The sequence below is a fragment of the Cornus florida genome, unplaced genomic scaffold, assembly GCF_030987335.1.
Source record: "Cornus florida cultivar Cherokee Brave unplaced genomic scaffold, ASM3098733v1 CherokeeBrave_3.0.0_Hap2_Chr06, whole genome shotgun sequence".
In the NCBI taxonomy this organism is placed as follows: Eukaryota; Viridiplantae; Streptophyta; class Magnoliopsida; order Cornales; family Cornaceae; genus Cornus; species Cornus florida.
In genome coordinates, this window is record NW_026775576.1 from 99,523,177 (window position 1) to 99,595,265 (window position 72,089).

Consider the following 72,089-nt stretch of genomic DNA (forward strand, 5'->3'; position numbering starts at 1 on the left):
GCTCGTTCCATCAAAAAGTTAAAATGGTCATTCCTCTTCTTGAGTTGTGGAATGCCTATTCCATTCCCACTTAGAATTAATAAAGTAATTTAACAACAAAAAAGACCACTTACCTTCAATTCACACAGACTTTTGCGTCTCCTCTCTCACCATCTCTCTCTTCACACATACACACACTATATAATATGTAATATCTATAATACGTATTTATATGCAATTTGTTCCCTCTCTTCGATTTACACACACAAGGATGAAACGAAGACAGTGTAATTGAACTTCTATGAGCTTATGTGCTCTGTTTTGCAACTTTCTTAGTCATTGTTTAGCAATAATTATTTATTTATTTATTAGTCTCTAATGTTATGATAATTATGGTCTTCATCTGTTGGAGAAAAATGAAAATGTCATGTATGTTGTCTTCGGAATCCAATTCCATCACTGGGGACCCGTCCTTTTGGAACGAGCTTATGGCATTGGGTCATTACTTTTTTGGGTGTGCAGGACAAAGACAATTTAATAGGAAAATTTCCATATTTTATCACAATAAAGGATCTTTTTTTTTTTTTTTTTGGATTTTATCTTTCTTCAATATTTTCTTTTGAAAAATCACAAACATATTTGAATTTGTAAAAGTATACTATTAGGAAGTCCATCAAAATATTAGTTCATTTTTTAGAAATATTTGTGGATCCGAGATTTTGGTACATTTGTCTTGCATGTATAAGATAATTATATATTTTTTTCATTTTATGAAAATACATTAGTTGGTTTGGAGAAACTAATTTAAAACTAATTATATAAAAATGCATTAGTTATATTTTATTCTATTTTACTAATAACAATATCTCATTCAATATAAAGTAAGGGTATTTTGAAGAAATTAATTTAAATATTATTCTAGTTCAGCTTTTTATTTAGACTAACCAAACAGAGGAGAATGGAAATGGTGATTCCATTACGTGTTAGCAGCCAAACAGTGGAATAAGAATGGTCATTACATTCCTACATCATTTATACTTGCATTCCATTCCTGTCCCATTTCATTCATGCACACCAAACTAGCCTAGGATTTGTTTGAGAATCGTCTCTGTTTTGCATTTTCTTTGCCAATATTTTTAAAATGATAATTTATTCGATTTAATGGTAAAAATTTGGATTTACGTACATGAACGAAATGCAATTTTAAAAAATAAGGAGATGCAGTAGGAGAAGCGCAAACCAACGAGTGCATGAAATGGGCGAGCATAAGAAAATTAAAAAATGCAATAGCAAACTCGAATTAATAAGCTTGAGAAGAGGCAACGTTAAAAAGCTCAAACTATTGAGCCCATGTGAGTTCGTTGGATTGCTTATTCTTGTAAATTCAAAATTGTATAGAAAGCTCGATTTGATTTCAATTGTTTTTCTTGATTAGTACGTAGACAATATTTTATTAATAATTGTTTTTGTTCTCTTTCTTAATCTTAATCTTAATCTTAATCAAAGTTCCCTGTTGGTGTTAAAACAAATAAAAAATACAAATATCACACAACACTACACCATAATATTAGGACAATTGTATGATAAAAAATATTTAATTTAAAATTATTATATTAACAATTTAAAGTATTAATTATATCATTAATTTAAACACATAATACGAGATAAGATAAAATTAAAGAACATGATAGAATCCTCATCCAAAAAATGTGACCTTCCTCAAATCTCATTTTCTTTTTCAATAGGCATTTGAGAATGTCATATCAACAGATATTTGGTTTGTGTATTGGGCTAACAACGTCATGATTAGGTGTGAACAGTAGTAGTTAGCTTTATAATCAATTGTTTTTTTGTCAATCTCACGATTAAGTGCGAACCGTTAGGCTAATATCCCCAATATTTTTTCAATGTCGGTGTTCTGAAATTGAGTCATCGACCAATAGCAAGACTGCCTACGACTCCTTTTAATAAGGGTAAATGTTGTTGTTTGTTTGTTTATTTATTTATTATTATTATTTTTTAAAAGGATAAATGTTGTGTCCCTTTTAAGTGTCTCTTTCTATGTTCCAAAAGCAGAAGACAAATTTACTTTTGTGCCCATCAGTTCAGGGGACAAAAACGGTAATTTAGTGGGGCCTTTTCGTCTATTGCTTCACCGATGGCCCACACAATTATTACACCTGGAAGGCTGGAAGTGCTATTGGGACATGCTTTACTTGGAAGCCGAATTTACTTTTGTGCCCATCAGTAAGGGGACAAAAAGGTAAAGTAAGGGGATTTTCCGTCGATTCTTCCACTGATGGCAACTTATAGATTTTCGGACACTTGATTTACTACTGTACCAAACAATCATTCCTTTTAAAACAAAACTCACATCATGATACCTTCCCAAAAAAACAAAAAAAACAAAACTCGCATCATGATCTTTGTAAAGAACTCGTAGTCTTGAAATTAGACAATATTTACCCAATGTGAAATAACACGTCTTGTTCAACTTTTTCCTTTATATTAGAACAGTTACAGAGAACCAGCACTAAATGATAGCTTTTAAGTTGGTGGATCCTACCATCTAAATGTGCCCGAACCACGGAATAGAAATATCTTGGTATAGCTGGATGCATGGTTCGTCCATTATGATTGCATTTGCACATGGGTCCCAAGAATTGAATTTTATGCCTCATACAAAAGTGAACATGAATCACGTTACTCACGTGACCGAGAAATATTAAGTGCGGTTGTGACAATGTAATATCAGTTTTTAAATTTATAAATTTTACTGTGTGAACCACAAGATTCAGGTGTCAACTTCCATACCACAACTATTACATTCTTTTAATTATAAGTCCAATTTTTTACTTAATTAATTTTAATTGAATTTTTTTTTTTTTAACAATATTTCAAAATCAAAAGCAGTGATACTCTGGTGAGTGGTCAGCGTCTCATCTAACTTTGGTTGGTAATATCGATGAACTGACCATGGTCTACTTGGTGCTAAATAACTGGCTGACTCAAGTTGAATAATAACCGTTGATCATATAGGACGCATAAAAATCCGAAGGATGATATCTCTCTACGCAATGTTGACTATTGACGCTCCACTTTACGATATGTCAGCGTCCAACGAATTCCATCGACTCTCTAAAAAAATCAAGCACCAACATGGAGTATATATGCTTCTCAAACTATGCTGATTGATGGTGGAATTAGCCATGTCGAAACAAACTTACAGAGTGTGTTTATGTTTCACGAGGAGGTATAAGCTATCGGTAGCTGAAGCTCCATCAGAGATCAAAGAACTGTTTGAGCGTTACTCGGAGAATGGGATCATGACCGTTGATCAACTTCACAAGTTCATGATCGAAGTTCAGGGAGAAGATAAAGCTACCAAGGAGGACGCAGAGGCCATCATGGAGAAACACAAACACCTCAGTGTTTTCCACCGGAAGGGTCTCAATCTCGAAGCCTTCTTTCGCTACCTCTTTGGTGATGTTAATCCTCCCCTATCTTCTCATAAGGTATATATATATATATATATATATATATATATACGAATCTATATCAACATATATATTTATACATTATGCACTTATATATATATGGCCTTGATAATACCAAATTAATGGATATATGTGTATATATAAATCATATGAATCTGTTCGATACCGAGGGCCTTGTGGTGGGTGTACGAGTTGTTTTGCCAATGGAAAAAAAAAATAAAAAAAAATCTGAATGTGCCAATGAATCTGAATCTATGTGTTTTGTTAGGTTGTGGAATACACCGCACAAGTGTTGTACGTTTGTACCGCATCGAATGACTTACTAGCATCACACGTATAATAGTGTGTGTGGGGTTTGTTTGTTGTTGAATGCGGTACAACACATGACTATAGACAAAGTCTAGGTATTACTATATACATGTATTTACATGCTTGAGTTAATTGATAACAGTGATAGACCTATTTTTAGACGAATTTTAGTTTAGATATATGTATGTTATGTATATGATTGTCATCGATTATTATCTATGTTTTAATCTCGGATATATGGATTTGCACATACATACATGTATCTATATGCTTGTATATATATATATTCATAGTCATTATATATGTGTGCAATACTGTACACACGAATACACACACGCACACATATATATATATATATTATATGAATATATGGGGTGTGTATGTGTGTTATGTTGTCAGTCCATGGTCTCTGAAACAGAGCAGGCTAAGTCGCATTGGGTTTGGCTGTTTCTTCTGCATCCCTCGTGTCATATCACATAACGTGTCAATTTTTACTGCACCGTCGGGGCCCCGCCCCATCCCGCCCCATTAATAACGGATATGGGAACACTTTTTATACCGTTTGGGGCGGACATGGATACAAATTTTGTATCCCTCGAGGATCACGGGGCGGGTAAGGGTTCAGTATACATATCCTAGGGGCTCCGCTCCGCCCCACATATATATATATATATATATATATATATATATATTAACAAGTTATTTTAGCGGCTTACCTAATTACTCATCTCTTACAATCCTAATTTGGGATGTAAACTTGGTATTAAATTTACTTTTGTTTTGGTTATGGTGGAAGTTGGAGCTTAGAACTTCTTGTGATTTGGTTGTATTAAATTTTTATTTTTGTTTATTATGTTTTCTGAATTATGGTATGTGCATGTTATTTTTTTATTTTTGTTGGGATACATAATTTTATTTATGTTGTGTCTAGGCTTTGCACATTTAAATAGCATGAGTTTAAGTTCAAAAAATTGGGAGAAAAAAATTTGTTAGCAGAGCGGGCACGGGGGCACAGTATTTTCTAACGGGGCGGGGCTGAATATGAAAATCCAACCCGTTGCGGGTCTCGGGGCGGGTATGAACTTGACAAAAATTAAAAGGGGTAGGGCGGGATTTAGGGAAACCCGCTCCAAAACCGTCCCGTTACCATCCCTAATCACATATCCTACTTTAGATAGGTCCTTTTTATCGCGGATATATTGTGAAATTTTTTATTATTACATTTTATATTTCTAAATTTTTATATATATATATATATATATATATATATTTGTATTTATACTCATAAAATTTTAAAATTATCTCCATTAAAATTATAAAATAATTCCTCAATATAAATTTACCACCGAATTTCTAGATCTGTCCTGCCTCATAGATTATTTTATTACTACTGGCATGGTGAAACATTATCCATTTAGTTGGCTGATTTTTGTGCGTATATGTATCTATCTATTTATCAATAATCTGTCTGTGTGTATATACACACGTGTCTCCCTCTCTATACACACACATACTAACAAAGTCTTTACGCAGTTGCATCCATAGCCTCAGAGACTGTGGATGTAGACATTCTCATAATTTTATCGAATACATTAAAAACTGGGATTTTCTTGAACAGTAAAGCCTCCACCTACCTCAATAAAGGCATAATTTTTGGACATGTCACATGTGCACCAATCCATTACGAGTGATTAGGACCCATCTCAATGTTTCGTTCAGGACTTCCTACCCTAATTGATATTTCCATTGTTGTCCTGAAAAGCTTTTGCAGTACTTAGCAAATTTGCAGCTATATAATTTTCGTGATTTATTAATATACAGCTTTGGATTATGGATTGAGACTAAAATCAGCAAATTATTAAGTATCATCTAAAATATTTTTATGGGTAATAGTGATATGAGCATTTTTCACAGCAGTTCTTGCACCTCTGACTCCATCTATAACCTGTAGTTACAAATCCCTTTTTACCCTGTTCGTAGTTTCATTTTGCAATTTTCATACATATATCTCGCTTCGATAAATTTTCCCTTTTTAGATTTCCAACTCAAATCTGTAATAAATCTGCATTCTAAACAAGTTAATAGCTGCAAAAGAAAAATTGATAGTGGTTAAAAATTTATTTGATAGCAAATGTAATTTGCATATTGGACTTCATATTACCGTATTATGCGTCCTTGATTTTGTTGTTGAAGAACCTTTCTTGTACAAATTGATATGTTATATCACAATTCAGTCAGGCATTGGCGATGGTAAAAGAGTATATTCATTTTACCATATTTACATCTTCCTTGCCCTCACTGTCAATTGGCATATAAGTTCATTTCTTATAAGATAAGCTTAAGGGTGGGTAGGAGATAGTTTTTCTACAATTTTTTCCTCATTGAGAGGTCTTTTTGTTGAACAAATGTATCCCTATTCACTTTTCTGACAGATTAAATTGGTAAAACAAGCTGGTAATTATTGTGAATGTAAACCTTTGGTTATGCTTAAACTTGTTTGAGTAATACATTTTTCGGCTTGTTTTTTAATATTCCAGGTGCATCATGATATGACTGCTCCATTGTCCCATTATTTCATATTTACGGGTCATAATTCGTATCTAACTGGGAATCAACTAAGCAGTGACTGTAGCGATGTTCCCATCATCAAAGCTCTGCATAGAGGTGTAAGAGTGATTGAACTGGATATGTGGCCTAATTCCACCAAGGATGATGTGGATATACTTCATGGAGGGTATTGTCCGACACCAAATCATATTTTGTTAAACAAAGTATTCCTTTCATTGTATTCTTCATTCCTTTGACTAATAAGGTGAAATGTCGTGATGTGGTAAGAAGGATGGTAAGAAAAAGGAACAGAGTGATTTAAGAAGGAAAAAAAAAAATAAATAAATAAAAAATCTCTACCTTGCTTAGAAACGAACGCACTCTCTTTGTTGTACTATTTCAAATGGAAAATTTTAACCATCCTTGCCATTATAACAGAGAGTCCGTTTTATGGCTAAAGACATGCTTTTTCATGTTTAACCGATTGATTTCTTGAATGCTCAGGGTTTTTTGAAAACTTGCACCAGGATTGAATCAGTTGAAATCCTGAATATATGAAATTATTCACAATTTTCTTGTCAAAATATAGATCCTTTGTTTAGTTAATGTTAGCCTTTTCTCTAATGCTATTGATTCCAATATCATCATGCTTTCAACTGTAATCACCACGAAGCTAATATAATTACTATTAGGAAGACAAGAGAGGACCATTTAACCATCTCAATAAGTGAGACCAATCAAGTTGAACCTAATATAATTCTTCTCTAAAATTCATAGAACCAAATCATAGGTCAACAGAACTAAATTCAGATCAGCCCAGCTCATGTACTAGTCTTAATCGCTACATATATTTTACTTGATAAACTAGTCTAATTTGTAAAAAGAATATAATGATCTGATAGTGAAAAGAGAATGTAACTATTTAATACAAATCTGATCAAGACATCACAAAAATGGTGTGACAGAAATTGAACATCAATCCATTTGCTTTATTAATTTATTTCCCGGCTTCCCCCCTTAAGGCTTCATTATTTTACTTGCTAACTATATATATGTTTTATGGTTTTTCAATGATATTGCATTTTTATTGCTTAATTTTATTTCTACAGTTATAAATTTTATTGACATATGTAGGACACTAACTACCCCAGTGGAACTCATCAAGTGCTTGAGTTCTATTAAGGAACATGCCTTCGTTGCATCAGAATATCCTGTTGTATTGACTCTAGAAGACCATCTTACTCCCGATCTTCAGGCTAAAGTTGCTGAGGTGAGTTTATGCTTTCATTTTGAATGCAAGTCTATTCATGGTCTAAAAAGTTATAGTATGACAATTGCAAATTATCGTATTTCATAGATGGTCACGCAAACTTTTGGAGAACTACTGTTTTCCCCTGGGTCAGAATGCTTAGCGGAATTTCCTTCACCAGACTCATTGAAGAGAAAGATCATTGTCTCAACAAAACCACCAAAAGAATATCTTGAAAGTAAGAGTATTAAGGAGAAGGATGGTGATTTACAGAAGATAAAAGATTCGACTGAGGAAGAAGCCTGGGGAAAAGAAGTCCCGTATTTTAATGATGATTTTGAAGCCTTTGACAAGGTACTTTGTTGAATAAATAGTGTAGAACACATAATGAGATAAGAAAATATGTTTATCATGTCATTTCTGAATTACGCGTGGAAACAGAATAACCTAGAGCAAGGAGAGCATCGAGATGAGGAAGATCAAGATTGTGGAGATCCCAAGTTGCCGCAGAATGCTGCACCTGAATATAAGCATTTGATTGGTATTCATGCTAGGAAACGGAAAAGTGAAATCAAGGAGTGCTTACTTGTGGATCCTAATAAGGCTACACGCGTTAGCTTAAGTGAAGAAAAACTGGAAAAGGCAGTTAAAAATCATGGAACAGATGTTATCAGGTAGTTAATTTGATGTTTTTGTGTTCAAGAAATTGTATGTTTTCTTGCTTTGCGTTCTACATACCCCATTACACATGTTTCATAGTTTAGTGGTCTAATTGGAGAGATAATTGGCTTTGTTTACTTATGATATCTTGTTCTACCATAGAATGATTATTAACCATCAAGATGCACTTTGGTACTGTGTTATATGCTCGTATACTTTTGCTTCAAATCCCCCTTCAATTTCTTACATACTTCTTAATCTGGTGATTGGATTCTTATAGGTTTACCCACAACAATTTACTGAGGGTCTACCCAAAAACTACACGGTTTGACTCGTCAAATTACAATCCGCTAATTGGGTGGATGCATGGAGCTCAGATGGTTGCATTTAACATGCAGGTTTGATTATTTTCTAAGCCTTTAGCTTTTCATTTTATATTGTTAAATATGTTGTTCTGTACAGGGTCCCAAACTTTTGTCTCTGTTGGACGTGCATCACATCCCTAGATCTAGTAATAGTACAACTTCAAAAAATACATACACAAGCAAGAGACATACTGTTTAATGTAATTTGAAAATCCTGCCTAAGATATTAATTCCCGAATTAGGAAAACCTATATAGAATAGGTATACAGCAACTAGTGCCTTTTCCGAACTACATGGTTGCATTTTATTGAATTCTGAAAGTTGGGGGTGGTAGGATTGGTGATTGTTTGCATTATCTTGCTTACTGTCTTATGCAGCCTCTCTAGCTTTTATGTTTATTAGTGGATCCAAACAAGGTTAATATTGGGTCTATGAACCTGCAAGCTAGTTGGGATTGCATTTTAGTCCAACAAGAGAAAGCTTGATTTTAGAAGAAGTTATAGCATCCTCGGTGGCTGACATGAACTTCAAGGAAGCCTTATGTATCCGCATGTAACTTAATACATGCAATCATCAAATAGTTGATAATCAGTTGCTAAGAGATTTGGATTTGCTGGAAGCATCAATTAGCAACCTTCAATAGTTCTTAAATTTAATAAGGCTTCTATTTAAGCAATTAATTCTTGGATGTCTTAATGTATGATGTAACAAATTATCCTCCTGAACGAACAGAGCACTTTAAATAAGTGGAGCCATCACAATGGAGGATGGTAAAAATAAAATATCTAAACTGGTGGAATTTGAGCCTACTATACATGGAAAATTTTGTGAGTACTGTGAAGGCAAGATCATATTCATTTAAATCTAATGAAAAAAAAAGGGGAATGATTTTATTTTGACAGGATGTTTAAGGTCCATTTGTTTCTGTCTTATCTTCTATGGTTTCAGACATGGAGAAATGATATGCAGTAAATCTGAATGTACTAACGACGTGTGCTCCCATTACAGGGTCATGGCAGGTCACTTTGGTTGATGGATGGAATGTTCAGAGCTAATGGTGGGTGTGGTTATGTGAAAAAACCAGATATCTTACTGAAGGTTGGGCCTCAAAACGAGGTCTTTGATCCTAAAAAGACTTTACCAGTGAAGAAAACTCTGAAGGTGGGGAAAGCTAGTCTGGGTCCCTTCTCTTCCTTCAATATATATATGTCACTGATGCGCCACTCACTTGAGCTTTGATGTTACTAAAACAGGTGAAAATATATATGGGAGAAGGCTGGTATTTGGACTTTGGCCGCACGCACTTTGACTTATATTCACCACCAGACTTCTATGCAAAGGTATGATTAGAGAAAGGACTTTTCAAATATATATATATATATTTGGCTTCTTCTTTAGTGATTGGTTATCATTTTGGGAGCTCTGGAGAAAATAAAAAACTGCCTTTGTGTGTGGACGTGTGTGAGAATGATCAACTTATGTGCAGGTTGGAATTGGTGGAGTTCCTGCTGATTCAGTGATGAAGAAAACAAGGATAATAGAAGACAACTGGATACCAACATGGGATGAGGAGTTTGAGTTCCCCTTGACTGTCCCCGAGCTAGCATTGCTTCGGATTGAAGTTCACGAGTATGACATGTCTGAGAAGGATGATTTTGGAGGCCAAACATGTCTTCCTGTTTCGGAGTTAAGAACAGGAATTCGTTCTGTACCCCTCCACAGCCAGAAGGGAGAGCAATACAAATCCGTGAAGCTACTCATGCGCTTTGAATTTGTTTGAGGTTGATGCTTCTACCTAATTAAATCCGGAAAATGAAAAAGATATTTGCGTTCTCTGTAGATGTCTATAATTTAGCTGTTTTTAGTTTTCTGGCCAACACTCCAGTGCTACTTTGTGGGAAAAAAAAAAAGGAGGCACAGTCATGGTCCTGCTGTTCCCAATAAACTGTGAAAGCCCGTTCCAACCCATAGCTTGATGTGATGGACTGTGATCAATAGCTTGAGGTGCCAAACTGACTGGTGTGGAATATATGCAGTCACACACACACAATATACAGGCACCCCGAGTTTACCTATACTACCTTCATCTTTGTATAGGTCAAATAAACCTCGTGTGTTAAATATTTATGCTACAATGTAGAACCTCCAGTTATTGGTGCTGTCTATAAATTTTATCCTACAACCATCTTTTTATTAGGCCTTCTTGTGTTGCTTTTATGTTACAAGCTTAAACATTCAGTATTTTCCTGCATCCCTTCTGATCGATTCAACTTTTTTCTCACTTCAGCAAGCGACCTCTGGAAAAGGAAGCCTTTCTTCACTGGGAAGTTGTGGAAGTGTTATCGACAATTTGACAGAATTGGAGCACTTCAAACACAATAATACAGGGTGCTTAATTATGTTTTGATCATTTTTGGGGATTTCACACTCACTGAAACCAAATAAACCTGACAATTTGATTACACGTAGTTCAGCATTCAAGGAGAAATAGAATCCCGGATTTCATGTGATCTTATACCCAAAATGGCTTGTATGCCACCAAAATCATCAGCTTCAACTTCGTCCAGTTGCATTATCTTATCACATTCACACGAGTCAAAAGTCAAGACAGCATTGTTTGTTGCAATGGCAAAAGGTCGGTTGACTAGTGAGGACGGAGTTCAAGTTGAGTTCCCTTTTGGCTTCAATCTTCCCTCTCCTAGGCTTGTACCCCATGTAAACAGAATCAGTGTTGGATATTAGCCTAATTTTGATATGCATCCCATAATTTGGTCATGCATAGATGGAAAATCAGCTTATTTTGTTCTCACACAAAGCATTCTATCACTTGCAGCCAGGGGCGGAGCCAGTGGGTGCATGCCCCTGGCCTGGGCCCACCCTATGTATGTACGTATGGTTTATATTTTATTTTTTACATATATATATATATATATATATATATATATATATATATAAATTTGTATATTATGCTCCCCTAAAATTATTAGTTTCCATTTTTTTTTTTTTTTTGGGTACTCTCTCTATTTTTTACTCTTTAATTACTTTTTAAAAAAGGTCCTTATTTAATCATGCTTTAATTTGCTTCCTTCAAAATTCATTTTTCTTTCCCTTTTTCTTCTTCTTCTTCTTCTTAATTTTTTTTTTTATAAAAATTCCCACTATGCCTCCTGAGTTCAAATCCTGGCTCCGCCATACTTGCAGCTCCTCAAATGGATCAAAAGAAACTGAGATCCTAAAACACTCGCACTATTGGATACTCTCAACTCCTTTTCTCTACTTTCGTGTCCTTTCAGGCTTGCAAAACACTGCCCTTGTAAAGTTTCTGTTTTCGATCACTTCTTGTTTGGTGGAGTCTTTCTTAGTTTCGATTTAATTTAGTTGGAATTTTGAACTAGAGTAAACATAACTTTGATATTGTTTTGTACATATTGAAAATTCTCTGCCTCCTCGTGTTTATCAACATAAGAATTCACACATTGCAACACAATAGTACATTTTTTAGAAAATACCTTAGCTTATTATTAATTTTGTAAACTCAAATATTTAAGGAAAAGTATAAAAAGAAAAAGAAAAAAAGAAGAAGATATCCATGTAAATTAACCAACCTCTTTATAAACACGAAGGCATGAACGAATTCTTAAGTCAATCATGTGAAGTGAATGCTAGTCAAGTTGTATGCCTTTACTAAATTTCTAAAATTCTTTTTCCCTGTTCAATTGAGATTATTTCATTTATCATTTTGACTCCTTTGAAAGAAAATTTAAGGTCGTTGGCATTTATTGATTTATGTTATCACACATATACTAAATTCAAATAGGCGTTCAAGACTAATTACGTTCTAATGTCAAGTTAGATAAAATATTTACAATCATACAAAAAAAAAAAAAAAGGTCTTGTTTATCAACTTTTTATTTGAAAGATTGAAGAGAGTTCAAAAATTTTGGTGGGAAGTTAGAATTGATATTTTAGCAATATAATTATAAATCGAGGACCATAAATGTATATTTGTATGGATAAAGTACAATATTCTGATTTTTATAGGTCAGCTTATATTGTTTTTGTAATCGACCACTTCTCATTAATTTTGTTCTAGTCCGTTACACCGATATCGTGACCATGACCGCAACAGATACTGTGAACTTGATATATATATATATATTCATAAAACACTTATTATAAGAATATTATGGAGTTTTAATTAAAAAATTTGGTCAAAATTAACTGTTAGTTATATATACATATTAAACTACAATGCGTCTTTTTTGTAAAATTTGTATGTGAGTGTTTTTTAGTTGCTTTACCCTTTTTTTTTTTTTAATTATTATTATTATTTCTTGTAGCAAGTAAATATTCATTAACAACACACCACCGTGGTCTAACTTGGGCAAAGAAATCTCAGAACATTGTGGTCGTGAGCGGTGACAATAAACCAAAATAAAAATAAATCACAAACCCTACGAATTAACACCACCACTCTGCCGTGTCCCTGCATATTCCCTCACCGTGCCAGTATGCTACAATTTCTTGAGTGAGAGTGTCCTAACCCTCCGGCGAATTTGTATGCTTCAAACGCCTCAGTCTTTCACTCAGTCATATATATATACACACACATATACACGCACGCATATATAATTTATATATTACTTGAATCGACAAATTTTCGATCTCAATTGTCTCTTAGAACTACTATCTTCGATCTCTCTCTTCCCCACTTTTGGAAAAAATATATTGATTTCCAATGGTGGGAAGCATGGATGCGATTTCCAGGGAAAGAGTTGCCAGTCTCATCAACTCGGTCAAGTTTTCCATGGACATACCGTCGAAGCTTCAACCCTTGCGCCAATTGAAGGACGAGTTGTTGGAATCGGACTACGCCTTTCTCTCCGAGTTTCTCTCTCCCCTTCTTCATCTTCACACCGATCGCTTCAGTCCAGTTCGCAAGTTCGTCACAGAGTACGCATCAACAACTCCTGTTTTACACACAAGCAGTATATCTATATATGTATATATATATTGTCAATAGCATTCTTTTTATTTTTTAATATTATTACTATTAATACTTGTATTAGTATAAATGTTACTAGAATTTTTTGTTTTTTTATAATGTTGTGGATTTTCATCAACAACAGTTAAAATTAATTTGAATACAAAAAAGTGTGTATTTGTACGTAGTATTTATTATTCAAGGACTTGAGTGTGGGTAGAGAGGGGGTTAGGGTTTCTTACCTTCAACTTGCTGATTCACAATTTTTTCTCAACCTTGGGTCAATTTTAGATTTTTAATGAAACTCTAGTCTGTATCCAACTTCAAGGTTTACTTGGAAAAAGATTTCATAGTTGTAATTAGGTGCTATTTGATAGAACTGAAAGCTAAGCTTCCAAACTAAATTATAAGTACTGTAGTTTTAAGTGGTAAGCATAAATTGAGAACTTAATTTAATATAAATTTTGTTGTCAAATGCACTTAATTAGATAATCACTTACTCCGTAATTTATTTAGAATTAAGTATTGAATTGAGTCACTGAACAACACCTTGATGTTTCAGATTTATGCCTCAAAAGGCTAGTTTATTCTTTAGGTTATGGCATTAGTGGATGCCCCATTAAGTATTTGGGCCTTCCTTTATGTTTTTAATCCTTGGCCTCAGAACCTTTGGGATCCCGTGATAAGAAAAAATGAAAAAAAGGTTTCTGAGTGCCTTGATAAATGAGGAAACTTACTTCACCATGGGAGTAGGATCAATTTAGTTCAATCTTGCTTAGCTAACACTCCCATTTGATGCCTATATCTGTCATCGATATATAAAGAGGATTCGTAGAGAGTTTTTGTGGTCTGGGTCCAGGTACTTATATAGAGAGAATTTGGTTAAGCGGAAACTGTTTGTGGGCCTGAAAAGTACAACAGGTTAGGGGAATTTTACTACAAAAAATTGACCCCTGTGACATTAAGGTTGGTTAATCTATTTTTGAGGAATAAAGTCCTTTTAGGGAATAGTTATGTAGATTTTCTAAAGAGCAAGGGCATTTAGTGGTCAAATTTAAGTACAATTATGTGGGATAACGAGTTGAAACTAGGATGGAGAAAGACCCACTTCAATTATTTGAAAGCTATTTATTCTATGGTCTTTTGGATTATCTAGGCTTCGTGGGGCCTCTATTTTTTGACTGTGGTTCATCGTCGTCCTACCCATTCTTGAAACTATCACCTTTTTTTTTTTTTTTTTCTTCCCGGAATTTGAATGGTCGAGAAAGATTGAGCTTTCTTTTTCTTCTTCGCATCTTGAGGAGTTATATTGTTTATCTTTTAATTTGGGCAATGTTGCAAATTGCAAGTGTTGTATGGTTATATTATTGTCATAATGATTTCATCATGCTGCTAATATTTTATTACTTTTACATTTTTTTTTGGTTTCGGTTTAATGTTATATCTCTGTGTGTGTGTGTATGGAGGGATTCCAGTCCAAGAAAAATATGGCTTTTATGATTTTCTGTTTTTTGAATGCAGGATAATTGGCGATATTGGGTTGAAGCATGTGGAATTTTTACCTGAAATTCTACCTGTTTTGGTAATTGTTTTAAAAGATGGTACTCCGGCTGTTGCTCGACAAGCCATCACTTGCGGAATTGATATATTTCGTTGTACCCTTGTAAAAGTTGCAATCCAGGTTTAGTTTCATATCTGAGTCTGTTTCTTGGGATTGGGTGCTTTGTGATTTGACACCTCTGCTGCATTGACTCTTTAAAATGTGTGAAGTGTGTGCTGTAAAAAAACTTTGTTATGATGATCTTTTTTTTTGCATTATTGCTTGGAAACGAGTGAGAACAATATTTTACTCTCTATAAGAAGTGAAAAATGTTATATAATATGAATATGTACCAGTGTCTCTGTGTCCTTGAGTTTGAAGATTTGGTAAATCCAACACTTGAGACATATACCCACACCCGACTCCACATACGCGGTTTATGTAGCATAGGTTCATTCCTATTTGAAATAACATATTTATTAGATAATCTTTTGCAAGTGCTAGCTGCATGCATACTGAACCATATCTATATTTAACATCCTTTTGGAGTACTAAAATTCTGTTATTGATTATCAAAATCTTCTAGAAGTGCTAGCTGTCTGTAGGGCTGCAAACATATCGATCCGAGCCAAGTTTTGAGGTGTTCGGGCTTGACATGCCAAACTTAAAGCCCTGTTCAAGCTTGGTTCGTGTTCAAATGAGCTTGGCATAGCCATTCTCAGGCTAGGCTCGACATTGTTCAACCAGGGTCGGGTCGGGTCGGGTTTGTCTCGTATATGTACATATTTAACTACAGCCGTACATAAGAACTTGCCAGGTGCCGATCTCTTAACCATCGCCGCCACCTGCATTGTGGCCATGGGTGCGCTGGCATTGTGGCCATGGGTGCGCTGGCATCTCTTAACAAGCACGTTTATTCCGCTCCTTGATCATGACATATACGGTTTCCTAATTCTCTCTCTTTCAAACGGATGACCTTTGATGGGCTTTTCCCATTTCTTCCATGGTGATTGCAAAAATAGCGGGAGTGAATAATTAAGATATAGATGAGAGAGAAGTTTGATTTGGAATGAGAGATGAGAGAGCATCTGGAATGAGAGTTGAGAGAGAGAGAGGTAGACGTCTAGAGTTTTATTATCTCTTTTAAGGGTAGAGTTTATTTGTAGCCGTCAGATATATTTCAGTCCAGTGGCCTACTATTAATAGACTTATGGGCCTTAAAGATATGGGTCTTATTTGTATAAGGCAGGCTGATATAGTGGGCCTTATTGATCTTCTGGGCTATGGGCCTTGTATGAAATGGACTTAAGTGGAAAATCCAAATCACTTATGGACCTGAGATTGTTCCTGAGCCAAGGGAGCCTAGCTCGAAAGCTCGAGCTCGGCTCGTTTAGCAAACTAGCTTGGGAGCTTGAGCTTGCTGCCTTTATTAACTAAATGAGCTTTAATGAACTCATTGGCGAGTCGAGTCCGAGCTACTCATGAACAGCGCGGTTCTGGTTCATTTGCAGTTCTGTGTTGTACTACCTTGGATGTTCCTAGCCTCATATTGTTGTCATTTTCCTCCCACTCTTGTAGAATCGTAGGAAGTTTGGAACACATGACAAATGGAAATTAGTTGAAAAAGAACTTCTATAATATTCTTTAAATCTAGTCTAGTATGTAATCTATTCTCACATAATTAATTATTATGATCATAACAGACCTCTTCGCACCATTACATTAGTGCATCTTCTGAAATATATGCATTAACATAGTAACATACATGTTTCTGTAATTTTTTCAGGGTTTGTACTCTAGTGACTTGGATGATTCACTTGAATCATCATGGGAATGGGTGCTAAAGTTTAGGGATGAAATATACTCAATAGCATTTCAGGTAAGCAGTGATTTTAATCACGGCACCCTTACTTAGGTTATCTGCATGTCCTGATTCATTGTAACTAAATGTTTACAAGCCAACAAGCGATGGGAGAAGGTTGCTAGCGCTGAAGTTCATTGAAGCAATTATTCTTCTTTATACACCTGATCCTTGTGGCTCTTCAGAGCCACCTTCTCACCAGGCTTCTGAAGGTATTTCTACTTCCTTTGATATTATAGATCTAAATGTTGGAATATGTTATGTTAGTAATTTAGCTCTTGATTGCATTGTTTATGTTTATATTCTACTCACCTCTTTTGTAGGACTCTCTATGGAATTTAACATCTCATGGCTTCGTGGAGGTCATCCTGTACTGAATGTTGGAGATTTGTCAATTGAAGCGAGTCAGAATTTGGGGCTATTGCTAGATCAGCTCAGGTTCCCAGTGGTGAAATCTCTCAGTAGTTCCATGATCATTGTACTTATCAATAGGTATCTAATATTTTCTTGCCCCCCTACAACCTATATGAAGTTGCTCTTTCTTTTTAGCATTGCAACATGGAGAGCAGAATTCCGAAGCTGTCATGTCGTAGCACTTAACCACATAAAAGTTGGCATGACATTCAAAAGAGATGGGGTCATGGAGATCAATTATGGACGTGTGTCAGACTTGCATGATGCCTTACCTGATTCTTTGAGGGTATATATGGGGTCCTATATATATATATATATTTTTGATGAGTGATATATATATATTTTTTACCAGAAACCAGAAATATATTAGGAGAATGATACAAGTGAAAGAAGGATGAGGATTTCTTCAACTAAGGAAATACATACAATGAATAAAAAAAAGAGACCAGGGCTACAATTATTGAAAATAAATTTCCTCACTCAAGAACTCCTCCAAACTCGGGGAGGATGTATTTGAACACTGAAAGAGTAGTGCTTCTCTTTTTGTCAACATCCTCATTAACTGATCCTAGTATCCTGTTAAGTTCTGCTCGAGTGTAGGAGGATGAATCCATTATATCTCTTATTATATGTTTATAATGACATGAGAGAAGAAACAGATAGCCACCCCATACAACTAGAATCTCCTTCGATCAAGAATGTGATGTAACCCTAAAGAACATGCTTCTCTAGGGTCTTCTAAGAGAGTTACATTTCTGCTTTAATGGCATAATTCATCAATCATACCAGCTTGTTTGGGGAAAGCTAGAATCTAAGAAGCATTTACATTCTTATAAAGGTGCCTTGTCCATGTTACACAAACATCGACAGTTCATGGACACTCAGCTGACACTTCTAGGCACTCCTAACAAATGACTTATGTAGCAAGAGCACGTCTTAGAAGTACCCATTTCCTACAATCTTGGAAACAATATGAACACAATGATTCAAACTTTCTTTTTCCTTCCTTTGCACTCCTAAAAAGTGACTTTTGTAGCAAGAACACATCTTAGAAGTACCCATTTTCTACAATCTTGGAAACAATATGAACACAATGTGTTCAAACTTTCTTTTTCCTTCCCTTTTCTTTTCTTCTTCTTCTTCTTTTTTATTTTTATTTTATTTTGTTTTGTTTTCTTCCATAAGAAAATTTGACATTGTAATAATTTTACACATGGCCATCACAAGTGAAGCCTGTAATAAGCATTTTTTTAACATAGAACAAGATCATAATTATAATGGAAATTTTTTGTTTGGGAGTAGCAGTAGTATATTTAATTGTCTTATATAGTGGATATAGAAAATATTTATATAGTTCTGTATGTGTTGTGCCCATTTTAATATATTTTTATGATTTTTAATGTCAGCGTATGTGTGTTGTATCATTTCCGTCTCCCATATCTTCTTTTGTGCTACTTAGGCAAGAACTACATTCTTGTAGAGGCTCTAAATACATCCCTAATTACAAGCTGATCTAGAAAAGGCCTCCAATTATTGGAATAGCCTTATTAAGGGTTTTTAGTGGAGGAACCACATGTCAGTACCCAAAAAAAAAGAGGAGGAAATTTCAAGGCGTTTTCTAAGTTCTTTTATGTGTGTAGCTTTTGGGACGCATTCTCCTTTTAAATGATTTCTAATACATTTTACTTATCAAATTAAAGCCCGAAAAAAACTAGCTATATTTACTTTGCTAAAACCTCTAAAGGAGGTTTCAATTCTCAAAAAAGGAATAACCGTTTTAAGGCGGCAACTCGATGACTCATTGGTTTTGTCTTTGTTACGCCATAAAGCTGAGTGTGGCGCAGTGAAGAGAGAAATGGTTGGAGTTATCCTTACTCTTAGAAAGAAAACACATTTAAATGGAGGCCTTCTTAGGCCATTTAGCTTGAACAACCTTATTGGTACAATTCACTTAATAGGAGGGAAGGATGAGGGAGGGAGGGAAGATAGGAGGGATGGAACAAGGCTCCATCGTTTGGTAGGAGGGATAGCTTGAGGGAAGGGAAGGATGGAGGGATGAACCATCCCTCCTGGACCACCGTTTTGCTTCCATCCAATGTGGGAGGAAGAGGAAAGAGAAAAATAAACGTTTGTTAGATAAATTTGAAAAGACATCTGTACCCCTCGTTTTAATTTATTTTTTTAAGGGTATATAAGTAAAATAATAATAGCATCTATTTACTTCCCTTCCATCCGACCAAACAAAAGGAGGGATGAACACCATCCCTTCCCTAGGGATGCCTCATCCATCCCTCCCCTCTCCGTTCCATCCAATTTTTCATCCCTCCTACCAAATGGAACATAAGAGCCACTGACCATGCTGAGGCTTTACCTTTGGGGTTAAGCCTTAAGTCTCCTGAATCAATTTTGCCAAAGGGAAGGAAGATGGATTATCTCTCTTAGGAAGTAAACAGAAATACAATTTTGGGGTGAATGATCTACCACTGCACAATGCACAAAATTCCGACTTTTCTCAATTGGAATATAAAAGGAAGCAAAAGGGGATATGTAGATACGTGTTTATACCCACATGTACACATACGAATTCAGCTATTCTATTTTTTGATGTTTACAAACTGCAAAATGAGAATTGAGAGATGTCATCTCCATGCGTCGTTTGCCTGTATTTCCTTATCAGGGTGTACCTTTGGCACATTCTCTTTCTTCCTTAAAAGGAATTTAGATCCTTACCTTCAAAAATGGAGCCACTACCGTATCCCCAGCTGATGGGGTGATTGAGGAATTATTTTGGATAAAAAAGATGGTCCATCAAGCCTCAAAGAAATGAAGTTTTATACTGCCTGATATATTTTATTTTACAAGGCGTCTTCTATATTTTGTTAAAGATGGGATTCATTTAGTTTCTCGGTTACTTTAGATTTGAGATAGAGACAAAGAGGCTAACCAAAACTCACATGAAATTTGAAATGATTGCAAAAAATTAAATATAATATGAGACATGGTTTGGAATAGAAAAAAATGGAAAAGGAGATTTCATTTGGCCTATCCCATCCATGTGGGGTAAAGGCAGGAATGATGATGATGACAGAATGCATTTGGTAAGTTTTTTGTTATTAGGGGATCCTTTTGTAAAATTAGTTTTGCCAGTTAGTCTTGCTGGAAAATTGCAGAAAGCTTCCCTATGATCAGATTTTGCAATTTTTGGCTTTGATATCTCTGTTAATCAGGTCCCCCGTTCTATCTGATGCGCTACACTGGTCACATCGCCCACTTATCTACCGAGTTCCATGATGTGTGAAACCCATTTTCTCTTGTAGCGCTTCCTATTCGTCACGGTTCCATAGAGAGAAACCTTCCTTAAGAGAGAAATCCTTGAACACATACAATCCTTCCCCCAACCCGTACAGTCCCTACACTGTAAAACAATAATAATAATAATAACAACAATACATCTTCCGTGCCTTTATTTAATCGATAGCTTTCCCTTGTATTCTAACTCCACCAAGGGAAGAAAGTAATAAATAATTTTACTGATTCCTCGAGAGTGGTGTTAGGAATTGGCTTAGACTTTCAGTTTAGCATATCCTAATTAGGGGAAGATATTATCTGGGCTTTGTTCTTAAATGTCTCATGGTCCTCATCGGCTACTTCTTTTTTCCTTTGCTGGTCAATTTGTCATAAGCTATTAGTGCTTTGTTATAGCCTTATAGTATTTTTACTGTTATAAAGTTTGTTTATGCTCTTTTTTGTTTCTGATCAGTCTTTCAGCAATTGCAACGAAAAGACCTGCTTTTTATGGGCGTATATTACCGGTTTTACTTGGTTTGGACTACTCAAGCTATGTGAGCAAAGGGGTGCACGTTTCTGGGCCGTATCATGCTTTAAAGAATGCATTCCTCTCCTGCTTGAAATGTACACACCTGGGTGCTGTGCCGGTATATATTCTCTTTTGCTTGTTGAACGTGCTTTTTCTGTAACATACGAATTGGAAAAGAGTTCAGTCCTCTTCTGCTATTGGTTTTTGATCCATGGACTTGTGGTTGGGCATAATTTCTGCATTAATTTATATATGGTTCTTTCAGTTCATGCAGGATGTTGGTTACAGTTTTATTTGAAAATGGTTGCTTAATTGGAAATTTTGTAATAATTACTTGGGGTCACCAAAAAAATAAAAATAAACTGTGAGATTTTTTACAATTTTTTTGATTTGACTGAAGATAAGCTGTGTGCGTCTGCAAACGAGCACTCGCTCTGGTATATTGAGTTTAAAGTCTTGGTAATTTTGATTGGCCATATTATCCATTTCTGTCACGTGGCTCTAGGCTAATTCCTGCTAGAATTGACCATTTTGGAAAGCTGCAGCAAGCAAAACCTGCATCTCTTACATATTATTATTATTACTACTACTATTTTTTCGTAAAAGAGTCTTCTGCTGAAAGTGCCAAAATGGGGCCAAAACTGATATACAAGTGAGGTATACAATTATATGAGAAGTCAACCAAAAAATCTTAATCTACAAAATCTCTGCAAGTGAGCCTCTCCCATTCTGATTTTCATGTACCCTCATCACTAAGCTCCATGCTGTCTTTAGACCACACGCCTGTTGTGTTTGCCTTGAGCTTCCACTTGTTCCCCACTTGTTCCATGTCTCCCACTACCCTGTTCTACCATAATTACCTTAAAATTTAGTGCTATCTCAGCAAAAACAGGCACTCTAGATCTCCTCTATCCCACTCTAATTCAGATCATCTCCCGGAAAGGTCAATTTGTTGCTCGAATTATAACCCAAGCTGATCTTAGAAAACGTCTCCCTGCTGCTTTATTGTATGAATAAGACGCCCACCTCTATTCCCTAATGCCTTGCACTTAGGACACAGAAAAAAGCAATGGCAACCCCCAAAAATCTGGGCCTGTTTATGTTTTATAAAAGCAGTCTTCCCAAGCTACGAATCCAAAACATGCGTTCCCCCTCAAATTCTCTCTCCCCATTTCCTGCACTCTCTTTACGCTGGAATTTGGAAGAGGAGCGGGGACTGACTTATAAAAAAAAATAAAAGAGGAGGAACGGGGACCATTCAGGTTAAATGCACTCACCAAAGCTGAGATACCCATCGACACAAAACTGAAACCTACTTCAGTAAGGAAGCGGAGAGTGTATAGCTTCTATAGTTTCCACCAGACATCTCACGATGAAAGTTAGCCTTCCCTTGGATGATTCATATGTCACAACCAAATGCCTGTCTTCTTTCAACATGTTATCTACAATCTTGACAAGCTCTGCAGGGCACTCCCAGATCTCTGTTCTTGCTGTTAACTTCTTTTGTGCTGGTTCTATTGCAGTGGCTGCCCATTCCCAAATCTTCTAAACAACCTAGTGTTTCCTGTGTCCTCCATTTTTACCATCCTCTGTTATGAAGATTTAAATAAGGGCTTCATTGTCATAGATGGCAGACCTCCACGTATATGGATTTCCCATCCAAATTCCATTTTTTAGCAATCTTTAATCCAAGCACCATGACTGAAGTATTGCTAGAGCTGTCACTCCTATTCGAACTCCATACCCTTACCACAATCTGAAAGTGGGAGCAGTCCTTTTGCCTATATCAGTCAGCTCGGTGCTCTTACTCTGCACTTCAATAATAGTCATCTAAAACAGCAAATGAAAAATATCCAGAGAAAATGTTTACCCTTTTGGGCTGGTTTATCCTCTACCATTTATATCTTTTACAAATTATTCTTTTCTCACTGCCTCAATCATGTTATTTCTGGCTTTTCTTTATCCTGTGCTACCGCCAACTTGGGCTATACACTCCTCTAATAGTGCAATTATTGGTCTTTGATTGGAATTAACTGAACTATTTCTTGTCTCTCTCATCTTGTTTCTCATGTATTGGCCTGTAAATCGGGCTGGTCTGAGTCTGGCTGATGTAGCTGGAGTGCAGCCCAAATCAACATTTTTAGGCTTAGAGCTCAGCCATTTTAGCTCACTTTTATCAGCAAGAATTCAGCTTATTTTGTGTGACAAACTTCCGGCTGTGTGTGGGCCTGCTTGAAATAAATATCTAATTAATATTCCTCTCAAATGGAGACAATTATAAAATAGTACCTCAATTTCCTAATCTGAATTCTATAATTTGTAGGTATAATTCAGAAGATCAAAGACACTAACTGCATCATTAAATAGCTGGTTATATATTTAAACTTGCTACAGAATAAGGAGATAAAGTATCTAAGTCTTGTCTTTTAGAAATTTTTATCTTGCCATTTGAATTTAATACACTGCACTGACATCTTAATTTTTTTACTAGCATGTGGTTAAGGTAAAATTGATGTTCGTATGGTGAAAAGGTGCTTTGTTTACACAAAGTTGTTCAAGGCCCTCAGTTCCCAAAGAAGCCCTTTTGTCAAGACTTAAACCATAATACCTTATTTAGTGATAGGTGAGGTCCCTTTTAATCTGGTGCGCATAAAGTCTTTAGGCATATGCCGTGGAATAGGCTCTAGGAACAAGAAAAACATGCCTTCTTTTAATAATCATTCAATTGTATCTTTATATTCATTAAAGGCCCATTGATTGACTTGTTTTTATATCATGTTGTGGTTTTACGCCATAGATCATATTGCTAGTTGCTAACAACCATCTACTCCAAAAGCTTAAGCTTTTAGAGAGGTTGTAACTTAAACATTTAAATCCTTCAACACGCCCCCTCACGTGTGGCCTTTTTTTGTTGCAACACTTGTTTCAATTTAAATTATCAGGGTGATGGTCAGGTTTGAACTCGAGACCTTTGGCTCTGATACCATGTTGACAACCATCTACTCCAAAATCTTAAGCTTTTAGAGAAGGTGTAACTTAAATATTTAAATCCTTCAACACTAGTTATTTGGGGTTTCATGGGCTTATGGTGTCTAGTTGAATTATATATTTATTTTTTTCCTAAATGAATTATATATTTATACATCTAGTGCTTGCATCTAAATAGTTACCTAGTCTGGTTCTTGTTAATCTAGGAAGCTAGGAGGGATGGACTTGATTAAGACATAACTTTTCACATTATTTGCACAAATTGATTGCTCTTGATATTTTTCTAACGTTTAGCGCACTAAGCAATGGCCCCTAGTGCTTGCATCTGATATTTATTGCATTCATATTGATAGGATATATGTCCATTAGTTTTGCTAATCCTCTTATTTTTTATTTAATTTTAGGTCTTGAGCTAACCCTTTAACTGATAGGTTAATTTTTCTTTTGTTTTTTTTTTTCCCCTCCTATTTGTATATATTTGACTAGTTTGTGTTGCATATTATGAATTGTTTCAAGTTTAAGTATATTTAATAAACATGTCATCACACGTGTGCCTTTTGATGAACCTTCTGCCTAATTTATAGGAAATCTTGGTGCGTTAGCTCACCTCGTGCCTAATATCTATGCTTTTATATGATATTTTAATATTATGGTTTTTGCAGTGGCGAGATCGTTTAGTTGGTGCACTGAGAGAAATGAAAGCCGAAGGGTTGGCAGAAGTGGCCCTTAGCCAAGTTTGCCAGATCAATGGAAGTGTAGAGGGGAAGGACATTTCACTAATTTCCGAGGTATCTACCATATTGTCATGTCTGTATGGATTCTATTAGATCCATTACCCTTCTATATGTTGAAATGGAACATGCGTTAGGTACAATTGCATATGTTGACACTAATACACGGGCATTAGGTACGCATAAACGTACAGCTAGTGGTGTAGCTTCGTCATGTGGGGTTGAGCACTTGAGCTATGGGTCAATCCAAGTTCAACTAAGATCTAGAGGCTCTACCCATGCCTATCACAAGTTTGCTACCCGAGCTATTCAAGTTTGACCCAAGCCTATCGTCAACTTATGAGCTTAGATTATACTTATTAGGTTGGACTTGTTTGGGTGGAGATGGGTTGAGTAGAAATATTTTGTCTCAACGCATGTTTAGGAGTTTATATTACACAAAAAGCACATTTTTCAAGTATCAGAGCATGAAGCGTACCAATAGTGGAAACTTTTTTGTGTGCAAGCATCGTGTCAAAATAATCAAGGAAAAGTTAATTTTTTTGGGAGGATTATAGAGATCAATATAGAGGAGGTCCAGGAGGAAGACAAGAACAAGAGAGAATCTAGAGAGAGTAGGGAGACTCAAACCTTAATCATAGGTGATTGAGGTGTGAAGTGGCAATTAGACGTCAAATTTCCTTTGAACAAAATGGAGAGTAAAGAGATTGGGTTGGGTTGACCCGGGGGTCAGTCCAAGGTTCAACTAAGAGCTGGCAGGCTTTGTCATGCCTATACCAAGTTTGCAACCCAAGCTACTCCTGTTTGAGTTAAGTGTAAGGTCAAATTTTATGAACTCGTTGTACTAAATGGGATTAGACTCATTCGGGTTGAGATGAGTTGGGTTGGGTCAATCTTTTTTTATTTCATTACTCAACACATGTTTTTCTGGTTAAATTACATGAAAATCATCTATCAGAGCATGATGGGTACCATCTTTCATCAGTTGTTGCAACTCCTTTTGTGCAAGCATCATAGCATGAAGGTAATAATTTTCATCAATTGTTGCAACTCCTTTGTGTAAGAATCATATAAAAATAATAAATGCAAAAAATTTTATTATGTAAAGGTTGAAAAGATCAAGAAGAACAATAAAGAAAATTTAGAGAGAGAGAGAGTTGTGAGGGATAATTTGACCTTAATTCTTTATTTCTCCTTCAAACAACACAGAGGGAAAGAGATCGGGAGTTGCAGAACCATGGGGGTGATGTAGTTTGGAACTTGCAGAGAACAAATTTGAGCATACCAAATTAATAGTTAGGGTTTGTATCTTTTAGAATAATGGAGCCTTCTTCATTTCACTTATTACCTCTTTCTTTACAGTTCATTGTCAAATGTCCATCATATGGTTAAAAATAAACAGAACTATCAATTAATGGGGACCAACATTGAGTAATGGTATTTATATTTTTTATGTGTCGACATATATTTTTATATAAAAGATGGGGATTGGGTGACGTGGTTACCAAGGCCTTGGCTCGGCCCTGGCCCAAGCCCAACATATAAAATATATGTTGGGTTGAGTTTGTTAATCTCAAGCCAACCAGATTCCCTTAGAAGGTTGCCCAATCCCGCTCAAGGTTTTGGTTCAGCTGTGTTGTGCTGACCGAGTTGCAGCCTTATGCGAAGTCAGGACTTTGAGGCCTCTTGATAATTGCCAAATTTCTTACAGGAAGAGAAGTCTTCATTTAAAGAATGTGATACTGTACAGATTGGTAGTGTGAGGAAAAGAGCTGGAGGACAGGACATTAGTGACTTGATTGAAGATAAGGATGTGACTGGAAAACGTGTCAGAACAACACCTATTGTCTCGGAGGGATCAACTCAAGAGTTTAGTAGGGATCAGGATGGCATTACTTCAAGTGGACCAACAACATCAAGAGAAGTTGAAGATAATGGACCTGTACAGCAACTTGTTGCTATGTTTGGTGCATTGGTTGCTCAGGGTGAAAAAGCTATTGGATCGTTGGAGATTCTTATTTCTAGCATCTCTTCTGACTTGTTAGCTGAAGTAGTGATGGCTAATATGCGCCACTTCCCTCTTAATCGCCCTAAAGCTGAAGGAGATGAAGAACCACAGCTGAACCAGGGTTGTAGTCCAAACATAGTTGGCAGTGATTCCCAGTTCAAATATGTGTCATCATTTTTGACAGACATGTTTGCACCATCCAGAGGTTTCCCACCGATGGATTCTGTGTTAGATGCTCAACAATCTGCATTCAGTGATATTGAAGTAAGATTTTTTCTTTTCTTATATTTTTTCTTATGACCACTTATTCATTTGTTTTTCTATTTTCTGGTATTTCAATTTCATATTTTGTTAGAATTTTAGCTTTTTGTTAGTCTTTTTAATTTATTATCTTCCCAGTTTTGCTTGAGCCTTTTTATTTTCATTTTTTTTGTTGTTGACTGACTCAAATCTACTGAATTTGTAGAATCCTCAAGAGGAGGAGGAACATCCTGTAGTGAGTCTGGCTGGCACTGATGTGGTATCTGCCGGCATAAATCATGGAACTGAAAAGGCAACTACAGGTGTACCAGTTTCATCTCAAGATGTTCCCTCCGTAATAGAGAACAGTTATTCAGCTATTCCATCTGAAGTCCTTGACGATGGCAATCTAGCCAGTGAGATACCTGGTTTGGATTCAGCTACTCGCAGTGATGGATTGCCAGAAACATTGGTTGCTTCATCTTTTGCTTCCACTGATGAAGAAGATGCCAGTCAAGAGCAAGTTACTAATATAGGCAGGTCATCACTAGAATTACTTCCGTCAGTGTCAACTGAGTTACTTCCATCTGTATCAACTGACAGGTCAGAGGAGCTTAGCTCAAAAGCTGCTGTTACAGATGCAAACAGCATTAACTCCTCAACAGCAACTTCTGTTGGGTTGTCTACTCAATTTGTCCTGCCCAAGATGTCAGCACCTGTTATCAACCTCGATGATGAACAGAAGGATAATCTTCAACTCTTCGCTTTCAACCGCATCATTGAGGCTTATAAGCAAATAGCAGTTTCTGGAGGTTCAAATGTCCGCTCTTCTACACTTGCCTATTTAGGAGTTGAGGTATCTATCCTAACTTCAGATGGATGTTAATTCTTTTTTTGCAGTGCTTGCCATAAAGTTCTTGGCATCACAATTACTTGTTCAGTTGGTGTCTTAATTGATTTAGACAATTTCTTAATTTTCTATTTTCTTTCTAGGTGTCATACTGCCATGCTGTTTTAAGTTTCTTGATTCCTGATTGTAAAGAACTATTTCTAACAGATGACAATAAGGGTTGTATCCTTTTAGGATAGCATTAGTATTTTTTGTGTTCTTTGCCGGGCATATGATAACATTTATCTTAAATTTATAGCTCGGAAAGGACTATTGCTGGAGAGATCTATGGTCCATCCCCGTTGTGAGGTCTGTAGCCTCTATAGTGAGCACTTGGGCTAGTGGCATACCTTGAAGTTACATATACTGCTCCTTCACATTTCTTATATGTATAGAATACGGTTTAGTCATCAGACGCCTAGTTAAAAAGGGAGATGAACAGTTAATAACATTTGAAAGTGAATCAAATAATGGACATGATACTATTTTCAGTTGGGATTATTAGAAAGCTCCACTTTGTTAAGAAGAGAGTTTTGAAGCACATTGGTACAGCAGGAAGGAAGAGGAACCTTCCTATGTATATTAAGAAACAAAAGCCAAGGAGATGGGTACTCAAGAGGGAAGGAATAGGTTATTTTTATGGTATTTAAGAACTAAAAGCTTACGGTAAGGCACATTTCCTTGACCGCAAATGGACGTTGCAGACCCAAGACACGTTCATTGGTGGATAGAATTCCCCTTCCATTATCAACTCTAGAAATCTAACGGAGCTCTACCTTTAACTTTCTGTATAAGTGTAAAAAAAATTCTTAACAAATGGCAATACCTCTATTTGTCTTTTCTAGCACAACCAATCACAATTCTGAATGAAAATTGTGACAACCAACTGAAGAAATCTTTGGAAAAACTATCTAGTGTGCCAAGGTCTCCACTCGGATGACAGCTAAATTCCACTTGCTTGAGGAAGGAAGAACTAGTTTTTCTTGGTTTACCAAGCAAGCAACCTTCAAAGTTAATTTAAGATTGCCTTACAAAGGATGCGTCTAGTATCAGAGCCTTTCTGTCTTAGGACAAGGCTAGGACTTAAAATAGGTGCCATCCTGTAGTTAGTTTCATATTGACTTTTGGTTTTGGAAAATTTGTAGGTTTGGTGCTCAACGAGATTTAAGACAGGTGTTTGTCTGTGGAAATTTAAAAGGTTTGGAACATGCAAGTTTTGGAAATGATAGGTTGTTGGGATTTCAGAATGAAGTTTGGTGCATTCTGTGGACAGCAAATACTATGGGGTTTTTGTGTTAAATGAAAATCCATAGAATTGGAGAAAGATATATGGTAGACGGCTTGTTAGGATGAGTTTTTGAGGATGTGATAGTGTTTTGAGGATGTGAATGATAATTTATTTAAGTGATTTGGTTTATTTGTGTTTTGGGCCTTTGGGGTTGCTAGGGTTTAATCTTTGATGGAGAAAGTGTTACAATTATTGAAGTAGAATTTTCAGGGTTAAAGAGAAGTGGTTGCTGAGGTTTTGTTGCAAGTTATAAAAACTGCCAAAATTAAAGAAAAGAAAAAGAATTGTTTGGTAAATTTATCTTGAGTTCTTTAAGGTTTCACCTCTTCAAGGGGATATCATGTCACACAAAAGTAATCTTCAATACTCAGAAATTCAAAGACAGCTTCTAAAGATAATTATATACACACACATAAATGATCTCTTGCTCTCTTGCACACCGATGAGCAAGAAACTTATCCACACCAGGTATAGTGACCGTTAGATATGATTGCTGTTTTTTTTAGTAACTTCCTTTTTTACTCTTGGATCATTTCCAACAATCACCATGCTTGGTGTGGAGAAAGTTTCTTGCTCACTGGCGTGAAAGAGATCATTTCTGTGTATATATAGGCTGTTGTAGGTCTAATTCTACTAGAACGTGGGTTCAGTTTTATAGCCAAAACATAATTTTATTTATTCTTTCTCTATTTGAAACACACACACTCACTTTGCTCCTATGGGGTTTTGAACACTCGACCTTCTACTTTAGAAAGTGAGGAAGTATCACTAGGCTACTACCCTTGGTGCACAAACATAATATTTAAATTAGGGTAAAATGCAAAAACCCCCCCTGAACTATTGGCCTAATGGCCTATTGCAATTAACCCCCTGAACTATTAATTTGTTGCAGTTGAGGACAATCCGTCACTGGAAAAAAAAGAGACAATTTTACCCTCATAAAAAACAACGTCGTTTTGGAAGTTATAAACTTGAGTCAATTATGTGGAAGGTAGCAATCTCAAGGGCCAATCAAAAAGTGACAACTCACCTCCAATCAAAATGCCACCAATCAGATTGTAATATAATTTGTTTTAATATAACTAAAAGAAGATAATATAATCACAGAGAGAGAGAGAGAGACGAAGAGGGGAAGTTGAAGAAATATAAGGCAATTGGAGTCGGTGAGGGCTCTTGGCAAATCGACACCCCGGTGCGATTCTACTATTTTCTTCTTCTCCAAATGTACACTCTCTTGAATCTATGTCTAACCTCTTCTCTTTCACTGTATATAATTTCTCTTCTATTTGCTGCGTGATTTTCTCGAGAAAATGTCTGCTGAGAACAGGGGTTGGAGCGATGCCACTTTCTGGTACTGAATTGAAGTGATTTTGGAGGCGATTTCTTATGATTTGAAGGAATTAAAGGGATGATTTCTTTGATTTCTTATGTTTGTATACCAATGTTTGGAAAAATTCTCATGAATACCTGGTTAATCACAGAGAGGGGAAGAGACACAGATACATTTATAGATGTGTATATATATACCAAATTGTCCAATACATGAGCAAGATATATAACATATAGGCACAGAGAGAGGAGATGCAGACTTGGTCCAGGACGTGAATATATATATATATATATATATATATATATACAGAGAGTGAGAGAGATGTAACCCTAAACGCAGCGTGTAACCACAACCACAACCCCAATTACTATTGACACCAACACATTTTATCGCAATCGCGGGAACTGCTATGCTTGACTAAAGCTCGCCGGAAATGGGTTCACTTGAACTGAACTGGAACACACCAAAAGTGGTTCACCTGAACACCGATTTAAAAAATCCCACCTTGATCATGACTGTATCGAGCATGAAAAGGTACACGGGCCGTGACATGTAGGAGTAAAGGTGCCGAGGTTGTTGGGGTTCAGGAACAGAACATATATATGTGTGTATTTGTGTGTGTATATATGCGTGAGGTAGCGGTGATGGTTGTGGCAGGAGGGGAGTGGTGGCAGTGGGTTTGATCGTGTGTGGTTACGAATTTTTTTTGTTTTTGGGGAATGCTGTGGTTGATGAGGGTGGCGGTTGGTGGTGACAGTGGGTTTGTGGGTGTGGTTTGATGGTGTGTGATGGTGGGAGTTCTTGCTGGCGTTGCCTCTCACGGCTGAGAGAGATGGTTCAGTCGATCCAGAGAGAAGGGGTTTGGGTATTTGGCAGTGTTTGGTTGTGGATAACAAGGGTATTATTGTCCTTTAACATTTGTAAGGGTATTATTGTCCATCAATTATATATTGCAAGTCATGTGACAATCACGTGCTTTAGTACTGGTCATATTTGAACGGAAGTTGGCCGGATGGGGTAAACTGCAACAAAAATGTATAGCTTAGGGGGTTTTCTGCAACTTTTGTAATTCAGGGGGTTAATTGCAGATACCCCAATAGTTCAGGGTTTTTTTTTGCATTTTACCCTTTAAATTATGAAAATTCTTTATTCATGATATGATAAATAAATATATATATAGGTTATTGTACTTTCATTTCTACCTGTTCGATGACTTTGAAATAAGTAGCTGCAGAACTTCAACTCTTAAGATTATTCTGGACCTACTAAAGACCACTTAAAATGCTCAATGTCATTGTCAGATTAAGAATTTTCTGCATCCTACAAACATTGGTACGTTAAAAGCGCAAGGACTTCACTCCAATGCACTTATTCTCCTGCAACTGCACCTGTGTCCAACCCTTCTTTCTTTGCTTGCTTTTGATTTTATGCATAATTGCATTTTCACTCTATTTGTCCTTTTTTTTGGTTCAATTTCTTGTTTATAACATTGTTATCTGTATATTGTCTCGTCTTTAAAGGGTATCAAGTGAGCTTCATAAACGAAATCCTGCGGGCGTATGACTTTATCCTATGCACTCAGCTCCAGTCATTAATAATAGGATTATTTTGGTAAGATATATGTCTTATGCAATTCTAATACTTTTTCTATAATGCAGTTTCCCTTGGAGTTAGACCCATGGAAATTACTACAAAAGCATATATTGTCGGATTATGTGAGTCACGAGGTGAGTGAATGCTGAGTTAAAATTATGTTTAGATATGGTTCTATTTGTTTGCTGCTTACTAGTACCTCTTTTAGCATGGGTTTGGGTACTACCGAAATTCCACTAAACTGCTAAATGCATCAAATCATAAAATTATATGAAGTGCAGAGTAATTTGATCAGCTTGTCTTTTCTTGCTCAGTTACTTGTTTTACTACTGCCACATGTACATATATTCATTTGGCTTTTTGAGATGGAACTTTATGCATATTAGATTTTTGAGAGGGAATTGTTTAGTAGAACTGTAGAAGTGACAGGTTCAAACTATTAGAGGAATGCCTTCTTGGCTACCTTGCTAAAATATACTGCATGAGACGTGCTTAATATATCAAGGAACCTCTACCACATTTTTATCAGAACCTATTTTGAAGTGCTGTTCAGCAATAGCTTGCCTTCGCATATTTTTCCCCTTCTTATTTTTTTTTTTTTTTTTTTTTGTGTGTGTGTGTGTTTTGGTTTGCGGAACACTGCTTTGGTTCAGTGTGCTGTCCTAATTGAAGCAAACAGATATGAACAGAAGTCTTCTTACAACAGTAAGAAAGACTAGAAATACTCCAATCACCATCTGAGCCCAGATTTCCCTGAAGAACTGTTTAAAATCTGATAATAACTCAAAATATATTGATTATGACTTTTAGACTGGCTTTTAGACTTACCCAAAAAGCATTAAAGACAACTCTTACTCTTCCCATGACAGTTCAGATTTCCCATACCATAATTACTACTTAATAGACTTTGACTAAACACTTTTCAAGGTACCATTGAATGCCTCAATCTTGACTAAGGTACCATTAATGATTTGCATCACTAATATACATGATGAAACTTTTTTTACACTATCTAAATTTACAAAGACGCTTTCTTGGTCCTTTCCCTCAGAATATTGAAGGAGATAATGATGGTATTCTTTGACAGTTGTTTTACTTTAATGAATGAATTCCTGGAAAATTAATATAAATATCCTTGTTTTGCCTGTTTGCAATATAGATCTTCATTCTTGTTCAATAGACTGTAGACATCATCTTATGACCACATTCTGCAAATATTTTTGCTTATTTTGCCTTGCAATTGGATGCAAAAATAATTGGAGTGAGCTCAAATTGGTGCTATTCTTAACTGCCTAAGAAGTTGGGTTAAGGCTTTGTTGAAGTTGACTATTATTAATTACTTATTTTATTTTTTCTATAAGAAGGTGACCCCCACCCCATTTGGGGTCTAGACTATTCCCTTCAAGTAAGCCTAGGGTGGAGACTTGATGCACCCAGTAGTTGAACACGACCTCAAGGTCATGTCTAGAGGGCCTTGTGCCAACTCAGCTACCCTGTGGGGGGTTATTTTTTTTATTACTTTTGCCACCTGCTGATAATATTTGTTGTGTCGTTAATTATCTAGTAATTAACTTGTGTATGGAAGAAGTTATTTTGAAGGTCTTTAGGATGGAAAGCTAGTTATTTTGTTGGTGAAAGAAATTTTTCTAAAATATTTGTTTCGTTCTTAGGTTCTGGTGCTTTTGCGTCTCTACGTCCTCTAGATCTGATCTGATTAGGCTTTGTTGTTGTGTGTAATTTTCATTGATTCATGTTTAAATTGCCTGGGTTCTGCCCTGTCATCTTTCATAAATTTTTATTCATAAAAATTAGGGGTTACTGAGAAACAGGAAATTTGGCATTATTTATTTCCCATATTTTTGTTAAGTGAATTCCCCACACACTGACAATGATTAATGTATGTCTTCAGGGCCACGAGTTGACATTGCGTGTCCTCTACAGGTTATTTGGCGAGGCAGAAGAACGTGATTTCTTTTCTTCAAGGACTGCTACATCTGTATATGAAATGTTTCTTCTAACCGTGGTTTGTATCCATTTCCCTTTTTCCAGTTGCCTTGTACTTCTGTGAGGCAAATGTTCAGTTTTTTAATTATTATTTTTCCATGCAGGCAGAAACACTTCGAGATTCTTTTCCAGCTTCTGACAAATCTTTAAGTAGATTGCTCTCTGAAGTTCCATATCTGCCAAAGTCAATTTTAAAATTGTTAGAGTGCCTATGTTGTCCTGGAAACAGTGATAAAGATGAGAAGGAATTACACAGTGGAGATCGAGTTACTCAAGGTCTCAGCATGGTGTGGAGCCTGATACTGTTGAGGCCTTCCATTCGAAATGTCTGCTTAAAAATTGCTTTGCAGGTTTCCTTCTGTTTATCCTGAACTACCTTTCTTCTTCCCACCCCAAAAAAAAAAACTTTCTTTTCTATTACGTTATTGTTGTCTTCTTGCAAATGGTATTCGAAGCTTTCTTTTTATCGTTTCTAGACTTCCTATGATTTTTTCTTGTTTTTTTTTTTTGTGCCTCAGAACTAATTGATAGAAAATGTCCAATTGTCCAAGATACTTATTGTCTTGTGAAAAATGATCGTGGTCGAGAATTTTGGATACTGGATATGATCATGTGATTGAAACATTTCTCACTTCTTGGGTTGTAAAATAGATTTAATTGAATGGTTGAGAGTAGTACTTCTCTTATTTGCAGTGGTAGATGATGAGATATCACAGTGAGAACTGAGAATTATTTGATATGGATACGTATAAGTACGCTCTGTATACACCTATTTTGGATATAGAACTTTGCATCTCATTAGCATCCCTTAGCCTGTACACCTGATCCACCTTCTGTTTCAAGATCTGATCCTTAAAAAGCTCACAAATTTAAAGTGTATTAGAGTTTCTGAACTAAGCAAAGATCAATGAAGAGAATCATGGAGGATTGGGAGAGTGAAGAGTGGCAAGACCTAATACACATTAATGCTTGCCTGGACCCCACAGGTCAGTGTGAACTATAATAGTAGATCATAGAAGAAAATTTATGATTTATCCCTATTAAGCTTTCTTCCTATTATTCTGGAAATTCTTAGATTCAAGGAAATGATTCAGTTCTGGATCTGAATATCATAGTTCTCGAAAGTGCTACAGAAGATTCAGGAGCATCCTCAGGATTAGACATTTTTCCTCCAAGTACTTCCTGATGAGCTCTCTCAGATTCATAATTAAGCATCTCTTGTAAAATATGAGCAACACCAATTTCCATTAGAGAGATAGCATGTAGTTGCACAAAAGAAAATATGTCAATTGACAAAAAAGAAAAGATGTACAATTTATGATTTAGTTGGATCAGAAGTATCATTTCCAACAAATGATGACTCAAGATAAAATATTTATTATCAAAAAAAAAAAAAGAGAGAGACTCAAGTTAAGATAATTTTTATTATTTAAAATTGTTTTGATAAATGAGATGAATCTATTATTTCGATTTGATACTTTTGGAATTGAGTGGATTTCCATATATCATTGCTTGTTTAGACTTCATGGAAAATTCCCCACTGCTGCCTCCCTTTGGAGTTCGGGACGAAATTTGCTGGTTAGTCTTGAGCCATAGGTTTTGTCATTAACAGAAGACATTTTATGTTACATCTCAACAAGTTTCACACTCTAAACTGAAAGAAGATTTCGAAAACAGAGCAATTGACCTCGAAGGATCCAGAAAGGGATGCCTAAGCCAATGGTTCCCCTGCTTAGAACTAACATTTAAATTAAAAGAGTTGTCTTTTCAGTCTGGACTATTAGCAAGGTAGTTAGTATTTGCCATCCTGTTCATGACTCCACCAATTGTTCACTTAGTTTTGAAGTCCTGAAGAACATCAGAGGAAGGACAGAATGATACTACTGCTAAGGGCCTTAGTCAAATTCATTAACAGATTGTAACTGAGGAACATAATGGGCTTTTGTGATGATTGAAGAGAATGATTTGGTGGAATTGTTGCATTATTAGAGCTGTGGAAGAACTGACAGGGAAGTATAACTGGTGATGTTGGAGAAATATACTCCAAAATAGACGTAGTAGTCAAATGTGTGGATACCCCTTAGGTTGTGACACAAGAAGCAGAAATGAGAAATGCAATGCAAATCAGTTTTTTTTTTTTTTTTTTGATAAATTATATATGTATTAGAAAAGGCATTCAAAAAGGGGGATGCATCCCTCAAAAGCTAGGCAAGGCCAAATAGGGGAGTCCAAAAGATCAACAATTTCCTCCATGGATTTACAATTTCTCCCTAAGACCCAACAAAAAAAGGGTACTGATGATGGAAAACTTCAATGTTCCTATAGGAGTCTCCTTTCCTTTGAAGGATCTCCTGTTTTTTCCAATCCATAGACACCACCAAACACACAAGGCACAACCCTGCAAAAATCACGGACTTGGACCTCCACACTATAACCTCTCCTAGCCTCTGAATGAGTGAAAGTGGCAGCCTCGTGTGTAGAATTAATTGAAGTGGCAACCTTATGTGTTTAGGAATGCCCTAGTTAAAATATTTTCTTGGTAGCTACCAATAAGTGTTGATGGTGTTTGGACATGGACATAGCTATGAACCCAGGTTGTGGTACAAGTACAAAGCTCAATTGCTTCGCCAGCCCAATGGATTTTATTAATGAAATTTATTGGAATAAAGGCCTCTTTTTTGAAGTATTAGTTTGTCTCAATTAACATGCTTAAAATAAGGAAGAGAACACTTGAAAAAGAAACTACATTTCCCTTACTCCCTTCTTTGCATATCCATACAGAAGTCATCTACTGTGGTTTTCTATTGTAGTCCTCGAGTTGTCCAACATTGAGTAAAAATCAAATGTCCTCTATTTCATTTGGATTTATTCTTCTTTCATCTTCTGAGTATGTTTTGAGAATGTAGTGATTTAGACAAGGTTATTTACAGTTAGCTTTTGTTCTTTTACGGGCTTCGTTTTGTTCTTTTAGTGGCTCTTAAATAAATTTTCAAAACTACATTCAATAGTTACGGTTGAAGGGTGGTCTATATGTTTTTTGTCTAGATTTATTATTTTGTTTAAAGATAGAAAAGTAAATTGAAATGCCCATAAGACAAGAAAATTAAAATTAAGAAGACAGTCCTTGTTTGTGCAAAACCAAGGATGCAGTAGAATTTAGACTGATTTGAACTTGATATGAATTGTGTGATTACTTACAGAAGTGATTCTAACTCTATGACTTCACATTAGGTATTAAGTACAAGTAAAGAAATAGAAGGGGAAAACGAGATAACCAGGAGACACTGCTTCAAGATGCAGAGGTCTTGGTTTGAGACCATTCCCAAGGATTTATCTGGTAATTGCCTGATAAGGAGGATTAGTGGGGTGCTCAAAGACACTCGGTTACATACTAGTTAGCAAACGAAAAAGTTAAAGAAAGAAAGGGCTCTATATTTGGCGTGGGTGTATTGTTCCTATATATGAAGTTATCAATCAATAGTTTCAGATTCATGTTTTTAATTTTATAATTGTAATGCCATTCTTAAATTTCTTTTTGTTTTCTCTCTTGGTTTACTTCCGCATATATTTTTTTTTTAACCCTTGATCAGATCTGTAAAATTCATTATATTCCAAGTTATTTTTTGAATGGGACTGTTGTGTTGTTTCAATTTTATGTTCTGAGTTTGTTTTTGTTTTTTCCTGTTTGACTTTTGAGAAGAGTGCAGTTCATCACTTGGAGGAAGTGCGTATGAAGGCAATACGTCTGGTATCAGATGCACAACCTTTTTTTTATTTTTAGAATCAACCGTTTGTTTTATTTTTATTCATTAATCTCTGTATTGCTTTTTTTGACAGGTGGCAAACAAGCTTTATCCTTTATCTTCGATTACTGAACAAATAGAAGATTTTGCAAAGGAAATGCTGCACTCTGTAATAAACAGTGATCATTCTCTTAACAGAACTGATACTGATGGATCTAGTACTGAATTGCAAAAGGTATTGGTTTAATGTTCCTATGTTGTGAGGTTCACTTGTGGATTGTGCACTATCTTGATTTCTAACTGCTTTTAGGCTGTTTCAAAGAGAAATTTTCTTTTGCATTTTGAAATCTAAAACTTTGTCCGTGAAAGTGTCTTCTTATATATCGGTATCAGAGTGTTCACCACATGTCACTTTGTTACATTGTTTACACAGATAGTGTTTGGATATTGGATATTCAGCAGTTTCCCAACAGTGTTTCTAATAAATGTAAAAGAAACAAAACAGCTTTCATTCACTGTCAAATATTTGTTTCTTCAGTTATTCAGTTTACCGTTTCTTTGTACTCCTCAGAGTTATTGATTTTTATTCCATGACATGGTATACTATACACTTGTGTTGGAATTGAACGTTAGTTTTACCAATACAAATTATACATCTGACTTGCATCTAACACTTTAAACAATAGTTGTTTTCTTTAGCTATCATTGAATAGTAAAGGTTCTGAAAAAGATTCAAAACATTTGACTCATGCTGAAGTTGAAATTTGTTCCAAGTTCGGCATTAACATTTATTCAGGCATGTACTACTTAATAGTTGTGATCTATATCTTGAAATGTTGGCTAGCATAATCATCTATGTGTCAATAATGTCGAGGATAACGGTGATTAATTCATTTCTTCTTCTTCTTTTTTGGTCTAGAATTAGAAGATTTACCCTACATCAGCCCATCCATGGGCTGAGGGAACACCTTATTTTTTAGTGTGCCCTTGTGGGGTAATTGAACTCCAAGTCTCCTATTTAAAGAAATGCCCTTGATTTTTATCTATATAATGCTTGTGATATATCCATGATATCTGATTTTCTGGGGGTGCTTTTAGTAGTGGAAATGGCTGTTGACTTAGAAAGGTGGCCATGCCTGAAATCCGAACATGGGACAATTATATGCCACAAACATTCTTTGCTTTTGTGTTGATTTAGGGGAGAATGATAAGAAAGTTGTATTTATATTTTTTTGATAGAATTTGATGAAGTGGTAAAAATATGTATTATAGTGTGGCACTGACACAATTAAGATGTTTCGAATGCTTAAAAGTGGATTCAGTTGGAAAGTACCCCCCTTTCTTTAACTGCCTGGTGAGAGATTTCTATCCTGATTAGTTTCATGCTTTTCTCCTAGAACATTATGTATTGTAATTGGGTGATAATTAAATGATATTCATACTGTGGGATGGCTTTTGGATTTTGTAATTCTACCTTGAGTGATGTAGAAAGTGTTGGAACTTGATCCTGGCTTATCTTTGTAATATATGCAGGATCCAGATTTGGAAAAACCTTCAAATGAAAATCCATCAGTGAGTGCCATCGCCAAAGATATTTCAGCTGATACTCATCCACCAAGCACATCTGAAAGCATATCATCCTCATTGTCTGAGGCACAGCGGTGCATGTCACTATATTTTGCCCTATGTACAAAGGTGTCACTTTATCTTATTTATTATTCTTTGCTGGTGCTAGCAGTCAACTCTAAATTTGTAGTACTATATTAAAGCAACTTTTGTATTTCCTGAGCTAACTTATTGGTGTATACTGATTGACAGAAGCACACCCTTTTCCGCCAAATATTTCTTATATATAAAAGCACATCAAATTCAGTAAAGCAGGTATGTTGAATTTTTTATTTTTTAACAGTATGTAAACTTGTTATTAACAAAATTTTCACCATTTTTGTCCTTGGCTTGTCCTTATGGTGTAGGCAGTTCATGGTCAGATCCCAATACTAGTTCGTACCATTGGTACATCGTCCGAACTTCTTGGAATTATTTCAGACCCACCAACTGGAAGTGAGAACCTTCTGATGCAGGTGGTTGTTTTTCTTTTATCATTATTTTTTATTTAGTGCTTGCACAAGATGAAAGGAATAAACCCACCTTTGTTTTTGTTCTCTTGCAACAGGTTTTGCAGACACTGACAGATGGGACTATTCCTTCTGCTGAACTAATATTTACTATTAGAAAGTTATATGATACAAAACTAAAGGTAGAGTGTGTGATTTGCTTCAAATTTGATATGAAGTAAAGGCTTTTTGCTAATCTGTGTTTTCCTTTGTTTCATTTCAGGACGTAGAAATTCTAATTCCAATATTGTCATTCCTCCCAAAAGACGAGGTTTTTTTATTTTTTTAACATCTAATATGTTTAGTGTTTTCCATTTATTATATTACTATTATGTTTCTCTTGTTGACATATTCTTTATCTAATGAAGTACATATTAGTGAAAGAAACAAAGTTATATATAAAAAAATTATTATTTTAAACAATAAACTTATGTATTAGCAATACATGTCCATAGTTTTTTTTTTTTTCATTTGTAATATTGTTGGCACATTATTTTAGCTAGATTCGCCATGTTAGCCTAGGATGTCCATGTCGACACAACAGTATACGGACACTAACACAGGATATGGGTCGTACGCCCTTTCGCATTTATCTGGCACGGGTAATGAAGAAATGCTCATGGAATGGCAAACGAGAGGGCCTTCCAGAAATGCTCTAGTCTTTTTGCCTAGTTGAATGGCAAGCCTGTCATTGCATATCAACTTACTTAAGTAACCCAACAGCTAGTTTCCTGGAGGGCAATCTTGGAGCACACGTGTTAAATCTCAGGAGAGTTCGAAGTAATTTTGGCCTACCTTGGCAACTGTATGATAATTACCCAAACCTTATGATTTGTTTCGTAGGAGGGAAGGATGAGGGAAGATAGGGAGGATGGAACAAGGCTCCATTGTTTGGTAGGAGGGAGAGCTGAAGGGAAGAGAAGGATGGAGGGATGAACCATTCCTCCTGGCCCACCATTTTGCTTCCGAGAGAGAAAAATAAAAAGTTACATAAATTTGAAAAGATGTCCTTGCCCTAATTTTAATGTTTTGATTTATATATTTAAGGGTATATTAATAATAACAACATCTATTTACTTCCCTTCCATCCAACCAAACAAAAGGTGGTTAGTGTAATTTACCCTATAATTAAATTGACCCAAAATTAGACCCATGGACAAGAACTAAAGTCCACGTCCGACAACTCAGAAAACAATCTTGACTCCTAATTCGTAAAACATGCTCCATGTAAAATTCCTGATTTGCCCCCTTCCCTTGATCTGCATCACATTTGTTGTAAACTTTGCAAGGACTATGTACTTTAAAAAGAAAAAGCTCCTATCATTGTTAGAGTTTCAACTCTTTTATTGGCTAGTTCCAAGTGCTCCCATTCCAGATCATGTGGACCTCCACCTGCATTTACTCTCTCTCTCTCTCTCTCTCTCTCTCTCTGTGTGCGCGCGCGCGCGCGTGCTCACATGTTTACGTGCACCGTATTGTGTCCATTTGTGAATGAGCTTTCCAAAAGTCACTGTTGCAAGCAGTTATTTGTTCACTTATTATGCATTCCAATTGTCCTGTAACCACACCCCCCCACCCCCCCCCCCTCTTCCCTTTTTTTTGACAAGTCCAATTGTCCAGTCCTTTAAACTTCCCAACTCCTAAGCTTCTCTTGACTGACTACACTCTTTGTCTATCATTAATCTTATTTTCATTTTTTGCTTCTTCCTCATCTGTTTTTCATGATGAATGCTTTACTCTCCTTTATTATTATTATTATTATTGTTATTTATTTTTTTGCAGATTTTACTGATCTTTCCACATCTTGTAAACCTTCCATCAGACAAGTTCCAAGCTGCACTTACTCGTGCTTTACAGGTAGCTTTCTTTCCACAGGTCTCCTTGATCTGAGTATTGTTGAATTATTTCGAGTATTGATTAAATTTGTAATGTGACTATACAAATATTTAAAGATTGTGACACGCTCTTGCAATTGACTATGTTCTTTTCTGATTGAAAATTTCTCATGACCCCCCTCTCCCCGTACTCTGTATAAATTTCTGAGTTCTGGTGCATGGTCGTTCTCACTTGAAAAAAAAATATATTAAATAAAAAGCAAAGAAAGGCTATAAATATGCAAGCTGGTAGGAATAGAACGATTCTGATTTTACAAATTCAATTTCTATCCTTGTACTTGCATATGAATTACTTTCATCAAGCCTTCTGCTTGAATAGATTCAAATGCTATCTATATCATCAGCAGTAGTAAGAGTGTATCAATTACTGTAATCTTGGCCTTCTTAGAATGAATGTTTCGAACTGTCCCGAAATGTCTATGTTACATGCATAATGTATCACCTCCACTTGATTTCATGCAGGGCTTTATTTTTATCTACATTTTCTTTATTCTTTTTTGAAGATTTTTTTTGGTTATATGTTTATTTGATAGGAGTATTCTTTTGCTCCTAACTCACATTTTTATTTTGTAAACTTTGAGGTTTCCACCTTTTTAAGTTCCCTAATATTTTTGTATTGTACTCTAACCACATTCTGGTAACATTTACCAAAAAAATTATTACCCAGGGATCAACTCATTCTGGTCCAGTGCTCACTCCCACTGAAGTACTAATTGCCATCCATGGGATTGACCCTGACAGAGATGGAATCCCCCTAAAGAAGGTATGTTTTTTCCTCTGTTAGATTTTCCTTTTCCATTCTGCACCAAGTGGCGTGAATTAAAGAATTTTTTCCTTCGAGCAGGTTACGGATGCATGTAATGCTTGTTTTGAACAACGGCAAATATTCACCCAACAAGTTCTAGCGAAGGTCTTGAATCAACTGGTCTGTAGCATTAGCAACTTGTTAACTTTATGCAACAAGATTTTGTCACTTTCTCAATTCACAAATGACCAGAATTCTCTCTGCAGGTTGAGCAGATTCCTCTTCCTTTACTGTTCATGCGTACAGTATTACAGGCTATAGGAGCTTTTCCAGCCCTGGTAAGAAATCAAATAGTTGATCTTTTGTTTCCTCTTGATAAAGATATAGCCATTTGGTAATTGTTTGAACTTATGGGTATATGAAATCGTATGTGGTCTGGTGTTGCTGAGTTTTTAATTTTCTTTTTACATGTAAATAAGCAATTGCTAAAAAGCATATGCAAAAAACAAAACAGTTGGATTGTTACAATTTCGTTGTATCTTTGTACATAAGATGCTGACAACTTTGACCTCAACCAAGCATTGAGCTGTTGACGAAATTTTTAAGTGGAATTTGAATGCGCAGCCAGAAACCAGCCTTGGCTCCACCTGCAATTTAGCATTTGGCTTTGGTCCTTATTACCCCTATTGGATTGAAAATTTCTTCATTGATCTATTAGATGATGGGAAATTAAGTCTTTCCCCCTATCAATATCATATTTTTCAGTTGTATTTCAAATTCTGAAGAGTTGACTTGGTCACTATGTTGCAGGTGGACTTCATAATGGAGATTCTCTCTCGGCTTGTTAGCAAGCAGGTGCATATTTAAATACAAGTACATTAATTGCAAGTTATTTCTTAGTTCATACTTAGTAACTGATTTAACATACTTACCGGGGAAAAAAAAACACTGATTTAACATGCTGCTGCAGATATGGAAATACCCAAAGTTGTGGGTAGGATTCTTGAAGTGTGTTCTCTTAACGAAGCCTCAGTCTTTCAGTGTGTTGCTTCAGGTATTTCTTATTCCTTGCCAACGTTTTAGAAGTTAATATTTCGTGGCATTTTGGCCCATTCATCAGTTGGCAGTGTTTAGACAGTACTGAGAAAGTATATGGAAAGCCTTGTCCCAGGAGAATTAGTTGAAGCATCCCCTGCTTGGACTCGTGGTAGGGTCATTACTTGGGGAATTTAACCAGAGGGTGTTGGGACGGGTGGACTAGATATGGACCTAATACTAGCATTATTTACACCAATTGGCTGTTCTCAGAATTCGCACTTGCATTCCCACGCTCCCTGGCATTGCACTAAACAATGGCTCCTAGCTTGGACTTGTAGTGTCAGGAGAAAATCTCTCTTCTCAATGATCACCTTCCTGTTTGTCACCCAAAATTGTGTATAAAGATTGTAGGCTCCACAGATTATGTTCAACATCTCGTACATATTTTTGTTTACTTTTGCTCTTCCTTTGTTGCTTCAAGTGCTTTGTCGATGAGTTGATTTTACGTATTTTTGTTTACTTTTGCTCTTCCTATGTTGCTTCAAGCGCGTTGCAGCAAAGCACTTATAATTTCAATGGGTTGACTGCGACTCTAATGAGAAAGTTATGTTTTTTCAATCTGTTTCTGACACTGTGTTCTTGTCTTTCAGTTGCCTCCAGCACAGCTTGAAAATGCATTGAACAGAACAGCAGCACTGAAGGCTCCTTTAATTGCTCATGCTAACCAGCCAAACATACGATCTTCTCTTCCAAGGTTCAGTAAAAAACTCAGCTTTCATGCACAAGAAGATTGAATCGGTCTGCATCACTTCATTTTCAAACAGCTTCTTGAGCATTTCTGATTCAGTAATCGGATTGGATGTTCCATTTTCAGGTCTGTGTTGGTGGTTCTTGGAATTGTGTTGGATTCTCAGAGTTCAAGTCAGGCACAAGCAACTCAGACTCAGACGCAAACATCTCAGACACAGACGCAAACAACTCAGACACACACACAAACTCAAACAGGAGACACGGGCAATTCAGATAAGGAGGCGGCAACCAAAGAATCATCTACTGCCAGCTAAGTTGAGGAGTTGAGATGCATCTGCTTGCTTGGTAATATCATTAATTCCCTTTACTCTACAAAAACTTGTGTTACTGATTGAAGAGACAATGGTGATTTTTTTGCTTCTGTTTCATTTTGTAAGATGAATACACACTTCCAAATTGAAATTGCTGAGCCAGCTGAAGGGCTTTGTTGCTGAGCATTTGGCTCAGCTACGCTCCAAACAGAGAGTTTCCCCCACAATGCATCACTTAGATGACGGGGTGTAAGAAAAGAAGCCACCTGTTGTACAACTGGCATGAGGGAATAATCCTGCCCTTATTAAAAGTTGCTGCTCATTCTGGGAATACACCAACTGGAGTAGTTCAGCAGGAGTCTCACAGTTACTAGAATTTTGTAACATGATGGTTGGAGTTTTTGCTACTAGTACATGTGCTGTGTAACTTATAATATATAGGATCGGTTCTGTTGTATTGTACAGTTTAATGAGAAAAGCAATAATAACGGCGACAGCCTAGCTAGAATTTGCTGATCCTTTATGCATAATTGATGTCATTTTTTTTTAAAATATATATCAATTGGGTACCCTGTTGACAATTTTAGTTAACAGCAGTAGTTGGGTCACAAAGGGAAATTCCAAGATTTCCGTTTGGATTCACTGGTTGAACAACTTGAGCAGCTTGTGTGGGGTGAGAAAATAAACATTTCTGGGTACCAGAATTACACCGGGGATTCTGAGACTACTCATATTTATAAACCTTAATAATTCTTGACAAATATTGCCAATTTTTTATAAAATAATTTGCTATGGCCTAATCAGGGAAGAATGAATTACAAACGAACTGGAGTGAAAATGGACGTCTTTAATAAATGTAGCTATTGGTTTAGCAGGAGCTGCAGAAGCAACTTTAGCAACATCACACATTCACACGGCGCGTACCAGCTCAAGTGACTTGGGAAGATTCTCATCTTATGCTGTCAAAAAGTGTGTAGAAATTCCATGCGTTTGAAACCATTCTTGCATGTGGTACTTTTCAGAAAGTACAGACCTGACATCTTTCTGCACACACAGGTTCTTGAGGAGTGGAAGGATGACATCTAAAAGCTATGCAAACCATGACACGGCCCAAAAACAATGAAAGTATGATTTAGTAAAAATCATGTACTCATGTGAACTGTTTCCCTTCATTGGAAATAATCTTATACCTGTTCATCGTGTGGTTGTCGAGCAGAGAATGGAACACATGGTATTCCATTTGATGGTTGCAACAAAAAACTGAATGGATTGTTATCAACAATAACTATTCGACCAAGATTCTTTGATAAACAAGACAGATCCTTGACATTTTCTCGAAATTCCCTATGATTCACAAAATGGGAAAGAATTATCAGTGCAAGTTAATCTTGATAAATCTTCTAACATGTATGAGTAATTTACGTTATTGTCAAACCTTAATATCAGGTTACATTCTACATGCATGCGTGCACACAAATGAACGAGTGCATATGATACTAAAACAAAAGCACCCACATGCACGGAGGTGACGAGCATAGATATTCTAAAACTTAGCCCCAATAATTGTGAATACAAACAATATACCATCCAGATACCGTGGTATAAACACATAATGAAGCTATAAAAATAGCAATACTGAGCAAACTAGAGCTCTGTAACATGCCAAGGCTCCAATATGATATATTTAAGGAAAATGATAAACATCATGATGAAATAAATTTCGTGATACTTATCATGAAAAACGTGGCAACAGCCTTGTTAGTCAAGTCTCTTTTTTTTCTTAGTTAAGTCTCTTATTTTTTTCTTTTTCAATTTCCTTCTCGAAGATTAAAATTATTAGGAAACTTACCATTCGGTTCTACGACCTCTTCCTTCCCCGTCTATTTCATATTGGTGAATTCCAGCGAGTCATCCGATGGTCAACGGTGACAATCACCCCAAATTTTCTCCATTTCTATTTAAATTAAACTAGGAATACTAATGGTGCCCATACCCAAAAATCTTTGGAGGTTCTCTTAGCGCTGGGGGTATTCGGCCAGGAAAGGCTAAGGAAGATTTCCATAGCAATAGTGCAAAATTTGCCCAAAGAGTTGAATGATCATTTGTTAAAGAACCACCGTAATCACAATTTATGAATTTTTGAAATGGACACCAAACCAAGAACTGAACAAAGACATATATTTACAGAAATTTCCAATTTTGTTAACAATGGTTGAGAGTTTATTCAAGCAATCCTTGGATAGTGATTAGGTGTGGTGAGAAGACCAACATATTGGCAGAACAACCTTAGTTGTTGTGGCTGGAGTCTATGGAAATTTTTGGGTTATGGGCACCATTAGTAGTCCAGGTTTAATCTAAATTGAATTAGAAGAAAATCTAGGGTGATTGTCACCGTCAACCATCAGATCACTCGACGGAATTCACCACCATAAAAATAGATAAGGAAGAGGGTGGATGACTCGCCGGAATTCACCAATATGAAAAAGATGGGGAAGGAAGAGGTTGTGGAATCGAATGGTAAGTTTCCTAATAATTTTTATCTTCAAGAAGGAAATTGAAAACGTAAAAGAAAAAGAAAAAATAAGAGAAGAGGCTGTTGCACGTTTTTCATGATAAAAATCATGAAATCTATTTCATGATGTTTATCATTTTCCATTAAATTGACTCTATGCAATCTTCACTAATTTTACACTCTTGACCAAAAGCAATAATCAGCTTAAGAACTCTTGTTTGGTGGATATTACTCATCCAATGGGCCCCATATCTATGTTTCCTACATTAGATTAGAACGTATTGTGTTTTCCTCTATTCCTGTTAAAGTAAAGCATTTGCCACCACCGTAGTGATGAACCACTAGCCTTCGTGTGAAGTATACATGCCAGTTGCACTCAAACGGTAGAACCCATCCCACCTTGTCAGTATATAAAAGAATTTAAAAGAGAAAAGGACAAAAAAAAAAAATCATTTTTTCATTTTTTTTTCAAATAATCAACCAAAGCATTCACACAAGGGAATTTCCCTCCTGAATACCTAGAGGACAATGAATAAAATACAATGGTTTCAACTTAAATGCTGGTAAATCCACATCTTCAAAAGATCTTCTATTCCCATCCCTCCAAGTGCGCCAAAACAAACTTAAAGGAGACATATTTACAAAAGGAACCCTTGCTACCAAATGAACATCCCCTAGACAATAACAAATCAAAAGTCTGCTCACCATCTCAGGCTAGACCCACTAAACCCCAAAGAGGGGGGGAAACAACTCCAAATGTCCCTTGTAACGGAGCAATGCAAGAGAAGATGATTTGACTGTTTCTTTGACCCTCCAATACATACAACTCTCATCCCTGTTCCATCTCTCCTCCTTGTGTCCAACTCCCTTATGTCCTCAACACCCTTGCCTTACGAATTTAACCATTGCCGAAGAATTCCATACTAGAGATCCTCAATCAACTTGATCTTACTAGAGAGAAAATAATGTAGAAAGCAAAACATTATATCCATTCCACCAATTCCTAACCCCACCGATAAAACCCTCATCCTTCAGCCACATATTCTCAAACCGGAACATCCCTTTTCCCCTTGGCAATATCTCACAATCCAATATGTCTTGGAAGTGATACGCATAAGCCAAGGCAAGAGAGATTGAGTAGCATCTGAGAAGTGCTTCGCGCAGTCAGGAAATAAGAAACCTGGCTACTTTGGGATTGACTAATATCAATCTTGCTAATCCAAGTGTATTTGTCACCCGTAGAGGAAGGTCAACTAACCATGAGAATTAATGAACTAGCAAAATTGTTTCGGGAGGCATAAAAAAGACTGAGCAACCCACTCTCATATGGAAAGCTCAAAACATTAAAATCTCCCACCCTCCATCAACACACCATGGGCAGCCTCATATACAAAAATAATAATAATAGCTGCCAACTTGAACAACAAGCCCTCTCTCTCCAAATAACACACCAAGTTACCTCCCCCCCACCACCCCCCCCCCCCCCCCCCCCCCCCCGCGCCTCCTCTTCTTCTTCTCCAAAGAATGGCCAATGAAAACCATCTCCTTTTTTACGATGCCTTTAACCCACAAAACCCAAACAACCTCAGCACGCAACAACAAGAAGAGAAAGTGATCTACAAAATTACCACCTCATACACCCTCACCACATCCTTGGCCAATTTCTTAGTCTCTTGAAGTCAAACTACATTAGCTTTCCACTCCTTGAACACCAATTTCATCGCTGAACTCTTTTCCGTAGCATTCAACCCTGGGATATTCCAAGATAAAATCTCATCTTCATTGGGAAACCAATGATGCCCACACCCCCTTCGTACCAGTCCCCTACTTCCCTGCCTTTTCTCCTTCCCCCATCATAATCAATAGAGCTGACCAGATTTCTAGCTTCTCTTCCTTTTTGACGTTGATACTAACTTAGGTAAAATACAAGTCATACACAAATAATTCAACCCTTGCGGAAAAAAAATAAAAATAAAATCAGCACTCTTAACGAGTGCTATGGTCGATTTTCCTTTTTAAATAACTAATGGTAGTAAAATCTTAATTGTAGTGGTAATAAATTATATAAATAATTGAACGCGCCTCTATGTATTGTCTAAGCATTTTAGCTATGCATCAATTGGTACACAAGTTGATATAAGTAACAAGTTATCAACAATAGGTATCACAATATGTCTAAATATTTTCAGTGATCAAGACAACCAATATTTGTATTAGACTATCCGATACTGTAGACAGTAGCACCATGCCTAATAATATATAAAATAGGTCAAAAAATAAAAATATAACTGATTCTTAGAATAGCTTTCTCCTTCATGAGCAAAATTTTTGTCCAAGTTCCCCGCATTAAATTTGTATCAAATACACTTAATACATATATATTTATATATAAAACCAATCACATTCAAAGAATAGTTATGGTTGCACAATGCATAGCAATATCATATGAATTTGATTGTCAAAGAACAATAATTACTGTTATTTAGAAGAAATACTTACGTGCTGACTGTTGAAGGCCGATAAAGACGAAAGGCAAACCGCCTTTCCACATCTATTTTATCAACAAGTGGTCTAGCATAATCTGTGTCATCCCAAAGAAAATAAGTTACAAACAGGTAGGTAGGTAAGTAGAGAGAGAGATTATAATAAAGATCATGGGACTGGTGATATAGCGAGCATACCTTCAAGACCAGCTGTGAACAAAATAAGGTCAGCGAATTCACCAATCTGTTTTAAGAACTCGTGCAAACCTGGTCGCTCAAAGACAGTCACATAACTGACCTTACGTTTACCTTCACATTCCTTCAACACGGTAAGATAATCCAAATTATACATTTATTAAATAAGCAATGATTAAATACAACATGTCTCCCAGTTGTTGCCTGGTTCGGCGTTTTAAAGCTTGAACATTTGTTTCATTTGTGCGGGTTCAGCAAGGGCAAGAACAAGCAAAAGACTAACCTTGTCTGAAGATACACATTCCAACTCAAAACACTTTAACCCAGCTTCTATTGCTTGAGTACGAACAATGGCAGGTAAGCTAGATGTTTCATATGCACATACTAGGGTTTCATCTAAGTCAAGAACTACCTGCATGGCAAAGTCAGAATCAAGCTATGGTTCTGGTAATATGGCAGGCTGTTACCACAAGAAGGATTTTTGCATTCAATATATGATTTATCTTTCCTTAATTTGGTTAAACTTAGGCATACACATGAATCTGGATATAAGCAGAACCACAGTAAAATATATCATACTGGGATACCAAAAGCTCTGGATAATACCCACATCACAATTTACTAACCAAGCTACCAAGTCAACCTAACAAATGTTTTACATAAATAAAATAACAAATCATCATGATTTTCCTCTTATGAAGTCCAAAAGAATTTCATAGAAGGTAAAATTTATAAAAGATCCCATCAACTGTGAACTGAAGCATCAGTTTTTAATCATCATGGCTTAGAGTTATCATAAGATAGCCTTGAACTTGAAGTTCAGCTCATAGCGACAAAAGAAGAGTTACACTTACGTTGGCGCCAATTTGGTCCTACTCATGAAGAGGACTGGGTAGATTGGACACTAACTTTACTTGTGGCATTAATCTTGAATACAGTGATTCCTTTAAGACTCAAACCATGTTGTGAAGCTTGATAGCATGAATTTTTTCAAATTTTTACCATTGAACCTAGCAATGCCCCTTTAAGCACAATGGAGGTAAAGTCCATGAGCTAAATATGATATATAACATGCGCATATTAGGTCCACGTGGCCACTATAAAATAGATTCTATAGAGGATGGTCACTAAGTGAGAGTCCGCTAACTCCATAATTTCCAATTTCCGTATTAATTATTTAATTTATAGAGTATCTACATTAATTCACTGTTTACTTACCCATTCAGACATTTTCATAGAATATTGTTAAAAACCATGTATCCAAAAAGTTTAAGCTTTTACAAAGACTATAACTCAAGTAGTTATGTACTCTACCATGCCTTCTCATGTGTGATCAGATTTTGATCCAAGACGTGTAACAATCACAATATTTCAAAGTGATGGTGAGGTTTGAATTTAGGACCCTACCTGTTGTGGTACCATATTAAGCACCATCAATTCTAAACATCTTAAGTTGTTAGAGATCGCGTAGCTCCTGTATTAATATACTCTATTAAAAATTTAAAAAAAAATCAAAATAAAATTTGATGAGCTCCTTAAACTCTAGTTTACATTCAGTATCATGCCAAACATCAAGTCCCAAATGGGACAAATGAGTAGTCAATTTCATTTCCAGAAAAACTCACATCTACTCAAATGTTATATCGACACAAATTAATCTTAAAAACATTTATATCAAATCCTCAAGTCTAATCAATAGCCAAACAAGATGAATCTCAAAACCACAAATCCAACTTAATGTGCGATACAGAGAGAGTATAAGGACATATTGCACAAATTTCAAAATTAAAAATCAAAAAATGATCATCAATTCATCACCAAGTCCATACCGTTAGCTTCTCAATGTGCTGATCATCGCCACCGCCACCGCCACCACCATCATCGCAGACGTTATCGACGCTAACGTCCGCCGGTGTTAGGGGAATTTCAACGCAAGGCAAGGGCTTGAAGGAAGGAGAAGAAGATGAGAGAAGAGAGTGCCGAAGGCCTATGTAAGAGAGAATCTGAGCCAGGGAAGGCGTGAACCTCACGATCTGATGGCAGATTTGGAAGAAAAACGACAGCCAATTCATCAGAGCTCTCCATACTTGCAGAGGCCGAGGCACATACACCTCCGCCTGCGCCATACGGAGAGAGAAAATCTATATTTGTGTATGTGTATGTGTGACTATATATATAGAGAGAGAGAGAGCTGATTATGGTGGTGGCTCTGCCATACAGAGAGCGTTCATCCATTTTTATTTCATGTTCAGACAGGTAAGAAAATGAAATGGAATCTATAAAATATATGTTTATATAGGGATTAGATTTGGTGTTCCTGCAATGAATTTTATACTGGTGCTGGATGCGATGGTAGATACCAAAATGAATAGTCGGGGTCAGCATCTAATCGTATTCTGGCGTGTCACGGCTGTTAACCAATTACTCCTATTATTTAGTTTCTTTCTTACGCTAATCTATTCTTATGACCTTTAAATACACTATTAAAAACTCTCAATTGTCTTTATAAAACAATAATAATATATATAATACAGGAAGTACTTATAATGGATAATTTTAAAAACTCTTAATTTATTTTGGTATACAAAAAATTGTAATATTTGTAAGAAAATATATGACTATTTGTTGATTAAGTAAATATTAAGTGAGTCGGACATATTATGTCATTGATAAATATTTATACAATCGACATCTATCATTTTATTTTATTTTATAATAACATTTTCTTTATTTAAGTGGAACTATTTTATGTGAATGAAGTAAGTAAATTTGATGTACATATCAATTACTTGATATGCCTACTCAATTATCACATAGTAAATAATTGAATACTGCCGCATAGGAAATACTGTTGGAGTATTATATGATTTCTAATTTATTAGATATTGATTTTCTAGTTGTGTAAAAGTGGATGGTTTACATTTAATCAGACAATCAATTTCAAGAGATGCTACGGAGGATTTACACTCCTCATGATAAATATATAAATCAAACACATAATAAATAGAAGCTTAATTGTAAGTGTTAAATGTTGTTAAAAAATAAATAAAATAACAATATTTTTTTCTTAAGGTATTATATTGTCAACTACAGTAATCCTCTCTTGAAATTTTAAATTTAATACCAAATTCGTGTTCTTCTAATGAATAAAGTAAGTTCAGTATTTCTCTTCTAAATCATTTAATAACTGGTCAACAAAGATTAAGCTTTATGTAGCATTGGTGGTAAAAATATTTAATGCTCCTAAAACCAATATAATTGATTTTCCGTCCTTTTTTTTTTTTTTTTTCAATACCAATAATTATGATAATGCTCTTGGAATACTTGAACCCTTCACATAGAAAATAGTATTGCACTATTAAATACTTTCTCATTTATTAGACACTGATTTTCTAAGTGTGTAAAAGTGGATGGTTTACATTTAATCACACAATCAATTCCGACAATTTAAGCTCGAATTCATTAATTCACTAAAATACCATTCATCTATTGCGTTTGACTTTTATTTTAGAAGTAGGATTTTATACAAAATACAAGAAATGAGGAAGATTTTAATACAAAGTACAAGAAATGTTGGATTCTAATGCTACTCCTAACAAAAAGAATTGCAATGTAAATGAAAAATTAAGTAAAATGACTAAGTATCAAATTACAAAAGTATGAAATTTGTTATATGGTAGTGGATCTCTTGTGCAGATCTCTCCAACAGTACATGTTGTTCAAATTCAAACATTCAAACACTTTTTGTCTAAAGACTTCCAAATGCACGGATTTTCCGATCAATACCTTGTGTGAAATAGAACTCCTTAATGACATGACACTTCGTATATGATGAAATTAGTGAATTATTTTAAGGAAAAAGTATAATAAACCCCCCTGAACTATTGGCAAAAATGCAAAAAACCCCATGAACTACAATTTATGCAAGAAACCCCCTGAACTATGATTTTTTGTTGCAGATAGCCCAGTCCGGCAAGAATCCGTCCAAAAATGGCCGTTATTAGTGCATGTGGTTGTCACGTGCTGTACAATATAAGTTTTATAAACAATAATACCTTTGAAAACTGAAAATACTAAATTGCCCATAGTTTGATCGTTACAGCCAAATAGCCCCTTACCTTTACCCTCACCTATAAAATTCCTAAATCGTTTGAACCCTAACTCAGACTACTCTCTTGGGTCGCGATCTGTTAATCTTTATCATTCTCGGTTGGTGGTCATTTACTCTTCCCTCCCACTCTCGATTCGTGTTTGACTGAAAGGTAATCAAGTATTGTTATCTCTTTGGGTTTGTTTTTGTGTGTTTTGATATATATATACATACACACATAGATATACATATATATATACTTTTCCTTTGTTTCTTTGGGTTTGTTTTTGTGTGCTTTCACCTTATTTCTAGGGTTCTTTGTTTATTATTAATCACAAATAGTTTGCCCCTTTTATTTATTTTTATTTTATTTTTTTATTTTTTTGTCTCAGTTTTCATAAATTTTTGAAGGTTTTTGTAATGGACATTACTGAGCTTTGAAGGGTTCAGTTTGTGAATAAGAAGTGTTGGTGTGGCATAAGAGTTGTTTTATGCATTTCTGAATCCGACAACAATCCTGGGAGACTGTATTACAAGTGCAATAGAAAGCATTGCAAATACTTTGAATGGGTGACTCCTGTTACTATAGTAAACCAAATTGGAGCTCATCCAGTAGCTGCACAAAATGATCATCTTCTGCCTAATGAAGTTCATCCAGTAGCTCTCAATTCCATCATTGCATTTGCAAAGTCTGTGATTGTCGGAAGCTTACTTTTGTTTGGCTGTTCTATTTTATTAGTTTTACTTATTCTTTTTGCTCTTGTTATGAAGTGAATGGCTTTGGGTGAAGTTTTTTTTTTTGGTGATTTTGGGTTATTGTATAATCTTGTGGAGGTTTGGGTAATATGGTTGTAAGTTAGTTTGTTATTGGATGGTTTAGAGGGTTGGGTTGTAGCTTCATGAATGAAATCCTCTTGTAATATTTTGACTATTGGAATGAAATGTTGTGTTTTGATTAATGAACTGGAATGGAATTGCAATGCCTTAGAACTACTTTGCATTGAAAGCAATTGGAGCTATATATCACACAAATGATGGCACTTGGAGACAATAAATAACAGAGTGCCTTACACACTGCTATGTATTGACAAAAAAATTGGAAGAAAAGAATAGCACTTGGAGACACTAAATGACATAATGCATTATTCACTGCTCTGCATTGACAAAAAAATGGCAAAAAATATATATATAAACATAACACCACATACCATAACACCACATGACAACAATCATAATTAAAGAAATGAATAAAAGTTGGAGACACTAAATGACATAGTGATTTACTCTCTGCTATACATTGACAAAAAAATGGAAAAAAATAAACATAGCACCACATGACAACAATCATAATTAAAAACATAGCACATTTCCTGAACTTAAACATTCATAACATCACCCATAGTACTTAACAACATACATTCAAATAGAAAATAGTACCAAATCCTATGTCATAGAAGTTAACAATTACAATCACCAAAAAACATAAAAGTTAAGTTCATCTTGTCAGAACAAGGCATAACTATAGCAAAACAACCTCTAACAGCAGCTTGGAGTGACAAAAAACATTTACAGCTGCAACAAGTAGGCAGAAGTGGCCATAAACAAAAATTGTAGTGGGTGGCCAGTCAACAACAAAAACCATCAACAGAAGCTACAATTAGTGTCCTTCTTCACTACTGACAAGCATATTCACTATCCATCATTGACCTGTCACTTAACCAAGCAATTAAATAAAAATCTGGAATAAGTCATTATCAAAATACATAGAACATACACTTTGTGTTTTGATTATACCTTGAAGAAGATGATGCTTGAGTTTGTGAAAGCTGAGAAAATGGTATGTTTAGAACCTAAAATGCAAATCAGTAGTAAAAGTTAGCTTATTTTAAGGTATACAGTACATGAAAATTATAAGTATAGATCACATAAGAATACCTTTTCTTGTGAAAGTACTGCAGCAGGAACTTCAAGTCCTCTTGCTCTTCCCCTTGAACCCCTTCTTGCTCTTCCTCTAACTGGCATCCCCTCAGGTCCTATTCCTCTTCCTCTTCCCATAATTGGTGGTCTACCTCCCCTTCTTGGTGGAGGTTTCTCAATGACCAATGGTTCAACTAATTGACATGTCCTTGAGTTGTAACCACTTTCCTTACATTTTGAACATTTTAAATATTCCTTTGACCTACTAAGCTTGGTTACACCCTTAGGGTCATCATTCTTCTTATTCCTAACCTTCTTTGGTCTACCAGTGGGTTTCCTATAGTATGGTGGAAGCACTGGGTGAATAGGGTCTGTTTTCATCAACCTCCCATTGGAATTAGCAAGATTATACCAGCATAGAACTTCAAATAGGTTTCTCTATGGTAGTATGGGTGAATGGTAAATAAGCTTGCTACAACATACTTACAAGGGATATCAATCACATTCCAGACCCTACAACTGCATGATTTATTCTCAATGTCAACTGCCTCACTTATACCATAGGATTGTACCTCATATTTTTTATCACCAGCATATTGCACATTACACATTCTAGCTTGAAGTTTGACTTTGTTCAAATGATTTTGTACTTCTGGACATAATAACCCACGCTGTGCTAGCATCCATTCTCTCTTGCATTGGAACCTTAGCATTAGGTGTCTTCTAATCCACTCCAACATGAGTATGATTGGCTTATCCCTTGCTTCAACAAGAACTGCATTCCAACTCTCACACATGTTGTTGATGAGCACATCATTTTTTGAAATATGTGTGAACCCTGACCAAGACTACAGTTCAGCTGGCACCTTCTTCAACTATTCATAAGCATCAACATTCAAGTCATTTATTTTCCTCATATGTTATTCAAAATCTGCATCTGTATAAGACCTTGTTGCCTCCCATAACTCATTTTTTAGTTGTTGTCTTTTGAATTTGAGCTTGAAATTGTCATACAAATGCCTCACACAAAATTTGTGGTCTGAACCTTCCATCATGTGAGCAAAGGTTTCTACTAAACCCTGCATATGAGATAAAATACCAGAATATTTATGTTAACAAAAACAACATCAACCTGTTAAAAACATTAATTAAATAGTAAAACACAATTGTAACTGAGAATATGTACCTTCTGTCTATCAGTTATGAATGTTGTACTATGGTAGGACCCTATAACATCAATCAATTCTCCCATAAACCACTCCCAAGAATCAACTATTGCAATTGCAACTGGAAAAATTTGGCTATTCCCATCATTTAACACTACACCCAATAGATGGCCACCATATGGCCCTTTTCGAAAACAACCATCCATACCAATTAGGGGCCTACATCCTTCTTTAAAACCAGTTTTCTATACAGAATAATAGATAAAAACCTTTGAAACCTTCCCTCATTCTCAACACTAGTGGGCTCAGTTTATAGTTTAACAACACTGTCAGGGTTTGTTCTCAAGATCAAACTACAATAATCCTTCATTTTTTCATACTGTTCTGCATCATTTCTATAATACCCCTAATTTTAAAAGGATAATCCTGGTATTTAGTTAATTGTTTAATTACATTTTAATTTATTTAATTGTGAATTGTTGTGAATTATTTAATGACTTGTTTATTTAATTGTTTTGTTTTAATTGACTTATTTAATTGGTTAATTATTTTAGTTAATTGTTATTTGATTTGTTTTTTTTTTTTAATTAATTAATTATTAAATTATATTTTATTTTCTGTCATTACGTAAATTGGATGTATATTCTTTCTTGGGTATAATTGTGTGGATAAGGTGAATGGTTAATTGAAATTTAGGGTTTGGTTTTAGTTTTCTTTCACGGTATAGCCGACTTAGTATAGGATTAATTATATTGTCGGTTGTATGATTTTTCTTTCAATTAGAATTAGGGTTTAGGTTTTACTTAAGCCTATAAATATAGCATTAGACGACTACTTAGGGTTTAGAGATCAAAAACCCTATTCACAGCATACTGAAAACAAGAAACGTATAGAGAGGTCTGGGACAAAACTGAAGGATCACCAGGAAAGCTTAGGAGAAAGACGTAGAGATTTTAATTCAAAATCTCGCAGGCAAGTTTTATACTAACTCTATCTCTTTGGCCTGTGTTCTTTGCGTCTCTAACGCAATCCCAGGATGGTTAAAAGGTGAATTAAATTGCTTGGTTGCATGCAATTTGTTTAAAACAGTTTGTGTTTCCGATTAAGTATTTTGGTTGTTTTATTCTGTTTTGTGTAATTGCTGTTCCAATTGAATTTAATTAATGACTAATGAATTAAAATTACTCTGGAGCACCTCGGAATTTAGTTTTAACTAGAAATAAAGTTGGTTTGAAGGATTAAACAAATTCTGTATAGTATGTATTTATGGTTTTGGTTTTGGCTTGCGGAAACTGTTTTTGCTAAATGCTTGTTCCAATTGAATTTGGTTAATAAGTAATGGATTTAATTAATTTTGGAACACCCTAGGATCTAGTTTTAATCAGTAATAAGCTTGGGTTGGAGGAACAAAGTTGCCGGATACCGCCGTGAATGGAGAAGAAGACGCACAGGGGAAGAGCCTGTTCTAATTTAAGTAGAGCAGGCTTAACAAAAGGGTAGAGCAGGCTCTACCTAGGTAGAGCCGGCTCTTTAAGGACCAGAGGCAGCTCCACCATGAGTGGAGCCGGCTCTACAAAGTGGTGGAGGCGGCTCCACCTTATGTGGAGCCGACTCCTTCGACGATTTTCAGTTTTTTTTTTATTTTTCTGCGAACCTAGGCTACTGTGGTTGAATTTTAAGGTCCCAGGTTGATTCAAGAGCTATTTTAGAGTTATTCAGTAAGGTATAGACCCTTGTTAAATGGGCAGAAGGAATGGTAACTCATAAGATACCATAGGAAGCTAAAATAGGGTCACAGTCTAACCCTGAAGGAAGTTTTCTGTTTTAATTCTGTTTTGAATGATTCAAGTTGTTTAATTCTAAGTTAGCAATTGAATTAGGAATTTCATATTTAAAACGGGTAACAGTGGTATGGGATTAAGCATATCAACTAACATAAATTCAGTTAATGCTTAATACAAAACTAGTTGATGTTTACAATGAATTGTTTGTATCAACTTGTAGGATGTGGTGAGGTAGTTACAATAAGCATGTTAATTCTGTTACTACTGTTATTATGCTTATTATGGGTTACAGAATGGTTATATTGTTTCTCTGCATTTTAAATTTGTTAGGGAACTATATACTGGATGTATTAAACAAGTATGTTATTTAAACATTTTTGTTATGCTTAGATTGGATATGTTGATATTTACGGTTATTTATATTGTCAACACTGGGTGGATGGATTGTATGCACCAGTATGGGACGGTGACATATTAGGGGGATTAGCTCAAAAATGCTAAGTCCTACCTACACTGGATTAAAGGATGGATTAATTACAAAAGTTAAGTCCTACCTGTATTTTGTGTCAGATCACTAAATGATTGAGTGACACTTCTGGTTTGGAACGGATTTTAAATATATTTTTATGGTGCCACGATATGAGTCTGAGTCTCAGAGTCGTTGGTTAGGGAGCGTATATGCATTGGGATGCATAGCTGGCTATGATGGTTAGATTTGTACCCTGCTAGGTCTAGGTAGTCATGCCCACCTCAGGTGCGTTTTGCGTGGTGCCTACTAATTTGGTTGAGACGGGCCTGTAGTCCAGTGAGAGTCCTGTAGTGTGATTATATATATATGTATCTACGGACTATTTAGTTATTGTTAGATTGGTTAGAATGTACATGCGTATCAGGTCTCTGCTTGGGTAGTAGTAGTATAAAACTTGCTAGTGGGCCTGACCCACTTATCATTTTTCAGGTATTGGACGTTTGAAGTCTTAGGGCTTGTTCGAGCTAAGCAGAGATGACTTCTTTCCAGATTTTAGATTTGAGTTTTTATCTTCAGTTATTTATTTTCGTTCGGTTTGGGTTTTTATTAGGGGTCCACTAGAGATGGATTTCCTAGTTGTAAACTTATGGAGTTTAGATTGACAGATTTTAAATATTTATATTTGAGGATTTTTAATTTAGTATTCCTTCAGCTTATTATTGTTATTTCTTAAATTCATTTTTGTATTTTGTGTTCGGTTAAATATTAATTGTTTGGTATCCCTCGGATCTGTGCTCGGACTTGATCACCCGTGGCTCTAGAATCGAGGGGTATCACAATTTCCCCCAATCAATTCTAATGCCTTCTTCTTAGCCCTATACACTTTGTGTTTAGATACATCAATGATTAAATCAGGTGCAATATTGGTCCTAAGTGTACTTAAAGGCCTTTTTGGGTTAATTCTCAATTATTCTAAGTATTTGTTTGCTAAATAGGAAGATGATACTTATGCATTGGTGTGAAACCAAAGGCAATTTGTGTGTTCTGAGACATATGTCTTAACAATTAAGTAATTCTCATCTTCTGGTTTGCTTGCATATATCCTCCAACCATATTCAGCCTTGCATACTGCACTTACTCTATCTCCATCATTTCTTGTGAATTTTATATCAAACTTGTTCTTCAATGCTGTTTCCCTCAATGCCAACCTAAAATCTTCAGCTGACCCAAATTTCATGCCTACTTCTAGTTCCTTTTCCTACAAATCCCTTGAGGGAAAAAACTCTTGCTGCATAGAACCACTGTCAAATCCATCATCATCAGATCCACATAAACTTATCAACTCATCATTTTGACAATTTAGGCTAGACACATGAGCAATGAGGGTTTGGTGTATTGCATTATCCCAACCTAATTCACCATCTGAACCTAATTCACTATCTAAACCTGCTACATTTTCTGCATTGCTCAACAAAGGTGCAACAGTGTAAAGTTTCACTTTACTACTTTCCCTGTGCGTTTCATGGTCATAAAACATTCTAAACACGTCTAGGTCACACTTGACTTCTCTAAAGCTTTGCCACTCATAGGGGTACTTTGTAAAAAACTTCACTGATATCCCCATATCCTAACTTACTTGCCATCCCTTAAATCTCAATCATTGACATCAAGTTAGGGTCTACTTTCTCAAAGTGTGAGATATTTCCTCTTAGGTATGTCATGGGGGTGATTTCTCAAAAACACCCCCATGATGAAGTTTAATTGTGTAAAGATCATCCATCTACAATGACAAATTACAATGACAAACAAGTGGTATCAGTTGAAACAAAACCAATATCTTTCCAAGGCATATAGTGCAGACATGGTAATATATAGTGCTAAGAGAAAATTTAGATACCATAAAGTGCTTACAAGGTTATCACATTGTTAAGGCAAAGTTAAGGTAAATTAAAATCAAATTTATTGAAGCAAAATTAATAACACATGGTAGGCACAAACAAGGAAGACATGATTAAATATTCAACATAATAAGTTGACCAAAAAAATCAATAATACATAAGAAAATTAAACACATTACAAGGACCACTCAACCACTACAGAACATAGAAAAACATTTGACTCGAATAGATGGACCACAAATTACATACACTATACATATGTGTCTTTTGATGCAGACAACTTTTACTGATGGAGACCACAAATAAGCATTTTATAGGATACAGGTCGTTTATACAAAGACAACATTTAAGCTTTTGTACCTAGGACCTAGGAGCTTTTAATAGCAAGCAACAAATATAAAAAGCACAGAAAACTCAAAAAAAAAAAAAAAAAAAAAAAAGCACGATAAAGGCACCAAAAAGGAACAAATAACAATCATTGTCTCTGTCGAGTAATACTTTGTCAACATCAACAAAACAAGATAAAACATAAGGGGTTTACACTTTCTCTATATATAAATCAGCTAGAAGAAAATTGAAAATAATGGAATAAAGGTAAGGAATTTATTGAGTTCCAGAGCTTGAAGCAAGACAGATCCTTAGGGGTCAGCTCATACCAAGAGATATTATTAGGGTTTTAAAACTACAGTTAGTGTTCGAGAGAATAAAGGAGTTGCAGAGAATAAACGGTTCCATGGCAGAGCTGATACTGTCCTTCGTTGTAATGGCCGTAAATGAGAAGGGTGGGTTGTGTAATGGCGTCAATCAGATAAGGGTGAGAAACCTTATCTTTAAATCGTGTGTTGTTGCAATATTAATTGTCCTTCAGATTTCACTTTACATGTCAGCAAGTTAAGTGTACAGACGTTGAAACTACGTCGTTTCTATTAAGGGTATAGATGTCTTTTGGCTTTTCCAACACCGGCAATTGTTCTAATGGATTTAATTGTAATAATATTAAAGTTCAGGAGGGTTTTTTGTAGTTCAAAGGGGTTACTTGAAAAACCCCAATAGTTCAAGGGGGTTTGTTGCACTTTTCCCTTATTTTAATATATATACTATCACATTTTGAATAGGAGTCTTAATAGTAACATGTCATGTCATCTTCTAATCAATCGTCACCATGTGACTGAATTATAATTCACGTAGAGTACAAACATTTGAAAATAATTTTCGCAACCGTTGTAAACAAAACTATTTTTTCAATTAATCAACACCACGTGTTCGAATAAGAATCTTTCTTCAAAGCCAATTAGGCATCAGCACCATGTGGGTCAAATAATTTTAAATAACTAATCAGCACCACATGGTCGAAATTTTATTTTTAGGGTGAAAACATAGATACACACACACACACACACACACACACACATATATATATATATATATATATATATATATATATATATATATATATATTGTCTGAACAATGATACAGAGAGGGCCCAAGCAAAGCAAAACAAAACAAAAGAGCAAAAACATATCAACCAGGAAGAGGATGAAGATCCTTTGCAATAGCAGAGAGGAGCCATCCTGGCCAAATGTCCCACAACAAATCCGAAGAGCGAGAGCAAAGGGAGAACTTGCTGATGTCATGAGCCACTCTATTGCAAGAGTGAGAAACCCAAAACAAAGAGCAATCCACCAAAGAGCCCAACAAAAAGTGAGTATCTTCCAACACAGACAAAAGGGAAGATGACATAGGGGAAAGTCTCATAACTGATAAACAATCACCCTCAACGTCCACATGCTGATATCCCCAGGCACGCAAAAGGGAGAGACCCTCCCGGAGGATAACGGCTTTAGCCATTTCAGCAGATCCAATGTAAGATTTAAATAAAGAAGCAACTTTAATAGGATAGCCAGAAGAATCGCGAAGGATGAGGCCTCCTCCACAATCCCCACAACCTGATGAAAATGAAGTGTCACAATTCAATTTCAAGCGTCCCAAAGTAGGAAGAAACCACCGAGAAGGAGCATGGGAACGAGGCACCGATGGAGGGGAAAACAGAACCTGCTGAGACACAACCTCGGCAAACTCTTGAAAAGAAGAGATGGCCTTGCGAACCGGGTGAAGAAGCAGAGCAAGTGAGATTATCCGGCGAAGAAGCTGAACTGAGGACGTACAAGTAAGCAAAAGGATTTCCCTGTTCAAAGAAGGTTCGTTCTGAAACAAACAAAATAAGATCTAGTCGGAAAAATCACCATACATTCTGGTGAGAAGTTAAAATTTTTTAGAAGGAGAGATTCCCCCCAAAAAAATTCCGACAGTTCGCGAGAAGCTGAAACTCCGATCATTATAAGCATTAGGTTGTTATTTTGAATTTCTTGTAACTTTATTCATAATGATATATCAAATTTATCTTATATGACAGCAATCCAGTGATGATTATTAGTAATCAAAAAATTTGAAAGCTGGATTTATGTGATACCCCATAATTTCGGAACATGGGTTGATTAAGTCCGCGCACAAAATCAGGGAATATCAAAACAATTAAAGTATTTAAACAAGCATAGATTACAAAAATAATTAAAAAGAATAAATGACTCGCTAAAGAAAACTAATAAATAATAATTCCATTAAATAATAATTCTCCAAATGTTACAACTCGGGAATTCCATAATTGAAGGACCCCTTAACCAATATCCACTATCCAGAAATCCATAAATAAAATTTAAGTCAAAATAATAATATCCTACTTTGACATAAATAAGAGTAGATGGTAAATAAGCCTCTAAAGTTGCGGATCTTCAATCTTGAGATTTGAACTTCTAATACCTGAAAGATAAAAAATAAGTGGGTCAAACCCACGAGCAAGTTCTCTCTACCAGGCCTCTGAAAACCAATAAAAATATCATTTCTGACCAAAGTCAATCCTAATAAAGTCTTTTATCCTTAATATACAATCACACACACACACACACACACACAAATAATAATTTATAATACAACAGTCACATCTATTACTAAGTTCATTAATTCCAAAACCATTAACAATGATTAAATAGTAATCATTCCTAGACCAATCTACTATTTCTTTTAAAGAAAAGTTCTTTAGCCTTAATACCGTCCTAGATAGTTAATTAAACATTTAAACAATATAATTAAAGAATATTATATTTAATTCAAAACCCAATAATGATTTAATTATTTAAATCACACAGCCAATTTCTAGGTTTTGACAAATCGTCCATGTGTCTACCAACATTATTTTATTAATATATATAAAATAATACACTTACTTAAATTATTCTAATTTAAGAATATTTAATCATAATCCAATCTACACCTACAATAACCATAGATGAAATTTTAATCATCTAACACATAACAATTTAATTATGCATTGGCAATTCTACCATACTATTATAAATATATTTATTTATATACTGGCAACTCAAACATACCTCCTTAAATATATTTGTTTGTATATTGACAATTCAACCATGCCTCTTCAAGTATAGATATTTATACTTTTAAACTAGCAATTCATCCATGCTTCCTATGTATGTATTTTATTCATACAAATAATAAGGCAGTGTATTTAAGCCTTCGGCAACTCATCCATGCCTACGATTCAACCATGTACCAACCTTAAACTTAATCAATAAGTCAAATCATACATAGACATCTTATATATATAATAAGCATATCATTAATTAATAACCAGCCTAATCCAGATATACCAAATAAGAATAATGATTTAATCATCTTAAATAAATATACATATACACACATATTATTTAATATATATATATATATGTGTGTGTGTGTGTGTGTTTAACACATTCCTTAATAATCCTTAATTATTTAAAATCATATATACATATATATATATATACATCATTCTATACAACTCATAAATGAATTAAACTATATATATACATAAATAAATAATTATATATATATATATATACACTTCCTTCCATAAAAATTATTAATTTATTATATTTACACAAATTAAATGATGCTAAATATGTCAGAAATAGTTTTCCCTAAATAATCCATCTCGCTTTAAATAGTTTTCCGACACCATCTCATTAAAACATAAATATCTCATAGTAGGATGGGAATCTGATAATGAAATTGGTACCATCGGAAAGAGGACGAAAAATCATTGAATTTGAGCAAAAGATGACCCAATTTTGATTTAAAATGACTTAGTTGTGATCGTTTCAATTTCATGTCACAAAATAGGCAAACATGGATTAACACGCGCGCCCATGCGCTTTCCACGCACTTGCACGCACCGGATCCAAGTCTCCATGTGTATTGCGCGTTTTGATTGGCTGGAGCCTTTCAGTTGCTGTGAGCTCGCCCACACCAAATTATTTCTATGTTGATTAGATCACATCTACGGTCCAGATGCACATGCGTACCCTTTTCCATACGCCACAATGCACCGAATCATTCTACTTATATTAAATTAATCCAATAGCCTATATTAGCGTGTGTAACATCTTATCATGTGCCGCAATGCATCGGATTATTCCACTTAAGATCAAATAATCTACTGGTCCAGATCAGCATGTGTACCATCATTCCATGTGCCGCAATGCATCGTATCAATCCACATAAGTTCAACTAATCCAATGGCCCTGATTGGCGGGTACACCATCTTCCCATGTACACGCCCACACCGAATAAATTCCGAAAAATACCAGAAGAATATGAGAAATTCCGAAAATCATAAATCAACCTATAAATTGATTTAAAATATACACAACACCTATATATTACAATTAAACCTTAAAACTCATAAATATTAAATAATAATAATTCATGCTTTTAACTATTCCAATTAAATCCTGATTTAATCAAGGTGAAACACTTATGGGTTCTAAGAGGAAAAATAGAGAAAACTCGCCTAAAGGTTTCGAAACAAAACCAATTATTCAAGCATTGATCGTTTCTTCCAAATCCGATGTCCTCTTTCTCTGATCTGGCCTCCTCTTTGTCAGCCTTCTCATTTTCTCTCTCTGCCTCTTTTATTTTTCTAACGGATAAACTTTTAATAATAAAACCTTATGTGTATATTTATACACATTACCTTAATCCTATTCCTAGTATGACTACCAATTAAAAAAAATAAATAATAATCTTTAAATAATATATATATATATATATATATATATATATATATATATCCATAAATATATATCCATATATATCTCTTTCCATAACAATTATTAATTAATTATATTTATATATATTTATAATTAATACAAAAATGATCATTTAAATAATTAAATAACCATGTGCCTTTATTAATTAACCCAATAATGCTTCATACAAGCCCAATACCACATCTTTTAGTCCAATTTCTCTTAAGCCCAAATCTAATTAATTTAAATAAACTAAATAATTAAATAAACACTTAAATTAAAATAACTAATTACATAAAGAACATAAACAAAACAAGAAATTACAATCAAGTTATACCATACCAATAAAATCAACACATCAATAATTTAATCAATAATCAAACACACACACAACAATCATTATATCAATCACGAAGTATAATTTAATTAAAATAAGATAATTAATTTAAGCACTCAATTTAAATAAAATAAAAACAATTAATCCCAATTAAATCAAACAATTCATTTCAAAATAAAATAAAATAAATTAATCCCAATATGATACCCCTTTTCCTCTTTGTTTGATTTTTGGATAGATATCTTTGAGATTGTAATTTCGATTCATATGAGCAATTTCGTTTGTATAAAAAATTGAATAGTTGTTTGACATGTTGTATCTTTAGCTTTATTAAATTTTTTGTTTCTTAACAATATGGTAGTTGATTGCTATCAAATTCATGGTGTATGGGTTGAATCTGCATCATTTAACATTCAATTATTTTAAGTGTAGAGTGCAAAAAAAACCTTGATCTTTACTCTCTCCCAAAAAAAAACTTCCTAAACTTTTATTGTTACAATAATCCTCCTGAACTTCTTCTTTTTCTTTCGTTTTTTTTTTTTTTTTTTTTTTTTTTTTCAAAAAATAGCCAGGTGTCACTGTTCCGTTTCTTTTTTCGATAAACTAAGATTTGTAATTTTAATAAGACAATTGCCCTAATTACTTTAGTGTGAAATCATAAATAAAAACCTAATTAAAACCCCAAATTGACCCACCAAATTTGCCATCGATATCGCCATTGCCATCGCCATCTCCATCTCTATCTTAATTCTCTGTAACCAGGTCTTTGCGACCCTTTCAACAATGACAGACGCAGTCTTTAATTCTGTAGCTTTGTCTGATTATGGATCATAAATATGTAGCAGTTAATCCGCCGTCGACAATATCAGTTGCTCTTGATTTCTGATTCCGCCACACCGATGAGGAGCTCGTGTAATACTCCCTTAAGCATAATCGATGTCCACAAATCTGTTTTGAACCATTTGAAAAATTAATGTCCGCAAATCCAAGGCCTGGGATCTCTCTCTCTCTCTTTGCCTGTGCGTGTGTGTATATAAATATATATCTATATGTGTATATATATATTTTTATTTTTCTTATATTTTGTCTTGAGACTTTTGAGTGGATAAATTATTTGTGTATTATGTGTTTGAGGTGTTGTAAATATGAAGACGCAAGTCTCGCAAGAGCTAGCAAAGTTTCAAAACCAAAGGCATGTTAAAGAATTTTTTTTTTTTTTTAAGAATTGATCCCTTAGGAGAAATCAATGTTTACAAATTTGGGCCTTGAGATTTTTCTCTCTTGAATTTTGTTTTGGGTGGATGAATTATTTGTTCTTTATGTGTTTGAGGTGCTTTGAATATAATTTTTCATATTATTTGTCTCACACTCTCTTTCTCACAAAGGGATTGCAGAGATGGAATTGCAGTGTGTTGGAGATGATGAGAATAGATGATAAAGATGGGATAAATTAGCAAAATCTAATTGGCAGAGAAGATTATTTGTTTTTATACCCATAACTCCATAAGCATGATACAAAGTCATTTTGTATAGGGGCAAAATAGTCAATTTGTATGTCCGGTCAATGCTATTTGATGTGCTATATGGGTTGTCATTTTCAAAATATAGTAGGTGAGCTTAAAATGGGCTCTCCAATGGTGTGCTATATGGGCTGTCAATTTTTAACTTTGCTAAATCTAGCGCCAAATGTGTAAAATAGGCTCTTCAATGGTGTGCTACATGGGCTATCAATTTTTAACATTGCTAAATCTAATGCCAAATATGACACAACAAATAGCTACTGCTATTTTAGAAATAAAAGAGAACGACAGAGAGAGAGGGGGAGGGGGGGTTTCAGATATATATATATACAAACTTTATATTGTAAATATATATATAAGATCATAAAAATTTTCACCAAATAGGATTTAGTTTGCAAAACAAGAATTACAGACCTTGATTAGTTGATTTAGAAAAAAAATTAAAACAAAACCCATATGTACAAGTTAGCAGTTGCAGAGAAAGAGGGGAGCAAGCTTGAGAGTTGAGAGACAGTAGCTGAAGCTTGCGAACGACGCACCCGAATTGGAATAGCGGGCGATGGAAACTGAAAGATATGGGTTTTGATTTTTTGAACAATCTTAAATGATATGCTGATGTGGGTTTGAAATTCTGATTTTTGTAGATTTTGTAGTAATGACTCACTCCACCACATAATATGATATTGTCCGCTTTGGGTCTGAGCCCGCACGGTTTTGCTCTTGAACTTTACCCTAAAAGGCCTCATACCAATTGGAGATGACACACTTATATATAAGCACTTCACCTTTCCTCTACCTAGATGATGTGGGATTGTGCACCCATAGCTCGCCAGTGTGGTAGCCTAACAGTGTCTCTCACACCCACCCACGGCATACCCGCCCACAGGGTCATCACAATCCACCCCCTTTGGAGGCCCGACGTCCCCGTCGGCATACTTCTGGCTGGGTTAGGCTCTGATACCATTTATAATGACCCACTCCACCACATGGTATGATATTATCCGCTTTGGGCCTGAGCTCGCACAATTTTGCTCTTGGGTTTCACCCCAAAAGGCCTCGTACCAATTGGAGATGACACACTTACATATAAACACTTCACCTTTTCTCTACCCAGGCGATGTGGGACTGTGCACCCGTAGCTCGCCAGTGTGGTAATCTAACAGTGTCTCTCGCACCCGCCCATGACACACCCGCCCACAGGGTCATCACATATACACTTTATATTGTAAATATATCTATATAAAAGATCATAAAAATTTTCACCAAATAGGATTTAGTTTGCAAAATAAGAATTATAGACCTTGATTAGTTGATTTAGAAAAAAAATTAAAGCAAAACCCATACACACAAGTTAGCAGTTGCAGAAAGAGTTTCTGATTCTTGCAGATTTTGTAGTTTGCAGTTGGAAAGAGAGAAAGATGGGGCAAGTTTAGGGTCAAGAATAAGAATGGAGATTAAGGCGATTGGGGAGGCTGAAATGATTTTTGATAGGGTTTGCCTGTTATGTAAATGACAAGTTTACATTTATTTTTATATAATTTACATTCTTATCTTTTACATTGAATTTGATAATTAATTTTTTTTATTATTTTTAAACAGGCAAATAAGTTAAATAAAATACAAACACTCATAATAAAAAAAAAAAAAAATGGTTATTGAAAATTGGTAGTTGAAAATGGTAGTTGGAGTAGTAGTTGGAAAAAAATGGTGGTTGTGTTAAAAAATAGCATTTTGGATAAAATGTACCATTGGAGCAGAGTTACTAAAATATACCGTTTTGACATTACCTCCTCTCAAAATATAGATTTGGTATGCAAAAATGACATTTTGCATTGGAGATGGTCTTAAATGCACATTTTTGATAGTTCAAGGGGGCGGTATTTAATTCAGGGGGGGGGGGGGGGGTTTGTGCAATTCATTGATAGTTTAGGCGGGTTAAATGCACTTTATCCCTATTTTAATGCGTAACAAGCCTACGTTATTAGGCTCAATTAACTTTCTTATTTTTACTTTCATTTTTTTTTTTAAAGTTTAAAAAGATAATTGCATAATTCAAATAGATAATAATATCAATTCATGGTATATATGTGATGGTTGGAAGTTTGGAGTGTGTTTGTTAATTTTATCAAACCTAAGGGTGTTATTGACCAACTTATATATGGTTGTCAATTATTATATTATTGGGTGAAGTGCATAAAACTCCTAAAAGTGTGCAAATAACATCCTTCGTGGCAGTATGTAAAGTGAGCAAAGAAAGACTTTTTGTCAGGTAAATAAATTGGGAGGGGCAAAAATATATAAATGCCCCCTAAGATTTTCTTTACAATAAATTTGAAATTACTTTAAAGGACAGTCACTATTTTCATAAACCCAAAACGTACATTGTTTCTATTGGCTGTTTGGCTGAGCTCTTACCCCCATAAATAGTGGGCAATTCTTCGGTGAACAATAAACCATTGAAGATGGAGTACGTCGGAACTCAAAGACTCAAATGATGGCCTTACCAAAGAAAACCCATCATCTCTTCAACCCCGACCCCAATTCGAGTTCGATCTCGTAACCACTCTCTTCCGAGAACTTGGAGGAGCTCGAGGAGAAATTTTTCGCCTTCGCCACAACGTGTACGAATTGATAGGATAGCGATACGCAGTGGCCGGAGAAATTCCTGCTAGGAGCCGTGCTTGCCGATCAAACAAATCCAAAACATTTCCTTCTCCTGGATCTTCTAATGTTTCTCTAATAGATCTGCCAAAAGAATTCTCCTTATCAAACTTGGCAAATATTGTCTTGAACAATTCGCAGGTTTATTTATATTCACTTTATTAGAGTGGTGGTCGGCAATTATGATACCTCTCTGATCCGAGACACAGGTTGATCAGGCCCAGGCCCAAACCCGATGGATATCAAACAATTAAAGTATTGTATAACGAACACAGAATACAAAATTGAAGTAAGAAATAAAATTTAAAAGCTGAAAGAAATCTAAAACATAATCCTTTATAATTAAATACTTAAAATTCAAAACCTTGAATCTCTTAACAACTCGGGAATCCAACTCTAGTGGACCCCTAATAATAATCCAAACAGTAATAAAAATGACTGATAAGACATCCAGCAGTAAGCTATGAAGAGAAGTCCTACATCGTCGGTAGAGTGAATAAAAACCTCTGCTCAGCACGGATACGTCTAAGTCTGGAACTGTCGTGTACCTAAAAAATAGAAGTGGGTCAGGCCCACGCACAAGTTCTATACTACTACAACCCAAACAGAGGCCCGATACGCATGTACATCCTAACCAATCCAATAATAACTAAATAGTCCGTAGATATATATATATATATATATATATATATATATATATATATACCTACAGGCCGGTCTCAACCTGAGTAGAGGTAACATGCTAAAACATACACAAAGTGAGCATGTGTACCTAACCTAAATAGGGTACACCTCCAACCATCGTAGCCAGCTATGCATCCCAATGCATATACGCTCCCTAACCAACGACTCTGAGACTCAGGCTCATATCGTGGCACCATAAAAATATATTTAAAATCCGTTCCAACCAAAAGTGTCACTCAACCATTTAGTGATCTGACACCAAAATACAGGTAGGACTTAACTTTTGTAGTTAATCCATCCTTTAATCCATTGTAGGTAGGACTTAGCATTTTTGAGCTA

The 72,089-nt window shown here is 35.4% G+C and overlaps 3 protein-coding genes across 4 annotated transcripts; 2 read left to right on the forward strand and 1 right to left on the reverse strand.

The window, feature by feature from the left end:
* The first annotated feature begins 3,104 nt into the window (after window positions 1-3,104).
* Window positions 3,105-11,421, forward strand: LOC132313300 (phosphoinositide phospholipase C 2-like). Its single transcript, XM_059812013.1, has 10 exons — window positions 3,105-3,494; window positions 6,323-6,519; window positions 7,467-7,602; window positions 7,690-7,935; window positions 8,023-8,255; window positions 8,522-8,639; window positions 9,615-9,767; window positions 9,860-9,946; window positions 10,093-10,387; window positions 10,894-11,421. The coding sequence occupies exons 1-9, from the start codon at window positions 3,174-3,176 to the stop codon at window positions 10,384-10,386; spliced, it is 1,785 nt and encodes a 594-aa protein (XP_059667996.1). The 5' UTR covers window positions 3,105-3,173; the 3' UTR covers window position 10,387; window positions 10,894-11,421.
* Window positions 11,422-12,984: 1,563 nt separating this feature from the next.
* Window positions 12,985-45,419, forward strand: LOC132313299 (uncharacterized). 2 transcript variants are annotated; one of them, XM_059812010.1, is made up of 28 exons: window positions 12,985-13,559; window positions 15,112-15,271; window positions 16,917-17,009; window positions 17,089-17,203; window positions 17,315-17,483; window positions 21,166-21,340; window positions 24,873-24,998; window positions 26,653-27,213; window positions 27,416-28,045; window positions 32,355-32,423; window positions 34,199-34,312; window positions 34,398-34,643; window positions 37,994-38,041; window positions 38,131-38,271; window positions 39,570-39,731; window positions 39,855-39,917; window positions 40,010-40,117; window positions 40,210-40,293; window positions 40,374-40,421; window positions 41,933-42,007; window positions 42,713-42,808; window positions 42,890-42,970; window positions 43,057-43,128; window positions 43,601-43,645; window positions 43,761-43,844; window positions 44,479-44,582; window positions 44,703-44,923; window positions 45,016-45,419. In XM_059812010.1, exons 1-27 carry the CDS (start codon window positions 13,345-13,347, stop codon window positions 44,890-44,892), a joined length of 4,074 nt encoding a protein of 1,357 aa, XP_059667993.1. In that variant the 5' UTR covers window positions 12,985-13,344; the 3' UTR covers window positions 44,893-44,923; window positions 45,016-45,419. The 2 variants fall into 2 exon arrangements, with proteins under 2 accessions (XP_059667993.1, XP_059667995.1); XM_059812012.1 differs by having other exon boundaries at window positions 26,692-27,213.
* Window positions 45,420-45,593: 174 nt separating this feature from the next.
* On the reverse strand, window positions 45,594-52,436 carry LOC132313301 (uncharacterized). Its single transcript, XM_059812014.1, has 6 exons — window positions 51,909-52,436; window positions 50,363-50,491; window positions 50,083-50,203; window positions 49,901-49,982; window positions 46,080-46,233; window positions 45,594-45,978 (listed from the first exon to the last, which is right to left on the reverse strand). The coding sequence occupies exons 1-6, from the start codon at window positions 52,203-52,205 to the stop codon at window positions 45,844-45,846; spliced, it is 918 nt and encodes a 305-aa protein (XP_059667997.1). The 5' UTR covers window positions 52,206-52,436; the 3' UTR covers window positions 45,594-45,843.
* Between the last annotated feature and the right edge of the window lie 19,653 nt (window positions 52,437-72,089).

Coding starts and splice junctions, on each gene's coding strand:
- LOC132313300 (XM_059812013.1), top strand. CDS start 3,174: ATGGTGGAATTAGCCATGTCGAAACAAACTTACAGAGTGTGTTTATGT. Junction 6,520..7,466: donor GTGGATATACTTCATGGAGG/GTATTGTCCGAC, acceptor TGACATATGTAG/GACACTAACTACCCCAGTGG. Junction 9,947..10,092: donor CACCAGACTTCTATGCAAAG/GTATGATTAGAG, acceptor ACTTATGTGCAG/GTTGGAATTGGTGGAGTTCC.
- LOC132313299 (XM_059812010.1), top strand. CDS start 13,345: ATGGTGGGAAGCATGGATGCGATTTCCAGGGAAAGAGTTGCCAGTCTC. Junction 32,424..34,198: donor CGGATTATGTGAGTCACGAG/GTGAGTGAATGC, acceptor GTATGTCTTCAG/GGCCACGAGTTGACATTGCG. Junction 43,129..43,600: donor TAGGAGCTTTTCCAGCCCTG/GTAAGAAATCAA, acceptor ACTATGTTGCAG/GTGGACTTCATAATGGAGAT.
- LOC132313301 (XM_059812014.1), bottom strand. CDS start 52,205: ATGGCGCAGGCGGAGGTGTATGTGCCTCGGCCTCTGCAAGTATGGAGA. Junction 50,492..51,908: donor AGCACATTGAGAAGCTAACG/GTATGGACTTGG, acceptor TTTGCCATGCAG/GTAGTTCTTGACTTAGATGA. Junction 45,979..46,079: donor GACAACCACACGATGAACAG/GTATAAGATTAT, acceptor TGGTTTGCATAG/CTTTTAGATGTCATCCTTCC.